This window comes from Lynx canadensis, chromosome D2 (genome assembly GCF_007474595.2).
Source record: "Lynx canadensis isolate LIC74 chromosome D2, mLynCan4.pri.v2, whole genome shotgun sequence".
Taxonomy (NCBI): Eukaryota; Metazoa; Chordata; class Mammalia; order Carnivora; family Felidae; genus Lynx; species Lynx canadensis.
Genome location: NC_044313.2, coordinates 19,743,360 through 19,814,534, shown reverse-complemented (window position 1 = coordinate 19,814,534; position 71,175 = coordinate 19,743,360). Strand labels below are relative to the sequence as shown.

At 47.8% G+C, this 71,175-nt stretch overlaps 1 protein-coding gene and 1 pseudogene across 1 annotated transcript; one reads left to right on the top strand and one right to left on the bottom strand.

Annotated features, from left to right (window-relative positions):
- Window positions 1-36,421: 36,421 nt before the first annotated feature.
- DUSP5 (dual specificity phosphatase 5) lies at window positions 36,422-49,506 on the top strand. The gene is made up of 4 exons (XM_030334876.1): window positions 36,422-36,987; window positions 41,999-42,147; window positions 45,008-45,227; window positions 48,014-49,506. The coding sequence occupies exons 1-4, from the start codon at window positions 36,609-36,611 to the stop codon at window positions 48,412-48,414; spliced, it is 1,149 nt and encodes a 382-aa protein (XP_030190736.1). The 5' UTR covers window positions 36,422-36,608; the 3' UTR covers window positions 48,415-49,506.
- Window positions 49,507-57,909: 8,403 nt separating this feature from the next.
- LOC115526886 lies at window positions 57,910-58,813 on the bottom strand (annotated as a pseudogene).
- Between the last annotated feature and the right edge of the window lie 12,362 nt (window positions 58,814-71,175).

The following is a 71,175-nucleotide window of genomic DNA, read 5'->3' as shown; positions in this document are numbered from 1 at the left end:
CCACCCATAGCCCACCTGCTTGGGCTGGAATCTTGCCCTTCCTTCTGATTTCCCGGGGCTGCACGCGGTTTTGCTGACAATAGCCAAGTCACCTTCTGGACCTCGGAGGACGCTAAAGACCTTTCTTGTGAGCCATTTGCCCTCTGAGGCCGGGGTCACGGAGGTCTTACAACCTGAGATCAGAGAAAGAAGAGGGGGAGGTGACAGGGGCCATATATCAGGGGCCTGTCCCAGCTGTTAGCAGGGATTCCTTCCCAACCCAGGACAGATGGGTCCAGCCTTCCAGAGTCGGATCGATTGAGCACCTGGGGTGGGAGCCAACACTGAGGGTGAGGAATTCGTGTGACCCCGTCATCTCCTGTCAGGAGACTCCCACGCTCCTCTTCCTGCAGCCGGGAAACGAAGTGACAGGTCATTCTGAGAGGCAACTGCTGACAGGCCCTTCTGTAACATTTATTTAGAACTGGCGCCCCTGCCTCCTTCCGAAAGGGGCTGAGGGAATGCTCTGACTTTTGTGGAACGCCTACCAGCTAACCAGGCCTTGCTGCAGTCACATTATCATTGCACCCCCACCAGAATCCCTGCTTTTACGATGAGGAAATTGAGGCCCAGAGAGGTGAAATAACCTGCTGCTGTCACCCAGCTGGTGTAAGGCCGGGGAGCACAAGAAACCTGGTTCCTCTATTTTTTAAATGCAGATATGACAGGACAGGGGGAAAAACATAAAAATCAAAGGGCAGAGAGAGCAACTTTTCTTAACTTCTGGGAGAACCTTCTAAGAATAGGATATACAGGGGTGCCTGGGTGGCTCAGTCGGTTAAGTGTCTGACTTCAGCTTAGGTCATAATCTTGCAGTTTGTGGGTTTGAGACCCAAGCGGGGTTCTGTGCCGAAGGCTCGGAGCCTGGAGCCTGCTTCGGATTCTGTGTCTCCCTCTCGCTCTGCACCTTCCCCGCTTGCACTCTGTCTCTCTCAAAAAAAAAAAAAAAAAATTAAATGTTTAAAAAAGAATAGGATATATAGAATGCATTTATAATGCTGATAAATGCATTAAACCTTTTCTGGAGACATGGTTACAGAACCCTTAACAGCACAAACCTTTAGGAAGAGAAACTGGTTAATGGGGGAGGGAGGAATGAGAGAGTTTTACTTCTTGTTCTGTGTCTTTCTATAGCATTTAAACTCTTTGCTGTATTCATTTAAGAAGAAACAAGGGTCATCTGAGTAGTAAGGGTATGGGTCATTGAAAATTTTCTTCTTGATTCTTTCCTGAAATAAAGAAGAAATAGGGGCACCTGGATGGCTCAGTCGGTTAAGCATCTGACTTTGGCTCAAGTCATGATCTCACAGTTCATGAGTTCGAGACTCGTGTCAGGGTCAGGCTCTGTGCTGACAGCTCAGAGCCTGGAGCCTCCTGCTTCAGGTTCTGTGTCTCCCTCTCTCTCTCCCCCTCTCCCACTTGCACTCTGTCTCTCTCAAAAATAAATAAACATTAAAAAAATTTTAAATAAAAATAAATAAAATCTTGTTTTTTAGGTTTATTTATTTTGAGAGAGACAGAGCCAGTGTGAGTGGGGGAGGGGCAGAGAGAGAGGGAGAGAGAGAATCCCAAGCAGGCTCTGTACTGATAGTGCAGAGCCTGACATGGGGTTTAAACTCACGAACCGTGAGATCATGACCTAAGCCAAAAGCAAGGGTTGAATGCTTAACCTACTCAGCCAGCCGGGTGCCCCAAAAATAAAATCTTAAAAAAAAAAAAAAAAGAACTCTTTGTAGGGAGGATCGGAGGGAATAATTATAGTTAAAAGCCAGGTCAAACCAAGACTTTCATGACTGAGAGCAGGAAGCAGCTCTCTGATATCTGTATTGAAGCTGCTGTCGTCAATAATTAAAAATGGAAAAACAAAAACCTAGGCTAATGTGGTTTCTGGAACCAAGCATTTCATTTTACTTTGGCCTTATAAGAGGCCTTGAACACAGTAATAGATGCTCAAAAAAAAAAAAAAATCCATTGGTAAATGGATAATTTGCTTGTTGCGTTCACTGGGTCCTGAGCAGGTACCCCGTCAATACTCGTTCATGGAAACCAGTAATAAAATACCGTGGATCGCAAGCAGTATTCCTAGACCCCAGATACAACTCTAAATTAGGTGGGGGCAGGGGATGAGTGGTCAGCGTTGGGATGGGTTGTGAGACTGAGCTCCCCTCCCCGACAAAGGGCCTGGGTAACCGGGGGGACTGACCCCATCACCATCCAGTGTCTGGGAGTGGTGAGCACAGTCAAGGTCTTCCTGACCCGACTGCCATTTCAATGTAGTGCACAGAAGATGTGCACACTTCCCTAACCACCTACCCTCCAGCCTGAGGTCAGCCACACCTCCCCTTACTTCCCCTCAGCCCTCACCCACGTGCTCTTGTCCACAGACTGGATTGCCACACCTCTTGCGGAGTCCAAAAAGATGCTATCTTCTCAGTTCCTCGAGGGCAAAGGGTGAACATGTTGCAATTCTCACATACCTCTCATTCTAGCTGGGGAAACTGGCGAGACTGCACCAGTGAGGCAGGGAGGGTTTGGGGGCTTCCTGGAGGAGGTGGACAGGCCTAGACCCCTGGGGCCTTGCAAGTGGAGAAGGGAGGGCCCTAAGGACTGGCCCCTGCCTGCCCCTCCCGCTTCGTGATCTCCCCGTAGCCCTTCTCCCAAAGACACACTGGCCTCCTCCTTCCTGTCCTAGAGGGTGTGAGACCTCAGCTGATGGTCATTTTGCCACCTGTGGGATGAAGAGCAGGGCCAGCCAGCATCGAGTGTGTGTTGAGCCGAAAACCTGATGGTGCCATCGAAATGACGGGTTCGGCCGTGTCTGACACCAGCTCAGTTCAGTCTGTCACCGGTCACAGCGGTTCCAATAAGAGTTTTCTGTCACTTGGAACCAGAAGAGTTCTGAGTGGGATGTCACCGTCCCATCTGCCCCAGCGGTACCTCAGAGCATCATGTGCTCCGGATGGAGGCAACAGAGAGACGCCTCCCGGCGTCCCGGATGACCCGGAACCAGGATGACCCAGATGGCCAGGAACACCGGGCACCATCAACAGTCAGAGAGAAGTCTGGAGAGATGGTGGGCTTGCCCACGGTGGGCTGAGCTCTGGCAGGATGCCCAGATGGGCATGCCCAGGAGACAGGGGAAGCAGTGTGGGTACATCTCTGGAGGGCATGGGAGCCTCTGATCCAGATACGGGAGGTGTGGCACGACCCGAGATCATGCAGGGGTGGGCGTGGGGACAGGGTTGGAAAGAGGACAGAGGAGACAAAGGAGGCCAGAACCTGGGGACCAGGAATCTTAACTGCAGGGAAAGGAACAGTTAGGAATGAAGGGCAGTCAAGGCGTGGATGGGGGTGGGGGGAGGGGAGATGCTGAGTCACTCTCTCCCTCAGTTTCTTTTTCTGTTAAATGGGTTCACAGTCTCTCTGTGTTGTGTTATGATGAGGATGGAGAAGTCATGGCAAGCCCTTCTCTGAGAGCCAGATCTCAAGAAACATGAGCTGGCATCAGTCAAATGGGAGAATAGAGACAGAGCTCACAGTGCGGATATGGAAGGAGAGGCTTTCCGCAGACATGGCTCTCACAGCCTGTTGTGCTGGGCTGCCTGTGGCCACCTCTCTCTGTCCACACCGCTGGGAACCCCTACAGTAGGAGCCAAGACTCGTTCCCTTTGCACCCAGAGCCCGGCACAGTGCAGGCCAGAGCGAGCATGGGGTGAGTGGTAGGGGAGTGAACGGAGGGCTGGCCTGCGCTGACCTCTGCAGAGGAGGAGGGGGAGCAGAGGAGCCGTTGAATTGGTCTCCTGAGAAGTCACTATTGGCTGTTGGGCCTTACAACGTTGACCTCGCATCGGCAGCTGCTCTGTGTGTCCCTGTCCCTCCACAGGTCACTACCCACAATCACCTGCCCACCAGCAGGTGCAAGAAAATGGGAGGCGGGGCGTATGAGGCTGCACCCCTCACTCAGTCTCCCAAGGGGCAGACCTGACGGCCGTTTCTACGGCCCAGCTGGCAGGCAGCCGAGGCCTCTGCCTTTCTACTTGGTAAGGGCGCTTATCTCTGCCTCTGCCGGGATTTGGCACCGGGGCAGCCCAGCAGACAAACACTCCAGACAACAGCTGAGCTCATCTCCAGGAGCGCCTCTCACACACAGGGCCCCCTCAGTGGGGACACCAAGGACACTTCCCACAAAGCAGGTCTCTGGGGAAACTGCACCTTGATCACTCCCCCTGAGGCCTGAAGAGATTCCAGAGGGCTAATCTGATGTGGACTGGGGTGGAGAGGCCTTCAGGAACCCACTGCTCCAGAATCCTGACCTTGTACAACAACACCAGCCCTGAGGCCCCAAATTCCATCCTTGGGGTTTAATTCACTGGGGTGGGTGGTGAGTCCTCCCTTAAACTGAATATACCCCCAGGGTGGGATACACTCACAGTAGGGAAAAAACAGACAAACAAACAAACCCCACAGCTGCTCCCACAGACAGAGGGAGAACTGGGAATTGCCAGAGGGCAGGATGCAGAAAGGGAAGGAGTGGAAAAGTACCTTAGAGAACCTTCTCCTCCTTCCAGCTTTGGGTCCAGCCTGGATGTTTGGGCTGAGTTCCCACCTCTCTGTCCTTCCCTGTACATTCACAGGGCGCTGACTCCGTGCCAGTTGCTGGGCCGGGTGCCAGGGACACGGATTCGTTCAATCAAGTTCCTTGAGGGAAGTGTGGGGTAAGACCCTCTCTCTCAATATGCGAGAACCTCAGAGCCTGGAAGAGAGTAAAGGGAAGCTCAGAGGCTCTCTTACCTTTCGCTCCTCCTGCCCTTGCCTTTGCAGTCCTACTTTCTGTCTCAGGGCAGAGGAGAGGCACCGGCTGATGGGAGAAGCAGAGCTCTGGGCGAGATGGTCTCTTCTACAGACAATGACGTCTTCCAGTGCAAGCACCTTAGCCCCAACCCCTAAGAGCAGAAAACTCCTCCCCCCCCCGTCCCTGCCCCCAAGCAATTCCCAGGGATACTGTCCTTTCTCCTCACCTCCACACAGGAGAGGGGACAAGCCTTTGTTCCCCACTGGAGCTCCGTTCAGATTCCAGGTGAACCCTAAAAGGCACAAGTAATGCCCTTTACCTAGAGCAGTGGTTCTCAAAGTCTAGCAGGAGGATCCATCATATCAAATTACCTGGACACTGGTTAGAAAAGGAAATCTCAGGGATGCCTGGGTGGCTCAGTCGGTGAAGTGTCCAACTTTGGCTCAGGTCATGATCTCGCTGTTCCTGAGTTCAAGCCCTGCATCAGGCTCTGTGCTGAAAGCTCAGAGCCTGGACCCTGTTTCAGATTCTGCGTGTGTCTCTCTCTGCCCCTCCCCGCTTGCACGCCCTCTCTCTCTCTCTCAAAAATAAATAAACATTAAAAAAAAAAGAAAAGAAAAGAAAAACAAAGAAAACTCAGACCCCATTTTAGGTGCAAGGTTGCTCCAGCAATCCACCTTAACAAGCCCCTTAGGTGAGTCTGATGCCACCAGTTTGAGAACCACTGGCCCGGAGGACAGTTAGGCTGGAATTTACTGGGGGCTGGGTATGCGCTGGGGAGAGGGGAAAAGCAAATCACAGTGGCCCAGATGGAAAAGGAGGTGGGCTTCTGTGAGGGAAGGAGCGAGATCAGTTTCAGGGATCTGGTTCTCCCTCCAACTGGGGATTCTTCTAGCAGGCAGGGGCGCAGGTGGGGAGCAGGTCCATGGTTTTCAAAAGCTTTTCAAAGGGGTCTGAAACCCCAACATATCAAGAGCCTTTCTTTGAAAAGCGGTTACCTTATTTAATACACAATCAACACATTGTTACTGAAAAAAGTCAAACCATACTAAAACATGGGGAGCACCAAAGACCCCTCCCCAGAAGCAGCCGTTGTTTTCTGTTTACCCTTTGGGAGCTCCCTGTACAGGTACGTTCATACGCTTAAGTACACAGTTGGGTGTTTTTACGTCAACAGGATAATGGTGGGTGTGTAATGCTTCAACTCCCCACCCCCTCCCGTTTCATAACACATCTTAGCCACCCCAGGTCTGGGCCTCTCGGCAACGGCATCTCCAGTGTGGTGGCTACTGGGGCAAGAGGAAAAATACACGTTCACACCACATCAGGCATCCCGCTTTTCCTGCGCCCTCCACGTCCCCCCAGTCATGCCTACCCCCCCGCCCCAGCATGCAAGGCATGTGCACGTGCACGTGTGTGCATACACGCACACACTGATACCGATCCAGTTTGAGGAAGCCCAGTGTGATAACCCCTGAACTCCCAAGCTTTAGGGTGCTGAGGAGTTGGGGCCTCCGTGGGCTCCGGGGAAGGCATTCTTCAGCCCTGAGAAGGCCCTCCCTGGAACCTGTGGGCAGACAGGCATCGGAAGGCCGTGTCACCACTGAAAGAGGGGTGTTTGTACACACATTTATCCTGGGGCGGGAGTCCAAAGCTTTCCCCCCAGATTCCCCAAAGCCTCGGAAACCCTGAAAAGGATCAAAAATCACAACTGTAAGTTGGTTGTCTCTTAATGAGGAAGGACCTATTAGTAAAAATAATTCCTGCCTCTCTAGACTACTTTCTCTCTAAGTAGTGACTTAGAAGTAGTGACTGACCCCAGGGTCAGGTCTGGGAAAGCGGCAGCCTTCCCCTCTCTGCCAGCTTGGGCCTGGGCACAGGGAAGTGGCAAAGTGAGAGGGAGGAAAAGTTAAAGATGGGAGGGTGAGTGGGGGAGCACCCCTCGTGTGCTGGGTTGAACAGTGAGTGTCCTCCCTGGAACCCCAGGATGTGGCTTTATGTGGTCCTAAATAGGATCATTACGGATGCAGTTAAGTTGAGGTCACCCTGGAGTAGGGTGGGCCCTTAATCCAATAACTGGTGTCCTTACAGAAGAGGACGAACACAGGGGCCAAGGAGGGGAGGACACCGAGTGAGCATGGAGGTGGGGGATTGCATGATGTATCTACAAGCCAGGAACCCCCAGGAGCCAGGAGAGAGGCGTGGAACAACGTTTCCCTTGGACATCAACCCTGCCCACCCTTCATTTGGGACTCCCCGGCCTCCAGAACTGTGAGAGAGTACATCTCTGTTGTTTGTGGTGCTTTGTTCTGACGGCCTTGGGAAACTAATACAGCAAAGATAGAGGTGGCAGAAAGCAGAACTCAACGACGGCTTCGGGGGAGACCCTGAAGCTCCCTCCCCAGACTGTCCAGCTGTCAACAACTAGAAGCGCCCAGCGTCTTTGGGTCAGCGAGTCTGCACTGTGTCCCACACCGGCTGGGGCTGTACTCCCTCAGGTGTGCAGGCAGTTCTCAGCCTGGAGAGACCTCCCCTCATAAACAGCCAAACCAAACACATGTTCCCCTCCAGGCCCCCGAGTCACCTGCCACTTGGCAATGAGAGGACGTCAGCCCAGTTCTTGGCTGGCGGCACTGACAGGCGCCCATCTGCTCCGGAAGCGCCAGCCTGGATAAACACAGCCGGGCTCTGCCTCCCACGGGTGGACCAGCCGGGCCAGGCCGGCAGTGCGGAAGCCCTGGGTCTCAGGCCCCAGGGCCCCGGGGTCACTTTCCACCCCTACCTGGCCAGGCTGGCTGCCCCCAGGAGCAACAGCATCCCTGGAAAATGGGAGGAAAAGACACACAGGAAAGGAAAGCTCATTGCAGGACTCAGCCCACCTCCCGGGTCACTTCCTCGAATCCCTCCCTGCTGGGCCCAGGGTCACTGCCCCCTCCCATCCGCCCTCCCCTCACTCACGCCCACATCAAGCCATCTGCCACCCTGGCCCCCCCTGGCAGGCACCACAGCCTTGTGACTCAGCGCCCAGCCCTGAGGCTGCTCTGTGGGTGGCCACTCCGGAACCTTGGTGGGGAGGGAGGTAACTGGGAAGGGGGCCTGCGCTAGGGGTGGGGGTGGGGAGGGAGAAGACACGTGCAGACCCCAGGCGGCCCTTCCCAGAGCACCAAACCCTAACAGCACTGCCTTCATCCGGTTTTTAAAGCAGACCAACTCTCCAGCGGAGGTGTTGCCCAAAATGTAGCGGTCTCATTAGAAAGCACCTAATTCAGTTCCTGTTTTGCCTCCAGGGTCCACCACCTGTTCTACTGGCCCTGACCCCAGGCCTGATTGGGACCCGTTTCTCTGGTGTATTCCCCCATGACCCCTTCATGGACCACTCCCAATCCCTTCCTGCTCCTGAACAGCATATTGGTTCCCGCACCCTCCTGAGTGGATACATTCCCAAGAAGGTATGAGACATTTCACGTCCGCTTCCTGCAGACTTTGAGCAAAAGGGTTTGACTTCAAGTGCTTATTCCAAAGGACTAGCAGTAATGGCGAGATTGTAGGTGTCCTTCTGGGGAAAGGAGCGAGTCAGGGTGGAGAATGTTACCCCTACAGTGTGGCAGGACAAGGGGCTGGCCCTCGCCCTGCACATCTTGGGGAGGTGGTTCCAAGTGTGGTTCTCAGTCAGGCTTGGCCCCTAGGACTCGGCTCTGGAGGCAAAACCCACGGGCTGGGCCTGTCCCATGGCCGGAAGGTTGTGATTTGAGGCCCGGCCCCACCCCCAGAGGGTCAGGATTGGGCTGGAGAAGCGAGGCCCAGAAGGCCTGTGGGAGCCTGTTTGAGGCACTGCTCTGCTCACTCGGCCGAGCCCCTTCCCAGGGTCCGGCTTCCTCCAAGGCCCTTGTAAGCCGCGTGGAGATTTGCCGCCTCACCTCAAAGCTTGAAGGGAGGTCCTCGGGGTTTGGCCCCGGTTCTCTCCCTCACCTAGCGGCTCCTGGGGTCCACCTCGGGATTGTTCTGCAGAGCCAGGCACTGGGGCTCCCTCTTCTTCCAAGCCCCGTTCCCTCCGAAACAAGCCGACAGCCCCCTTCATTTCAGAGTGGCAGTTCTCCTGCTGGTTAACTGCAAGGAAACAGATCATCCCGGCAAAAGCAGAGAAGGCTGGGAAGTTCCAAGAAACTTCAAGATCGTAGCAGGAAGAGTCTGCATGGGTTTGATCCTGCTTCTGCAGCAAGACTCCTTCTCTGCCTCAGTTTCCTCGACTCCAAGCAGGCCTAACAAGAGTACCTGCCCCAAAGGCTGTTGAGAAGGTGAGATGAGGCAGAGAAGCGTGCAAACGCGGTCTGTCTGCTTCCTTCCTTCGTGGAAGTGCTCGCGGCCTCGTAACAGTAATAATGTATAATAGTCACGTTCCTCTTCTTTCTGCGTCGACACAGGGTGTATCAGACACCGTCTGCGGGTTCAGCCCACACCACCTCCCTTACATCTGAGTTCCTTTACCCCAGTCTTTCTTCCCACACTCTTTTCCAAGAGACAGTTCCACACCCCCAGAGATGCCTCTCCCCTTCCCCTGGGCATTGGGATATTTTCCAGGCCAACCCTCCCTCCCCCTCGGGACAGTCTTCCAGGCCCATGTGCTGCTTCCCAGAGCAGGAAGGTGGGCAGAAAATGGCCCCAGCTGGAAAATCAGAGGCTGTGTTTCTGTGCAACTTCTTTAGAATAATAGACTCGGAGACGAAACCAGAAAGCTCCATTCAGAGGGGTTCTCTGTTTGCCTGGGTAATCCCAGCCTGCCTCATTTCACAGCTGCAGAGGCTGTGATTTTCCCGAGGCCACACAGCAAGTGAGCAGAGAGATTCCATCGACACTGAGCACCTGCAGTGTGCCAGGTACTGCATCCCTCCACTTAGTAAACACTCAGGGCAGCCCCACGGTGCTCCAGGCACTGGTTGGAGCACTGGGGACGTACAGGCAGGAAATGGCATTGAAATTCTATGGAGAAAGATCAGGCCCCAAACAAGTCGAAAGATCACTCCAGACACTGATAGATACTACACGAAAATAAATATGGGTATGGGATGGAGCGGTGTGTGGATTTAGGGGAGGGGGTGCCTCTTTACCTAGAGTAGCAGAAAAGTGACACCAAGCAGAGAACTAAACTGTAAGACACGAGTATGCAAAGAGCTAAAGGGGTGTCCAGTTAGAGAGAACATTATATGCAAAGGCCCTGGGGCAGAAAATAGCCTTGGGGTCTTCAAGGAACAGGAAGAAGGCCAGTGTGGCTGGAGCAGGGAGAGTGAGGGGCAGTGGGAGAGGCAAGGAAAAGAGAGAGGCAAGGGCCAGGTCATGCTGGGCCTCATGGCCATGGTAACATGTCTGGACTGTATTCTAATGGCAAGAGGAAGCCACAGGAAGGTTTTTAAGCACAGCAAAAACTGTTACGACATTGTTTAGAAAGATCACTCAGGCAGCTGTGTGAAGGACGGATGGAAGCAGTGTGAGCAGCTGAGGAAGCTGCGGAAGCCTGGATCACCACGCCAGCTGTGGGGATGGGGGCAAGTAGAAGACAAATGCCTTGATACTAACCTGTAGGAAGCACTGAGCTCCAGGCCTGGCATCCACCACGTGACAGTCAACATAGGGTTGGGAGCCTGAGAAGTGGGTGCTGGCGGCCAGGTGAGTGGCCAGGGTCAGGAGACAAGGTGGGCTCAATGCCACAGGAGACCAGCAGCCATGGGGTGGCAGTGGCCAAGGGCAAACTTTGGGGATCCCACATCCTTCTTTCGGTTCCCTCACGTGTATAATGTCCTTCTATTCTCAAAAGATCGTTAGTAGAACCACTATCTGTGCCATATAAGTGTTCCAGAAATAAAAACCTGAGAGTAATTAGAGTAAAAATAGCTTAGGGGCACCTGGGTGGCTCAGTCGGTTCAGCATCTGACTTCCACTCGGGTCATGATCTCGCGGTCCATGAGTTCCAGCCCCGCGTCAGGCTCTGTGCTGACAGCTCAGAGCCTAGAGCCCGCTTCAGATTCTGTGTCTCCTCCTCTCTCTGCCCCTCCCATGCTCATGCTCCGTCTCTCTCTGTCTCTTAATAATAAATAAATGTTAAAAAAATTTTTTTTTAATTTAGAACAAAAATAGCTTATATTCATTTTTATATTTCAAAATTTTGTTTCACTTACACATGCACATGACAAAAATTTCAGAGCACAAGAGCACACAGCAAGGAATAACTCCTCCTCCATCCCATTCCATCCCTAGAAAATATATTCTGTTATCTGTTCATTTTTAATTTGTCTAGAAATGTTGTCAGCATATATAGACATATATATTCCATATCCTATTTTTAAACATGGAAATCGGATGGTATACAATTTTGTACCTTTTCATCAAACGATATTTCACAAAGATCATTTAATAGAAGTCCATCCATGAATACTGTTTCATGCTTTCTTACTGGCTGCATAGTATATAGCATTGCACAGCTAGATCCTATAGAAAAATAAGTATTCAGGGGAGCCTGGGTGGCTCAGGTCATGATCTCACAGTTCATGAGTTTTGAGCCCCACATCGGGCTGTCTGTCAGCACAGAGCCCGCTTCAGATCCTCTGTTCCCCCTCTGCCTCTCCCCTGCTGGTGCACGCTCTCTCTCTCTCTCTCTCTCTCTCTCTCAAACAAATAAACATTTACAAAAAGAAAGAAAAATAGATGTTTAGATTATCTCCAGGTTTGGGCTAATATAAACATGTCACAACAAACGCTTTCATATATAGGTCTTTGGTATTTCCATCAGATAAAATCCTAGAAGTGAAATTTCTAGCTCAAAAGACAGATACATATTTTTTTTTTAGATTTTTTTTTTTCTGTTTAGAATAATATTGACAAGTTGCTTTTTGGAGCAGTGGGACCAATTCACTCCCCAGTCACACCCCTAGCTGACCCTGATAGCACCCTCTTCACAATGTCAACACAAGGCATTGTCCAAATGATTCTTCACCAATTTCATGACACCTGACAATTTGTACGCGTTAAGTGTAAGCCCACCTTCACTGGCGTAATGGATGTTTTCACTTGCATTCTGTCGATCAGAGAGCTCAGTTCACTGGCCTCAGGACAAAGCCAATGTTCCTGTACTGCTTTGAACCACAGAGAGGCCAGAGACCGTAGCCAGGAATAGTATAGGCAGAGCCAGCAGCGAGGAAGCAGGGGCCAGGTAAAGCTGTTGTTGCCTCCACAGACACTCAGGCTCTGGCAATCAAGATCGGGGAAGGAAACACACAAGTCAGAAGCCAAGAGACCAGTCAATGGTCAGGTCTATAAACCCACGGCTTCTTCTGCACTCCTGCCTGGGCCAGCCTGAGGCCCGGATGTGGGTGTCACTGAGCCATATTAGGGCCATGGGAAGTAGGTCACTTGCTGGAGGAGTAGGGAATTTAGGGGCAGAGATAAGAGTGGATGTTGACATGGGGGACTAAAGTGCCAAGTTTCCTTTGTTCCCACTATGAACAGACTGGTGGCTGTAAAGCAGGAAAATGCAGGCTCCATTAAAATTGAGAGAGAGAGAGAGAGAGAGAGAGAGAGAGAGAGATCTCTTTGTCAATAAACCGCAGTAGCCAAATGAACCTAAGTTTAGCATCTCTCAGCCTGTTTAGGAGCCTCTTGACTGCCAACTCTTCTAATGGGCTCCACTTCCGTGAACTCAAAGGTAATGGAATCAGCTTCAGCAAAAACAATGCGCTAAATAAAGAAATGCAATCAGAGCTGCTGACCTTCAACAGAAAACTCTTTTGGCAGGTCTTAGACTTGAAATGAGGAATGGATGTTTGGAGAGGGCATGTGTGTGTACACGCTCACACGTGTGTGTGAAGATTAAGCATTTCAGGTGTGGTTGAAAACGAGGAGAAAGTTCTACCATATTCCTAACACTTGCCTATGGAAAAAAAAAAAGTTTTTAAGAAAAAAGAGTAAGGAGGGCAAGGAAAACTGACTGCTGTGAAATGGACATTAGGGCCCATCTGGATGTAGGGGGTATTTACTATTCATAGATAGACTCCCCAAGGGGGTGGGTTTTCAAAGTCCTCTCCCAGGCTCATGGCACATGCCTGCACAGGCATATGAAAAGCTCCCTCCGGAATGCTCTAAGGTGCTTATGCCAGGCATGAGTTTCCCCAGAGCAGGCCCATACTAGAAGTTTGTGTCCAGAAAGAGCTTGAGCACTGATGGTCAGAATCAGACAATCATGAAGGCCTCTGAGAAGGTCCCAGGGCCCGGAGAAGCCCAGAGTGCAATCTGTGCTCAGCACCGACCATCTGAGATACCGGGGTTGCCAGTTTTTCACCTTTCTGGATGAAGATGGTCTCTACGTCTCCAACCTTCTGATAGTCTGTCTTTCAGGTCACCTACCCATCCACTCCACTGTCTCAGGCAACAAGCAAATGAACCATTTTTGATCCTACAAATCTGAAATCCTTGTAGGTACCATGGGGGATACAGAAGTAGGGCACCAAGGTGGTGGGGTGAAAAAGTTAAAAAAAAAAAAAAAGAGGCATTGTTTTAATAGTAAACTTATGAAAAAGCCAGATATCCATTTCCAGGAGAAGGAAAAAATTTGTGAATTATGGTCCACTCCCACAATGTACTATTACACAGCAAAGAAAAGAAATGAGCTATAGTTACATGCAAGAAGATGGATGAATCTTAGAAAGAAATGGTGTGTAAAAAAAGCAAGTTGCAGAAGACTATGTACACTAAACCATTTCTTCTAAAGTAGAAAATTTATCAAAGCTAAATAACTTTTCTAAGGAGATCATACAAATGTGTCTTAAAATTGTTTTTAGAGCAAGAGAATACTAAGCATAAAATTTAGGATAGTTGTTACCCCTGGGGGCAGACAGGTTACAGATGGGGAGCAGCCCACAGCCAGGGTCACATCTCAGTCATGTTCTAGTTCTTAGACCACATAGCAGGTTGCAAGTGCTCATTTTATTATCATGCTTTATTTGTTACATATGTTCTTTTAAAAAAAATTTTTTTTATTTGAAAGAGAGATTGTGCATGTGATGGGATGAGAGGGGCAGAGGGAGAGAGAAAGAGAATCTTAAGCAGACTCCACACTCAGCACAGAGCCCTACCTGGGGCTCCATCCCACAACCCAGGGGTCATGACCTGAGCCGAAACCAAGAGTTGGACTCTCGAACAACTGCGCCATCCAGGCACCCCGCATAGTCCTTTTTTATCAAAAATACACAATAAACATTTTTAAAGAAAGAAATAACACCTGCTCTGAAGGAGATTACCATCTACATGAGAAGACAGAAGCATAGACCCCAAAAAAGGCATTTTGTATGTGATAGTATCAGGCCTTATGAATGACTGTACTTGTTTGGACTTTTGGTTGCAAGTGCCAGAAACCAAATTCAACCCAGTTCAAGCAAAAGTAAGTAGTAAGTAAATAATAAGCAAATAAGTAAATCCAGCTCATTAAATGAGGTGGGGCCAGTTCCAGGAACTCTAGAAATAATGAGCAACTCATATCTTCACTCTCTCTGCTTCTCTCTGTGTGTTGGCCTCGTTTTCTCCCACTACAGACAGGTAGCTTCCATCTTGTAAGGGGAGAAGGGAGGCACGTAGATAATACCAGCGTGGGTTGCATCATGCCAGTTTAGCAAACCCAAAGGAAAGAGAGACTTTTTCTCCCCATGTTCCTTGTACAAAAATCCCAGGCAAGGATTCTGATTGGCCTGGTTTGGGTCACATGTCCATCCCTGGGCCAATCTCCATGGCCAGGAGAAAGGCCATTATGTGCGTAGAGGCCTACGCATCTAATCTCAGGGAGTGGTGGAGGGGTGGCTCCCTAGAGAAGAGGGAGTGCTGTCATCAGAGGAAGGAGCAGAAAAGATGACAGACAGACAAACACCACAGATGTCCAGTCCCAGGGCTCGGACAGCAAGGAGAATAGGAGCTCAGGAAGTGGAGACAGCAGTGAGGCTCTTTGGAAGAGAAGGTCCTAATGGTGGAGGCTGAAGAAGGAGGAGAACTGGAGACCTTGGGTCAGGAGGCAAGGAAGCTCCTGCCAGACCCAGGAGACAGATTGTGTAATGAAGGAATGGCTCCAGGTCACCCTGGGGGAGCCATTTTAATTGTTCTGTGACTGGTCAGCCCCAGGGTGTAAAAACAAACCCTAATGGGAGGGATTCCCTGGAAATGGAAAATAGGTACGCAGAAAGCAGAACACAGGATGTTGCAGAAGCCCAGCGGACGCCCCCACACAGGCCTCAGGCTGACTCAAGCGGACGTCTGGGGCCGTGGAGGGGGCAGGCTGGGAAGAGAACACAGCTCTGGGCCAGGAACTCTTCCTTCTAGAAGGAGTTGCCTAGAAGGATCGTTTCCAGCCAGCTGATCTGGCTTACCACCCCCAGACCATAGCCCTCAGCTAGTTAATGTGCCAGAGGGGCAGCTCTCAATATGGGGACCAGTGCCCAGAAGGCCCTGGGGACCATTTTAATGGCCTAAGGAGAGGCAGGGACCACTAGACCCAAGAGTTCCTGCTTTAGAGAGGGGGTGGAGTGAGGTACCAAATTACATCAAATCAACAACGCCACACGTCCATTATGAGTCCAGAGCTATAGAGTTTGTCCGGGATTCGAATCCCCATTCTTCCACTTGACAAGGAAGTGACCTGAACAACTTGCTTTGGAGTCTGAGTCTCAAATAGGTAAAATGCCCAAAATACAGTAGTTGTTTATACCTCCCTGAGGAGATTGTGAGGCTCAGATGAGAAACCCCTGGCATGAGGCGTTTATGCCTGGCATGAGGGTCTCCATCAGTGTTTGCCATAGGTACGGCCATGACTTAATAACTTAAGAGATGAGAGTTGGGGCGCCTGGGTGGCGCAGTCAGTTAAGCGTCCGACTTCAGCCAGGTCACGATCTCGCAGTCCGTGAGTTCGAGCCCCGCGTCAGGCTCTGGGCTGATGGCTCAGAGCCTGGAGCCTGTTTCCGATTCTGTGTCTCCCTCTCTCTCTGCCCCTCCCCCGTTCATGCTCCGTCTCTCTCTGTCCCAAAAATAAATAAACGTTGAAAAAAAAAAAAAAAAGAGATGAGAGTTGTGAGCCCTTGGACAGTACAGACAGCCATTCAGAGGCCAAATGACCCCTTGTTGAGGACACTGTAGAGGACACTGTGTGTTACATTTGAAGTAATTTCCCAGCTCAGGGCCTTTGCACTTACTGTATCCTACACTTGAATATGCTTCCCTTGGACTCTGCATGGCTGGCTCCCCATCACCTAGGCTTAGGATAAATGTCACCTCTTCAGAGAAGCCTTCTCTGATCGCCCTATCTAAAAAAGCCCTCTGTGCTCTTACTCTCTTTTATGGTCTTCCTACCATTATTACCCTCTGATTTTAATTTATATATTTTACTTGCTTATTATCTAATTCCCCTCCAGAATAGAACTTCACCAAGGACAGACACTTGTTTCACCCCATGTCTCTAGCCTAGCATGGCAGATGACAGGGGCGTAAATATTTACAAAATGAATAAATGAAGAATCCCCTGGTAACACTCAGACCCTGCATTTCAACCGAGGCTCGGAGAGGTTCACGCACATCTCCGTGGACTTATTTGCATCTGGCTTCCCAAGGTTCCCGGCTGTGAGGTCCTGGTTCAAGTCAAGCAATGGAGACACCAGAGCTGGGCTCCTACCTCCTGGACCCCCATACCAACCTGGCCCTCCCTGGAGTTCATGTGGTACATCCAGAACCTCTGTGTGGGGTTTAGGCTAGCCAGCTGGGGCTTAGCTGGAAAATCCATTCATGCACATTTTGCAAAGTGCCTCAGTATCTGCCCTTGGGGAGTGTCCTAGGCTGATCTGGGGAGACAGGGCCTGTTGGATATCCTCCTTGGCCACTGTCCTGAAGCCGTCTGCGTAGCACCTACTGGGTGGTATTATGTCTAAATGTCTAACTCTGAATGACAATTTACGGTTTGACACTGATAAATGTCACTGTGGTGCAGACCTGACACTCCAGTTTGCTAATCGGCTTGACCTTATTTCCCTGCAAGCCACTGTTGTTGTCGTTTAAGTTTATTTATTTATTTTGAGGGAGAAAGAGAAAGAGAGCATGAACACGAGAGGGGCAGAAAGAGAGGGAGAGAGAGAGAGAGTCCCAAGAAGGCTCTGTGCTGGCAGCGGGGCTTGATCTCATGACCCGGAGATCATGACCTGAGCCAAAATCAAGAGTCAGACACTCAACCTACCAGGCACCCCAAAGCCACTGCTCTTTAAGGCATAGTCCATGGGCCATCTACAATAAATCCTGAGATGTTTGTAGAAAACAAAACAAAACAAAACAAAACACACAGATTCTTGACCAGTCTGGACCTGCTAGATCAGAATCTCTGCAGTGGGTTTTAAAAGCTGCATTTTTCTCAAGATTAAATAACCGGGCAAGATCACGCAACTGGCGAGTGGTAGAGGAGGATTCACGCTCAAACAGTTGGGCTCTAGAGCCCGTGCTCCTAACTTCTGCCCAGTGGTGGTTCTCCACTCCCTGCAGCCACCTGCCCCACCAGGGACTCCGCAACAAGTGTGTCCCTAACTTTCACCCGCACCCTTCCCCTTCCAACGAGCAGGTCCGGTCCCCCTGCTCATGGCCACCTTCCCTCTCTGGTTGCATGCAGTGAAACCTATTGGGAGTCTGTGGGTCTGTCTGTTTCCCCTATAGACTCAGAGGGCACTATGGGTCACTTCTGCGTCCCTGGAAGCCAGGACAGGGCCTGGTCCGGACCAACTCCAGGGTCTGTGGGTGGCTAGAAGGATATAGTCACCCAACCAGTATTCTTCTGTCTACCATGTGCCAGGCCCTTTTTAGGCGCTTAGGATTCAGCAGTATAAAACCAAATACAAATCTCTTTCCCTCAAGGAGCTTACATGCTATGGGTGAAATGTACCTGGGAAATGACACTGGCTTCTGCAAAGCCTGCTGAGAAGTAAACGAAATGAACTGTAGGGGCGCCTGGGTGGCTTAGTAAATTAAGTGTCCAACTTCAGCTCAGGTCATGATCTCATGGTCAGTGAGTTTGAGCCCCACTTCCGGCTCTGTGCTGACAGCTTGGAGCCTGGAGCCTGCGTTGGATTCTGTGTCTCCCTCTCTCTCTGCCCCTCCTCCACTCAAGCTCTGTGTCTCTCCCTCTCTCTCTCTCAAAAATGGATAAACGTTAAAAAAAAATTTTTTTTAATGAACTGTAAGTGTGGAGAGAAAGGTAGAGCTCTGTGGGCTGAAGAAATCCAGGAGGACTTCTTGCAAGAGGCTTCACTGGCACCACTTTTCTTGCTGTTGAAATCACCTAAGACAAGCTCTCTTGAAGACTTCGGTTTTCTCCCTAGACCCTCACTCCCAGGGGCCAATGCTAAGGCCCAGGTATATCAGGCACTGTTCCTATAGTTCACAGAACCTTGCCCAGGGTCTGCAGGAAAGGTGTAGCATACACGGGTAGAGGGGCAGAGGGACAGTTGTAAGTGATAATGTTACTTCAAGTTAAATCATTTTTGGAATCCAAACCTGACCTGCTCCTCTTGGGTTGTTTTAGGATTAAATGCCTAACTCAGGCAAAGGAGGAGAGTCAATTAATGGAAAGCATATTGTTGCTGTCTTGGGTAGAAAATAGTCTCTAATAGTCTCAGGTCATCTCTTACCTTAGTAGTCAAGAGAGAGAGGTAGGAGATAATCTGGGAGCCTCTCGGATTATGCGGGACCTTGCAAACCACATAGTGAGAAGACTGGATTTAATTGTGAGATGGAAAGCATTGGAGGGTTTTAAGCAGGGCGACGGTGAAAGATCACTAGCTGCTGTGAGAATGGACTGTAGGGAGGATAGAGCAGAAGCAGAGATCAGTTAGAAGGTCAGGTCCAGATGGGGTACGGTGGTAGCTTGGACCAACAGCGGGAGAGGAAGCTGAGAGAAGCGGACAGACACGACTTTTGGATGCACTGGATACGTCAGGGGTGGGACACAAGGGAAGGAGGAATCAAGGAAGTCCCTCGGGTTTGGGTAGATAAAGGCAGGTGCCATGTTCTGAGATAGGGAAGGTAGAGGAAGAGCGGGTTTAGGGGACAAAATCAAGAGTCCCGTTGTGCTCACGTGGGTAGTGGTAAGCTGAATAATGCCCCTCTAAAGATGGAGCCTGGAAACATGGAATTAATGGCAAAAGGAGTTTTGCAGATATGATTAAGTCAAGAATTTTGAGATGAGGAGATTATCCTAAATCCAATGCCAACACAAGGAGCCTTATAAGTGAAAGAGGGAGGCCAGAGTCAGAGCTACTCAGTGTAAGAAGGACTCAGCCCCCCATTGCTGGCTTTGAAGATGGAGGAAGGAAGCCATGAATCAAGGAAGGCAGACAGACTCTAGGAGCTGGAGAAGGTGAGGAAATGGCTTCTCCCCTAGAGCTTCCAGAAGGAACACAGTCCTGCTGACAATTTACTTTTAGCCCAGTAAGACAAAACCCATTTTGAACTTCCAGACAAGTTCTGTTCTGCCTCTCTCTCTTGCCCACGGATCTCCAGCCATAGCAGCAACAGTGAATACTCACTCAAACAGGCCGCATGGGTCCTGGCCTTCGGACCTGGAGTGTTCACGCCCTGATTCATGCTTGGCCGGCTCATTCGATCATTCCATCATCAGCTCAAATGATGGCTCCTCAGAAAGGCCCGTTTGGCTTCTGCTTTGATTGCTCTCCCTTCTCCCTAACCCCTGCCACAAGGGTGGCTCTGCTGAGTTTGTGTCTCGCCTGTATTCCCTACTACAGGAAGGTCCGTGACAGCAGGGAACTCATTTATCTTGTTTACTAATGAATTCCTAGTACCTGAGCCAGTGCCTAGAATATGGTAGGTGCTCAATAAATTAAGCAAAAACAAATGTGATTTAGTGGCGCCTGGGTGGCTCAGTCAGTTAAGCATCTGACTCTTGATTTCAGCTCAGGTCATGATCTCACAGTTCATGAGATCGAGCCCTGCATTAGGCTCTGCAGTGACCGTGTGGAGCCCTCTCTCTCTCTACCTCTCCCCTCCCTCTCTCTCTCAAAATAAATAGATAAACTTTAAAAAAAAAAAAGTGATTTAAAGAAGAAGAAGGGGCACCTGGCTGGTTCAGTAGGTAGAACATGTAACTCTTAACCTTGGGATTGTGAGTTTGAGTCCCACGTTGGGTGTAGAGATTATGTATAAATAAAATCTTTAAAAAAAATAAAAATGAAGAAGGAGGAGGTAGAGGAGAAGAGGGAGAGGGGGGAGGAAGGGGAGAAGGGGGAGGGGGAGAAGAGGAGGAGGAGTAGGAAAGACAGTCCTTGGTTTATGTCTCCAGAAATCTAGAATCTGAATGCTTTCAATCAGCTCCCCTTGAATTCCCTGAGCCTCCTCTGTGCTGCTGTTTCTGGGAAAGATGAGCAGAAGCCAGCCTCCCTACTTCCAGGAGCTCACAGCCCAGGAGGAACACATCACAAGGAAAGGAAGACTGAGAACTCAGATCCAAGACCCTTCTGGCAAGTGCTGCAGAGCAGAGGAGCTCAGGCCCTGGGAGCCCAGAGAGGGCTGACTCCGCCTGGGAAGAGAAAGGAGGAGATGCTATTTGAGGAGGCTGGAGGCCTGCACGCTGGGAGAAAGGTCCAGAGAAAGCTCTCTTAGCTCCTTCCGAAATACTTGGTAATTTAAGAAAATTCTGAGCAATACAAGCAGCCTAAGATCCAACTTTTGCCCTAAGTAGTTTGCAACCTAGCTGTGGAGTCAGGGCAACAGAAGCGTCCCAGCAGAGCATAGGGAGGGAGGAGGTGCAGGGGACTTGAGAGCTCGGGTTTGGGCTGGGGCGTGTCTATGTGACATCCGCTCCCACTTCGTCTCTGACTGCTGTGCCTCTGTTTCTTATGAGAATTTCACCTCCTTCACTGGGTTCTTGTAAGACTTGGAGGAAGATAATAAATGTAAAGTGCCCAGCACAGAGCCCTGCACTTAGAAAGTACTTAATAAAAGGCAATCACTGTTATTAAAAGTACATGGGACACTGTGTGGGACTCTCTTCATGTTTTTGAGATTCAGGGGTAAGAGAGGAGGGCTAGGGCGGCCGAGAGATGAATGTCTGGGTTTCAGATACTGTGCTGGCCTTCGTATCTCGAGGTGGGGACCACTCTAAGAGATTGAGGCAAAGGGTCTGTGACAGGATCCAGAAATCTGCAGTTTCACAAGCTCCCCCGTGCCCCCCCCCCCATCAGTGATGCTTAGGCTGCTCGGCTGGGGACCCTTGCCCTCAATGTGGCCGCGCTCAGCAGGCCAGACGCTTCTGGTTTTGCCCTTCAAAGCAGCAGCAATTGGATGCCTTTCTCTTGGAGGTCGGATACCTTAACTCTGCCTTTCAAAGTGCAGTCGTGGGAGAAACACCTGATTCACAGCTCCCTGGGCGCTGTGTAAAAAGCACGCTGTGGGACCTGAGCCTCAGGAGACCCGAATAAGAATCTTCAAGGATGAGCCCCAGAAATCTGCACAGAACTGGGTTCCTGAAAACACTGGCTCACCCTGCCCTCTGCTTGGGGTGCCTGTCCCCCATAATTCCTCCTCCTGGGCTCCTTGGCCTTCCAAGGCCTAAACGCCACCTGTCCTGTGCCACTCACACACATCCAAGGTTGAGCCCAGTCCTCCGGCCAGTGCCCACGCTCACCTGTGACTGTTGCAGGGTGCGGGTACATCATCCCCTGGCCCAAACTCCCTCCTCCCCCACATGGGCTCCTTCACCCCCCTCATTTCTGCTCCCTGCAAGCGGTGAGCACTCAGCAGGGCCTTCATGAATCTTCCAGGTGTCAACCGGGGGGTTAATCTTTCTCCCTTCCCCCCATACCTCAGCACATGAAAAATTTTAGAAGGTCGGTTTACATCCCAACAGCGGCCTTGCACACTAGCCACAGGAAGGCTCACTTCCTTTTCAGGGTTCCTAGCAACTAAGGCTGGGCTATTCTCTTATAATCAAGATTAACAACTTCCTAGCAAAACCAGGTTTTTACATGCTGATCAAGTCTCGCTTAATGACAGGAGATTACCTGTCTTCCGCTTTCTAGCCCCTGAGGTGTGGCCACACGGAGGAAGCCAAAGGGAACAGGCACCTGGAACCAAGATCGATGACCACTGGCTACACATTGTCATTATGTTTAAGCTACAACCAATGGCTTCCCATCTGGCTTAGTCAAGTCTTTACATGCCTGTAGGGCTCTAGGTGATCTCCGTCCCCACCACCATCCTCTGATCCTTTGCTTCTTATTTCTCGGACAGGATCTCCTGCAACTTGTCTAGACCAGCATTTCTCATAGTTGGCACTAGCAATGTTGGGATTGGATAATTCTTGGCGGGCGGGGGCGGCAGGGGAGGCTGTCGCCTGCATTGTAGGATGCCGGACAGCATCCGGGGACACTAGTAGTGCCCAAACACAAGCTGTGACAATAAATAACATCTTCAGAACTGCCAATTGTCCCCTGGGGGCAACTTGGGGGGGCGGCAAAAATTCCCCACCCCCTTGAGGCCCACCGGTCTCAACTATTGCATTCCAGCCCCATAACCCTCCTTGCTGTTCTCCTGGGTCCCAGCTCAAGGTCTTTGAATTTGCTCTTCTCTGCCTGGATAGTTTCAGGGCTCTCTCTTGCACTTCCCGATCTTGACTCAAAATTTATCTGCTCATCCGAGATCTTCTCTATCTAAAATTGCAACCATCCCAATAAACCCTAAAGCCCTTCTTTGCTAAATTTTTTCCATGGCATTTATCACTATCCCACATACCACAGGTCTTACTTATTTTGCTTAGTTATCTACCACCGACCTCCAGGAGAATGCAGCCCTCAGATTATGAGATTTCCTTTGTCTGTTTGCTGTTGTGTTTGGGTCTTCTCTGGCCACTGTTGTATCCTTGGTGTTAGGGTTGTGACTGTCACATAGCAAGCACCCACTAAAATAGCCATTGCATGAATGAATGAATTGGACAGCTCTGATTCCTTCCTGTCCCAGAAGCTCCTAGGTCAAGAGACAGGACAAACCTGGGTCACTTGTCCAGCTCTCTCACCACCTAACCCCCAGGCCAATGTTAGGATGGGGGTGGGCTCTGCGCTGGGCCTGTTAACATTTTACCTTCTCCCACATCAGCGTTTCCTTTAACTGCCCTACTTTTGAAGATACAGAAGATCACATGGGACAAGGGCTTTCAGAGCTGGCTGTTAACAAGCAGACATTCCCTTTTCTTTTCTCACTTCCGTTTTTATGGCTGTATATGTCACAGGAATGCATGTGCAGCCTCACAGTACCCCTGCCCTTGGGCCCAAGCCATACCATATATAGATAAATATTTACAGTACATACATAGGATACACATACACACACGTTATCCAAGTAATAATAACAGCCAACCTTTTCTGAGTGCTTCCTGAATGCCAGGCATCATGCCAGGCATATGCATCTCCTTGTTTAACCCTCTAAACATCTCTGTGAGTCGGTTTTGTGATTCTTGTCATCCTGCTTTTACAGATGAACCGAACTGAGTATGAAGCCAAACAAGACGGTCTGACTCCAGTGTCCCCTCATTTCTAACCGCTACAACAACTGCCTCTCTCAAAAGATGCGCTCATTGTCAGAAAGGCAAACAGTAAGCAGGGAGAGCCCGCTGTGTTCCCCAGAAGGAACTGCTCTTAGCTGATAACTTCTGTTAGCTGATAATCTTTTGTACCAGCACAATGTACAGAAGTATATAAAAAGGTCTATAGTATATAAACACACACACCAGTCTCGGTAAGTGGGTTTTTCCTTTTCCTACAGTATTAGTGCCAGACTTTTTGTTCCACTTAGTTTTTTTTACTCTCTAATAAAACATTTCAGACCAGACCTTTATTTTTTTGCAGTTATTTATTTATGAGGGCGAGAGAGAGAGAGGGAGACCACAGCGGGGGGAGGGCAGAGAGAGAAGGAGACACAGAATCCGAAGCAGGCTCCAGGCCCTGAGCTGTCACACAGAGCCTGACATAGGGCTCCAACTCACGGACCGTGAGATCGTGACCTGAGCCGAAGTCGGATGCTTAATCGACCGAGCCACCCAGGCACCTGGGACCAGATCTTTAAACCTCTCCTCTCATGAGCTTTAGGCTGATGTGCTAGCTGCTAGGCTAAGGATGAAGTGATGTAGTGAAGCCAACTCAAAGACGAAGGAAGAGGTGGTATATTAATAAGTGCTCGCCGGACAGCATCTATAGGGGTTTGGACTCTTAACTAGTTTCAGAGATGCCTTTAGAAACGGTTTGGTTGTTATTGCTCTTGCTCTCAGCTTAAGTGGCTCAGGGTACCACCACATTCGCCGAGGAATGACGAGGCTTCCCTGCCTGGACCAGAGGTTCTCAAAGACCAGCTCTCCTAAGCAGCCCCAGGTAACCCCCTGGGGCCGGGGCTAAAGGGTGCCAAGGGTTTCTTCCTTAAGGATTAGAAGGATCCTTAAGGATTAGAAGCATGGCTCACTGCTCCGCTGCCAGGCATAGCTACTGTGCTTGCTAGGTGCCAAACACATGGCAGTTAGTTCATTTAATCTGCACAATCCTATTGGGTAGGTCTCGCCACCGCCATCTTAAAGATGAGAAACTAACGCTCAGAGAAGCTAATAATTCACCCAGGAACACACAGCTAGTAGGATGCAGTACTGTGTCTGTACTGCAGACACAGGCCTCAAAGAATCACAGCAGAACGCTGGAGTTGCTTGAAATCTCCGAACTCCAGCCCCCGGTTCCTTAATGAAGGAATGAAGCACACAGCCCGGGGCCCTGACAAGGCTGGCTGCAGGCTCCACAGCCAGTATAAGGAATTGGCTAAGGTTTCCGTTTTTCAAACTACATTTGCTGTAAAAACCCTCCAGGGAAGTTGGTGGAATTGAATGAAAGAATCAGTTCTGCATCCTGGTGGCCCACAGGCACTGGAATAACTGACTTCCTAAAGAGGATTTGCCCAAAGCTAAACAGAATTACCTTCCTGTCAATATGAATCAAGGGTGGGGGGTGGGGGTGGGGATCCTAATCTGTAACTTCCCCCAAAGAGAAAAGCCCTACACCTGCCAAGGAGGGTCAGCTGATAGAGCTGCCCCTGCGGGAGCGTGGGGTGTAGGGATATTATTTCCGGAAACTTAAGACTCCAGAGAAACTGATCCTTCAAATATACCCACTCACTCCAGCAGGCCACTTACCAACAAGGACAGTCCTTGAATCTGGATCAGTAACGCCAATCTGCCAAAACCACACATGTAGCCACTTGGACATACTTCTTTTTTTCAACCCATTCTTCTCTGTTACAAACAAATGCAACCCTCCGTACAAAGGGCTGCAGGGAAAGATGTCCTTCACTAGGAGACCCAGGTAAATAAACCATGCTAAATCTGTACCGTGAAATCATCTGAGCCCACCCCTCGCCCCCGCCAAAGAATAAAGGACAAAATGACAAGATCATGACTTGTAAAATGGGGGAAATGACTGGCAAATGGGGGGAAAAATGAGTTGCAGAATCATGAGCAGAATAAATATCTGAAAATTACGAAGAGATACAAAAAGAGTATCAGAACGTCGCAAGGAAAAATTTGGAAAACACAAAAGTAGGGGCCATCACCCCTCCCCTGCCTCTCACCCTGAAAAAGAACAGTTGTAACGTTTGATAAATTTCTCCCCGGTGCCCTTGCCAGATGTGGTTGCATCATATAAGGTGGTGGTCAGCAGACACTGGAGTGGGACCAGGGCTCGGATCCCAGAGCTTCCACCCCCTACCTGGGTGAGCCTCAGTCTCCAAATCTATTCCAAGGGAGTAACCCCACCCACTCAGGGTTGTTGTACTGATTAAATGAGGCTGAATAGGAAAGCACCTAGGAACTAGCTTTAGGAAATAGCACTCAATAAAGACAGCTATTGTTATTATGTGTCACCTGCCATTTCCCTTAACATTTAAACATAATTGATTCTGAATGTTATTCAGAGGCTTTGAAAACATCACATTTAATGGCTGCTGGATATACCAATTTCTTCACCATTCTCATGAGAGATGTTTTGGCTGCTTCCATTTTTACCTTCTTATAAATAGCTCCGCGATGAACACTGTTGTGAATATAGCTTTACCTCCCCCGGATTTTGGAGATTTTCCTTAAGATCATTTCCCAGAAGTGGCATTACTAGGTCAAAGGGTAATAAACATTTCAGACTCTACATACATAATGCCCGATTGCTCGAAGCAGGTGTTATTTCCTAGACCTGACCTCCCCCACCTTCTCTCGGGTCCCACCCAGAACCTCCCTGCCCCCCACGGGGGTGATCTCTCTGGAGATCTCTGCCTCCTTATCCCACTCCTGTGCTGCCTCCCATTCTGTCTCCCTCAGCCACAGAGCCTTTCTCCCCTCTGCCTGAGTAAATCCTCCCCGGTTTTCCCTTCTTACACCTTTCCTTGGCCTGCTCTGACTGCTTGGGCCCTCAACCATCTCCCCTCCCTCTGATTTCACCTGCCCCTTGAATCTATAACCAAGCCCAACCTGACTTGTGGACTGTCTTTCTCTTTCATGGGTCAGGTCCATAACGACTGACGTCAGTAAGCTCCTAACTTCAGGAATGAAGTCTTGAGCTTCTTCTACCTTCCCCACTCAGCAGTAGGGTGCTAGGACCATACCTCATTTCACGTATTCATTGGGCAAAGTGTCCTGCTAGGGTTGGCTGAGGAACAGGCTAGGGACTATGGCCGCAAGGGCCTTAGGGGCTGACTCCTTCTTGGTCAGAGGGAGAGAGAGACCTAAATAATCAAGTGTAACCATGAAGGACAGGGGCTCTGATGCAAGTTTGTAACAGAGGAAAGAGAAGGGAGGGGTCAGCTCAACCTGATGGGCTTTGCTCAGGGGATGATACTTGAATGCCTTGCTGGGTAACCTTAAACAAGTGATTTACCCTCTCTGAACCAGGGTGCTCCTATCTGTACTCTCCTTCACTAGGATGTAATGCACAGGTTAAATAAGTTATTCGGGTGAACTTGCCTAGCCAGAGGCATGCAGCAGATGCTCAATAGATGTTTTCTCAGAGCGAGGTCTCAGCACAGATTGTGGGCTGTCTGGGGCAGCACTGGCAAGGTGCCTGAGGCCATGGATTCATGCATGTTGGCTGGCCTGTTCTCACTAGGGGACTAGGTTGCTGGGTGCCCATTTCTTCCACCAAGAAGCAAGTTTCTTGCAGGGTCTAGCTGCCTGGGTCTCAAGTCCAGAGTCTGGAGGGACACTTGTAAGGGCTGGCATCTGCCAGGTGTGATATATGTTTACAAGGAGTTTGGCCGTGAATCATCTTTGCCTCTAGTGCGGTGAAGCAGTGGGATAAAATGTCAAAAATGCCTCCTTTTACATCCTTTTTCTGGGCACACAGCAAACTCGCTCCCACTTAGGCTGCAAATCATTCCTCCCTAATAGAACTTCAGACGAGCCAGCTGAGGAATGGAGGTTTCCGGGGGGTGATGTCACCCAAGGCTCGAGGAACGCCAAGGGCACCAGGCTTAGCTCTTTAGTTGTTCATCTTCCTTGTAATCAAGGCAAGCTCAGAGCAGGCCCATCCCTGCCACACAGGCAGCTCAAGGTTATGGCCAAGGTCAGGCCTGTTAGCAGTGTCTTTTGGTGGTGGGGTAGAGCAGGGATTACTGGTCTCACATTTTGATTTAAAGCTAAGAGAATCCTTAGACACCATCTAATTCAACTCCCCTTCCCTTTTGTGGAGGGGAAAACCAAGGCTCAGAAAGGTCAAGAGATTTGCCAAAACTCACACAGCTATGGCAGGAGTTTTAAGCTAAGACTCGAACCTGGGTCTCCTGACTCCTGGTACCTTGCTCTTTCCAAACCCCACAGATGCAAGAAGTCTCATCATTCTCTGCTCTATCTGGGGTTGCCTCTCAACCCACCCCACCCCCCATATACACTAATCACTATAATATTGACAATAGCTATTGGAGAAGTTCTATCTATTGGAGAAGTTCCTGAAGTAAGCACCAGGCTAAATGGTTAGGATGTATTGTCTAATTTAAGCCGTTCAACACCTCTAAGGGGTAAGTACTATAGCGCTTTACTACTCAAAGTGTGGTCTGTGGACCAGTAGCACCAGCATCCCCTGGGAGCTGGTTCGAAATGCAGAATCTCAGGCCCTACAATGATAATTTGCATTTCAACAGACTCTTGTGGTTTTATGCACTTTAGGTTTGAGAAGAGCTGCCTAAACTAATCCCACTTTGGAGGCCAGGAAACAGATGCACAGAGAGGGAAAGTGGCTCTCTCAGTGTCCCACAGTAGGTCAGGTGGCAGAGCTCAGGTACAACCTTGGATAAAGGCCTTGCTCTGAATGCTTAAGGTATGGGAATGTTTTCCACTAGTTCTGGGTCAGGGGAGATAGGATTCCTGACCCCACCTCTCCCAAGAGCAAGGAAATTACTGATGAAAAGGAACATCCGAAGCCCTTTACAAGGTACTTTCATGTCTATTATTTTGTTTCTACTTTGCAACTTATTAATTATCCCAACTTGACTCAAGAAGATACTGTAGCTCAGAAGAATTTCCCACCATGGGTTCAAGGCTCCATGGTGGCCATTTCCAGAGCCTAGGCCTGATGCTGGTTGAGAACCCAATCACTGTTTCCCCAAGCACCAGGCAAGAGAGGTGAATGACTGTAGGCAGCACACAGATGAGAACCTCCCATTTGAATCGTCATATATTTGGGGGCGCCTGGGTGGCTCAGTCGGTTAAGTGTCTGACTTTGGCTCAGGTCATGATCTCACAGTCCTTGGGTTCGAGACCTGCGTCAGGTTCTGTGCTGACAGCTCAGAGCCTGGAGCCTGCTTCAGATTTTCTCTCTCTCTCTCTCTCTCTCTCTCTGCCCCCCCCCCACTCATGCTCTGTCTCTGTCTCTCAAAAATGAATAAACGTTAAAAAATTTTTGAATTGTTATATATTTTTATTTCTACTACAAAAATAGAATTAGATTATTAAACTCCAGATCCTCTTAAGACAGAATAAGGTGGTTTTTGTTTCGTTTTGTTTTGGTTCGGTTTTTAATGAGTCTCTGTAAAGTCAATTTCAGGAACGACAGAGGAGGTAGTATTCAGATATTACAAAATCCATGAAGGTGGAAAAAGACTGGAGTCTGGGAAACATCTTCAAACACCTCACCACACAAACACAGGGAGGGGGGAGAGGGAGAGGGAGGGAGGGAGGGAACCAGAAGCCAAGCAGAACTCTACACAGAAGCTGTTAACATTTCAAGTAAGGGTGGTTTCTCCCATCCTGCCTGCCCCCAGGGTCTTACTGTGGAGCTAATATAAGCCTCACTCTTGGGCACACACTCACCATTAGGAAAAAAAAAATTCCAAAACCAAAAACCAGTTTGCAGCAGCCATTTATCTTTCTGCCTAGAATCTCTAGAGTGAAGCTGGGGAGACCATAAACTTGCTCCTTCTAACCTCTTCCCACCCCATCCCACTTCCTATAGCATTCAAAAATGCCCCCACATTATCAAGACCAGACATGAACAGCAGAATAGGAAGTGGGGTAAGGCTGGACCTGGGGGATAAAATCCCTCTCCCACCCCTCAGGCATAGCCTATGTCTCGTCAGTGGAGGGGGAACAACTTCTTCTCTTTGCTTTTAGGTGTTTGCTCTCACATCACCTCTTCCCTTCTCTAATTATGTCCAGGGATTTTTTTTTTTTTTTAGAACCCAGGAACTTTGAGTAAATGGATGTTCTCTGCTGAATCCTGGTGTCATTCAGGGATCACAAGTAAAGAGTTTTGGCAAATAAACAAAAAGTCTCCTAGGAGTCTGGAAAACAGTTATTGTGAGGAATGAGGACTGTTGTCTTGGAAAAGAGACGGTGGGGAAAGGACAAGATGGTTTTCTTCAAATATTTCAAACTTATACCGTGTACTTCTCCAGAAGCAAAGGACAGAAGATACGGGGAAGTCGGCTTCAGCTATGTGACCTGGGTCAACTGTAAAATGGAGGCAATGAAGCTTACATCATAGGGTGGTTGTAAGAATAAGTGAAGTGCTCAGGACATCCCTGGCATCTCATAAGATCCCAGAATATGCTTATTTCCTTTTTTAGCCTCATTCAAAAATATCTCCTGAGGCAGTAAGCTCCCTTTCTGGAAAATTTCAAGGTAGAATAATTCCTTACTGCCAAGATTCTGTGCCTCCGTGCTGCTCCTCACTTTTCATAAAGAAAAATAATGGCTCACATGGAGCCCTCACCATGCTCCAGGCAGGCCGAGATGGGCTTTTTGTAGATACTTTATTTAATCTTCTCATCAGCCCTATGAGGTAGGTACTATTATTACCCCCCCACACCCTGCTTTTTTTTTTTTTTTTTTTTTTCCTGAATAAGAGAATTGTGGCCTAGAGAGGTGAAGTAACTTGCCCAAAGTCACACAACCAGTAAGAGGCAGACTGGGACTTGAACTTCAGGGTGTCACTCCAAAGTCCTTGCTCTTAGAATTGGAGGGGTTATTTTATCAAATCTAAACTCTCCTAGGCTCACCTGCTCTAATACTCCAGGCTTTAGTGACCTCTTTCTGTAAAATGTCTTCATCTCTCGGCATCAAAACCACCCAGGGGTGCCTAGGGTGGTTCGGTGGGTTAAGCGTCCAACTCTTGGTTTCGGCTCAGGTCATGACCTCACAGTTCATGGATTCGAGCCCCACGTTGGGCTCCACACTGACAGTGCAGAGCCTGCTTGGGATTCTCTCTCTCTCCCTCTCATTCTCTGCCCTTCCTGTGCACTCATTCTCTCTCTCTCTCTCTCTCTCTCTCTCCCCCCTCTCTCAAAATAAATAAGCTTTAAAAACAAAAAAAACAGAAACCACCCAATTTCACACTTATTATTATGTGGACAGCTTCTGGTCTCTCCTACCTTACTGTAAGTGGGCCTGGGGATTTTTAGTCTTAAATATCTCCCTGGACTCAGTAGACTTTCAGAAGAACAAGTTCATAGGTTTCTTTGATTGCCAGCTGAATCAGATAGCAAGTCACTACCTCTTCCCTGCCACGCTTATCCCCATCTTTTTTTCCTGTGCCGTTAGAAAAGTCTTTTCTTGGCTGGAACAAATACTACAGTCTGTTCAACTAGCTACTATTTGTGGAGTTCTCAATAGGTACCAGGAACTGTTCTAAATACTTTACATGTATTAACTCACTGAATCCTGACAGTAACCTATGAGCTAAGTCCCATCTTCACTCCCATTTTATGGAAGAGGAAACTGAAGGTACCAGTGCATCAGAATTTGACCAAGTAATTGAGCAAATGTTTTGTTGATGGATATTATTAGCAACAACAGCCTACAAATATCTTATGCTTGCATCATGCAATACAGCTTTATGTACATTGTATCATCATCAGTCACCATTAGCAAATAGACACTAATGTCTCTATGTCCCTATTTTATAGAAGAGGAAACCACGGCTCTAAGGGTGAGTGATTCTCAACAGTCACACAGCAATGCTGTCTGTACCCATGAGGAAGCATCATATTTACTCCATTCCAAGACCCTGGGGGCAAGGGCGGTAGAGGGCCATGGGGAGAAAAACACCTGTACACACGAAAGGCATTCGACAAATATTAACTCAAGAATAAAAGCTGGTCACAAAAGAGATTGGATGGGAATCCAGATCTTTGACTCCTAGTCCAGTGCTCTTTCCTTTATCCAAGATGGTGGGAAGCACGTCTAAGGTCCAGACCTGGCTAGCAGCCTTGATTTGGGATCATAAGCCTGAGAAAGCAGTGTTCTTATTAAGAAGGAAAAAAAGGGGTGCCTGGGTGGCTCAGTCAGTTAAGCATCAGACTCTTGATTTCAGCTCTGGTCATGACCTCCTGGTCGTGGGATCAAGCCTCGAATCAAGCTCTGCATGGAGCATCCACGTGGGGCACGAAGCCTGCTTGAGATTTTCTCTCTCTCTGCCCCTACACACTCTCTCTCTGTACAAATGAATAAACATTTAAAAAAAAAAGAAGGAAAAAAAGCACATCAATTTTCCACAATGAGCATGTGCTTGCTACCTGCATAATCAGAAACAAATAAATGAAAAGGGGGGCAAAATTCATCCTTCCAAGAGGTCCCTTGGGCTGGCCTTAGGGTTGCCCTGGGCCCCTCCCTGGCATTTTTGGACATTCTCTGATCCATCCCTAGAGGCCATCTGGCCCCACCTTACGATGGGGAAGCAGGGCTGGGGAGGAATCCCAGAAGCCCCCACTGAGGCTGTGGTGAGCAGAGACAGACACAGGAGTTCCCAGGTCCATGAAACTCCCTGACGTTGGAAGCTGAATGCTGTAGGCCCACAACTTTTTTAAAAGGGGGCACCCAGGACCCTCCAAAGGGTAAGAATCCCAGATCACAATGACAAACCACGGCCTGAGGGTTAGGATGACTGACTGGTCAAACGAGCATCAAGAAACCTAAAAAACCTTGTCTTCCTCTGAGTATAACTGGCAGGGGGAAGAGAATTAGGAATGGAATAAGGTCCCAACTCATGGATTCACAATGTTAATTTAAATTTTGCTTTTTTTCCCTGAACCCATCACCCCCATTCAAAGCAGCAGAGGGACAGGCATGATTATTTGCACAATTCCAATCTCAGTGGCACCTGGGTGGCTTAGTTGGTTAAGTGTCTGACTCTTGGTTTCGGCTCAGGTCATGATCTTACAGTTTTGCGAGTTCGAGCCCTGTGTCAGGCTATGCACTGACAGTGCAGAGCCTGGATGGGATTCTCCCTCTCCCTCTCTGCCCCTCCCCCACTCCTGCTGTCTCTGTCTCTCTCTAAATAAATAAATAAACTTAAAAAAAAAAAAAAAGAATTCCAATCTCAGACACCCTCTCCTTCCTCCTAGGCCTGTGGCCGATGAAATCCAGTTCCTGATCCTAGTGACTGTGTGTCCACAGCTTCCTACCTCGCCTCCTTACCTAGAGTCTAAAGCTGTGATGTATATACTGTGGCCAACTTTCTTCCCAGGTGCCTCCTAAAAAGCTAGCTGCAAGTTTCAGCAAGCACTAAATTCCATTCTGCCACATTGATCGAGCTCCTCCATGTGCTAGATGTTATGATGGAGTCATAGATGGTGGGATAAATCCTGAGTGTGGCCTGGGAGGCTGCAGGTTAATGGCGGGACAGAAAACACTCACGTATCAGGTTAGGGGAGGGAGAAATCACACAAAGGTGAGAACCCCCAGGAGGGCAACTGATTAACAGGCTGGGGATTAAGGGGTAGTTTCTTAGAGGTGCAACCATAGCTCTGGAGCCGTGCATGAAGGTGAAAGATTCCTATACAAAGGAACGGAGGCATCGCAATCCTGTAGAAAGGGTGGAGGCAGTAAAATGCAGGGCAAGTTTAGGAAACGGGCAGCAACTAGAGCCTGGGTGGGGGGAGGGAGTGGAAAGGAAGGAGAGAAACAAGGTTAGAGGTGGGTTATGGCCAATTGGCCAGAAACGAGGAGGATCTCGGTGTTCCACTAAGGAATTTGGACTTTATCAGTGTGTAGGTGTCGCCGAGGGTTTTTGAGCAGAGCAGGTGGGCTCTGTGCTCAGATCTAGGCTTAAAGAGATCACATTGCAGAGGATGAGAGAGTAAGGAGAGGGCTTGGAGATTGGGAAACAGGATACTGTTAAAAGGCCCACTATGGGGGATAACAGGGCCCTTTAACTACAGCGATGGGCAGGACCAGCTGCATAACGTATGGGACCCGGTGCAAAAATAAAATGCAGAATTCCCTGTCCGAAAATTATTCAGAATTTCAAGAGAGTGACAGCAGAGCATTAAACCAAGCATGGGGCCCTGTGTAGCTGTACAAGGGAGACACCCATGAAGCCAGCCTGGCCCCAGGACCAGAAAGGTCAGAAGAGAAATCTGGAAGGCGGAGAGAGTCCTGGGACTTGGTCATCTGTTGGACCTGGAAAGTGAGGGTGGGAGACTTTCCTGCACTGATTGCCAGGCCACCCCACTGCTTACTGGGTACCCCCTTGAGCAGTCCATGATCACCTCTAACCTATTAATCTCTCTGAACTTCATCCCCTCCTTCTGCTGCTGCTGCTGCTCACCCAGACCTGTTCCTGTAGGTTCCCTATCTAAAGGCGTCACCATTCACCCAACCACCCCAGTTAAAAACCTTGGCATCACCCTCTACTGTCTCCCCATCCCATCCCTTCCGGCCATTTACTTCCTAAATGTTTCCCCCATCTGTGTGGCCTCTTCAATCGCCGCTATCACTGCCAAGTTCCGGCAGGCCCTTATCAGCTCAGGCCTGGATTACCCACAAAAGCCTCCTATCTATCTCCCTGACTCCAGTCTGGACCCCTACCCCCACTCTCAAATAAAACATCCATCCTCCACCGTGCTGCCGCGTGAAGTTCCCAAAGGTCACCTGACCAGGTCACGGAGTAAGACCCTTCATCCAGGGCTGCTCCAGCCAAAGGATAAGATCCAAATGCCTTAAATGGCACACAAGACCCTCCGTCACCTGACCCTGTTTGATTTTCTAGTAAATGCCAGAAGTGCCTTAGTCTCCAGCACATACCATGCCAGCATTTTGTTTTGTTTTGTTTTCTCTTTACCTCTAGCAGATCCCTCTGCCTGGAATGCCTTCCACCCTCCCCTTCCGTGGCCTGGCTAACTTCAGTTCATCCTTTGAAACTCCCTTTGACTCTCCTCTGCCCTGGGAGGTCCTCTCCAAGTCCCCATTCCCCACACCGTGGATGCTCTTCCATACTGACTACAGGACCTTAAAGAGGCCTTCTCTCTGGGCTGGGGAAAACCAGGGAGAGGAAGTCACGTCACTTTGGTGTCCAGCCCCCAATACAGAGCCTGGCCATGTGGGTGCTCCATGCACGTGTGGCTCTGGGCTGAAATGTCTGGTGGTGACCCTGGAGGAGGAGCAAATTACCGGGAAGGCTGGCATGAATAACCCCAGAGAAAACCCCCACATCACATTTTCCTTGTCGTCCCTGGCAGGGCCAGGACGGCGCCTCTGACTGAATGCAGCTGTGACCCGATAACCAACTATCTGGCATCTGCTTTTTTTTTTTCAACGTTTTTATTTATTTTTGGGACAGAGAGAGACAGAGCATGAACGGGGGAGGGGCAGAGAGAGAGGGAGACACAGAATCGGAAACAGGCTCCAGGCTCTGAGCCATCAGCCCAGAGCCTGATGCGGGGCTCGAACTCACGGACCGCGAGATCGTGACCTGGCTGAAGTCGGACGCTTAACCGACTGCGCCACCCAGGCGCCCCTGGCATCTGCTTTGATTGCACTTGATTTCAGAATTTGATTTCTGCTTCCTTCTAAAAACCTCATTCTCCTATGTCTGTGGTAACCAAGAACCTCTCTAGTGGAGGCAGGCTGTTCTCCACGGAGCAGCCCTCACCCGCCTCCTCAGGGCAACAACAAAATGGTTGGTCATGAGCTGGAGGGTAGAGACGTGTTTCCCCCACACCTGCCCCTGCAGCTTGCAGAGCCCCTGGCGCGAAGCTGGCCCTCCAGAATACTTGCTGAATGGGCGAATGCGTCCAGTTCACCAAGATTGGGGACGGGAAGCCTGAAGCTGCTGGGGACCAGTGGGGGCAGAGAGCCTGGGATTACACTTGATCCACAGATAATCCCCCAAATCCAGAAGCCACCTGGACAGCAGCCTGGGACTGAGCTCCATCAACGGATGCATGTTGATGCCGCAGCTGATTCCGTGACAGGATTTTCCAGGGGCCAGAAAACGGCTCCTCAGAAAACAACTATTCTAATTATTATTGGAGTGCGACAGAGAAAAGGCCTGTCAATCCTTTAAGGGCAGAATCCATATGGGGAGATTAACAGCTGGCTCTCCTCTCCATTTTTACTTTTCAGCACTTTTATTACGGAAATTTTCAAGCAAACAGAAGAGTGGAGAACACAGTATAAAGGACCCCCCCCCCCCGTACCCATCCTTGAATTTTAACGATTACCAACACAAACCCAATCGCGAGTCATCGGTATAGTCCACCCCTTGTGAAGCAAATCCCAGCTATCATCTCGTGTGCCGCCGTCAAGGCTTGGGTGAAGACCAATGCTCATTTCCGATTCATGCGGGGGCACCGGCCGCGGGCTCCCGTAGCCCTGCCTAGCTCGGTGTCTGGCACAGCCCCCAGCAGGTTCTGAACCTACGTCTCTGAAACTGGAAGCCGGACTGATTATGCGGCGCCGGGCCCTGCCTCCTCCGCTTCCTCCTCTTCCCGCACAGCGTGGGTCACCTCGGCCTCGTAACGCTCCTGACACCCCACCGGCAGCCCCCGGTGATGCGCGAGTGAGTGTCTCCGCGCAATGCCACAGAAAGCAGAGGGAGGCGCCTGTCACTTCCTCTTTCTCCGGCTGACTAACGCCGGGCGCCCGCCCCGCGCCTCCGGCTCCCCGGGGGTGTGGCCACAGCCCGAAGGGGGCGGGGAAATACCCATATTTGGCCTTATATGGGCAGCCACGTCACAGGCCGCACACTCATTCACATAAAACGCAGCGCTGCCGGCGGAATCCCCGGCTTCTGGGGCGGCGAGTGGCCCGGCCGGGTGCCGAGCGTTCGGGGCGGGAAAGAAGAGTTGGGCGGCGGCTCCGGCGCCGGGCTCGGTCGGCCGGCCGCAGCCTCGCGGGCCGCCCTCCCGTGCCTCGCCAGCGGGCACCCTGGCCGTGGGCACCTGCGGGGCGCGCGGCGCGCGACCGCTGGGCGGCGGCGGCATGAAGGTCACGTCGCTCGACGGGCGCCAGCTGCGCAAGATGCTCCGCAAGGAGGCGGCGGCGCGCTGCGTGGTGCTCGACTGCCGGCCCTACCTGGCCTTCGCCGCCTCGAGCGTGCGCGGCTCGCTCAACGTCAACCTCAACTCGGTGGTGCTGCGGCGGGCCCGCGGCGGCGCGGTGTCTGCGCGCTACGTGCTGCCCGACGAGGCGGCGCGCGCGCGGCTGCTGCAGGAGGGCGGCGGCGGCGTGGCGGCCGTGGTCGTGCTCGACCAGGGCAGCCGCCACTGGCAGAAGCTGCGCGAGGAGAGCGCCGCGCGGGTCGTGCTCACCTCGCTGCTCGCTTGCCTGCCCGCCGGCCCGCGGGTCTACTTCCTCAAAGGTGAGCGCATCGGGGCCGCCGATTCCCTGTCACCAACCACCAATCTGCCACCGCGCCGGAGAGTCCGGGGCTCTGGGGGAACCCCTCCTTGTGCGGGGCGCCGTCTTCGACCCCGGACCCGGTAGTCTCCACTTGCCGGAGCCTGCACGCTGGGACTTGATGTGCGCTGGGGAGGGCACCGCCACTGTCAGCGCTCAGAGCTTCCCGCTCCCCACTCGAGTTCCTCGAAAGCTCCCGGCGGCAGGTCCGCCGGGGTGGGTGCGGTTGGTTACGCTGCCGGGGGCGCCCCTTCTCGGAGGCAGGGGCCGTCGGCCAGGACTGGCGCGGGTCTCCGTTTCCCCGCGCCGGCTTAGCCGCCCTCGCTGGGGCCTGGGCTCTGAGTCTTTCTGATAGATCTGGCGGGATCAGCAGGTCGCCACCCCCTGGAGCGTGGCGCCGCGGTGTCCCCTTTCCTCCCGCCTGGAAAATAAGCGTACGTTAAGGTTGTCTTCACCGACCCCTCTTGCCTTTTTGACCCTGGCGAGTCCCTCCCCTTCCTTTCCATTTTATTTTACTGCTTTTTATTGTTTTCCTCCGGCCTTCCTTTCTCCCCTCCCAGACCTTTCTCTAGCTCAATTTGGAGCTGACAGCCTTCCCACCCTTTTCACCCCTTCGCTCTACCGCCCGGAGAAAACCCCCGCAGGGCTGGCCTCCTGCTGTCTCCCCGGGGTGAGGGGCGGCTGGCAGTCGTGCCAGGACTCCGGAGAGGTGCAGCCAGGACTCAGGACCTTAGTGGTGGAGGGGATTCCGTCGCCTTTGGTTTGAGATGCCCCAGAAGCTGCCCCACCGGTCAGCCCATTACACCTGCTGGAGAAAGGACTTGGACTTCCTGGTGGTGTGGTGGGTGACTGACAAACTACAGAGCAATGATTCTTGGGCCAACTCCTATGACTTTTCCCGCCTTGTATTTGAGTCCTTTGTAACCTCGAATGTATGAAAGACCTAGCCCACAGTGCAGAGATGAGGGTTCAGCCCAACCTGTGCCCCAAGGCCCTGCCAACCCTGTTGCAGACGCCTTGAGATACCACAGTGATGTTGTTCAGAACTCGGGGGCAGCGAATGGAGGGTGAGGGCCTTGTTTTAAAACCATGCAATTTGGGGAATTTCACACAGTCCAGGCCAGGAGATCACATGGGCAGCCCCCCCCCCCCCCCCCCGTATTAGCACCTCTTGTAGACTGTCCCTTGTTGATTCCTCTTAGGGAGGAGACAGGCAGAAGATGCTCTTCCTTGTCCATCATCCTCAGCCCTCAGGGGATGGAGGGATGCCCTCCAAGCTCTGCAGAAGTTTCACACTTAGCCCCGGATTTTTTTTCTCTTCCTGATGTGGTTTTTGTCTCCTGTTCTTAGCAATGAATACAGGAAAAGCTACCGCCTCCCCAAGTATCATGAAAGATATGTTCCAGGAAACTCCTCCTGGTACTACCTCGGCTCCCCACCCCTCTTCAGCACTGGGTGGGAGGAGGGGGGGCATGCTGACGGTTTAGAAGTTACTGCCACAGGAAGTAAGCAGCTCTGTAGACTCACATCTCCGGAAAATTCATGTTTAAAAAATTTTTTTTTTTTTAATGAGAGTAACATACACAAGTAAAAATTTTTAAAGCACAAAGGCTCTACAATGAAAAGTGGGTTTCCTGCACCCCCTAGAACCTACTTCCACTCTCCGGAGACAGCCACCCACTATTTCTCTTGTTCGTCTTTAGACAAGTTGATTTGCCATGAGTATCTTTAAAACATAGAATGGTTTTGTATATTTTCTATTCATGCCTCTTTCACTTAACTCGATCTTGGGATATTTGTCCATATCAGAGCATACATGTCCACTTTACTTTTTTTAAAATTTTTTAAAATGTTTTTATTTTGAGAGACAGAGCACAAGTGGGGGAGGGGCGGAGAGAGAGGGAGACACAGAATCTGAAGCAGGCTTCAGGCTCTGAGCTGTCAGCACAGAGTCCGATTTGGGGCCCAAACCTACGAACCATGAGATCATGACCTGAGCCAAAGTTGGACATTTAACCAACGGAGCCACCCAGGAGCCCCAATTTTACTTTTTAAACAAATCCCCTGGTGGCAGCTGGCTGATTACTTTTCAGCCTCACTATTTGAGGCAGTGTGGTAAAATAGATCTTTGTCCAGATGCTTTGCATGTGCACTATCTTTCAGTAAAATTGCCTGGTTGATATTGTGTGTGCTTTAATTTTCAGTGTAAGTTGCTTGATACTTACCGTTACAACATTACTAAAATCTTAAGTTGTTGCCAAAGAAAATTTTTTTTCCTTATCTAACTCATGTCCAGATGTGAGTTCAGGTTTTATTTATTTATTTTTTTAAGCTTATTTATCTTGAGAGAGAGTGCACACAAATGGGGGAATGGCAGAGAGAGAGGGGGAGAGAGAGAATCCCAAACAGGCTCCATGCTGTCAGTGCAGAGTTAGATGTGGGGCTCCAGCTCACAAACTGTGAGATCATGACCTGAACCAAACTCAGGAGCTGGACACTTAACTGACTGAGCCACCCAGGCACGCCTGAATTCAGGTTTTAATCTAGTGGCGTTTCAGATCTTGGGAGCAATGCCTTTTATGCTTCCCTTAATCCTCCTCTCATCCCCCCCCCAAAAAAAAAAACCCCGCTAAAATGAGGTGATGACCTAATGGCACTGTCAGTGTGTATTTATAAGCAGTGTGCATGCACCTTCTCTGCTCCCCTGGTAATGCAGTGGTGATCAAAAGCAGAATCACTCTGAAGAGGGTTGAGGCAGCCAAAAGAATTGTCTAGGCTCTTGCAACTCAAGTGAGGCACCAGAGAAGAATGTTCTGTCTCTCCATGCCTCTGAAAGGAGTGGGTGAAAGACAGAGACCCTCTAATCTGAAGGACTCCTGACCCCAGCTTGAAGAGACAGGACACTGTTTATCTGGCCCTCAGAGCTACGCTGAGAATCTGTGTTGCTTGCCTTATTTTGTCAGTGGGCAGGCAGGACCCAACCCACACCCGCACCTCCTGTCTGTCCTCCTAACAGCCAAGTCTTAAGTGCGCTATTTACAGACAAGAGATGGGGTGGCCTGAAGGCTTGCTTCTCTTTCCCAAGCCTCATTCTTGGGAAAGCTTGGGAACGCCTGGGCCACTCTTACTCCAGATTCCTGTTCCGCATCACTCAGTTTGTCTCCTGGAACCCAAAATGTTGGAGGCCCAGGCACAGGAAGTGATTTACTAGCTAGGGACACCTCTTCCAGCGAAGCTGTGTGTCTGTGTGTCCGTGTAAGTCTGACATTCTTTCTGCCTCCTAGGAGGGCAAGGGCCTAGGGGCTACGGTTGGGAGGAAGGGGAAACTAAACCACAAACACTGCCACCTTCTACCTCCATTGCTCTCTGGCGTGGTCTTTTGTCCTGACTGACCTAGAGGTCCAGAAGCTCATCTGGGGAGGCCCAATGGGCTTTTTGTTAAAGTGACCACAGAGGAGATTTGAGTGTACTCACTGGGGGCGGGGGCAGTTCCAGCAAGCTGGGAGGAAGCAGTAATGGCAAGATGACTCATTCTAGGAATTGGCTGCAGCTTCTGGGAGGGAGCTGGAGACCGCCATGGTATCCATTAACCATTTGTCTACTGCAGGGGGTTAGAACCACCACATGCTTCACTGTGGGGCTGTAATAACACCAAGAGACAGAAGAAAGAGGGGACTTTGTAGAAAATACATGGCCTCTACAATGTGTATCTAATTGATGATTTGACCCCAAGTGAATTTTCTGGGTCAGAAAAAAATTAGAAGCAGGTTTTCTGGAGGCTCTTGGAAGGGCCTTAAGTCCTCTTGGATTGGGAACAAGGATGTCCCCAAGTAAAGCTGGCCTATTCATTGAGGCTTCTGAGGCCAGTTTTTCATTTGGTTCTTTCCCACTGAGTGCTGGGCCTTAGACTTTTTTTTTTTTTTTTGCATTAAAAAAAATTTTTTATGAATATAGTTTGTTGTCAAATTGGCTTACATACAACACCCAGGGCCCGTCCCAACAAGTGCCCTCCTCGATGCCCATCGCCCATTTTCCCCTCTCCCCCAATCCCCCATCCACCCTCAGTTTGTTCTCTGTATTTAATAGCTGGGACTTCTTTGTATACCCAAGTTTCTATGACTTGGTCACAGATAGGTTTTACCTTAAGTGACCCATCTGGAGAAGTTTATCATTTGAGGATATGTAGTCGTGGAGAAAGGTCAGGGAGGTGAGGTGATCTTCAAGGGGAGAGAGACAGTTCTTACTTACTGGGACTGAGAATTAAGTTCCAAAGGCCTTGGATCTCCAGTTTGGTTTGGAAGTTAATTAACTAGATTGGTTACTCAAAATCGGACCTATAGAGAGGATTGTCAGCAGTGTTCTGAGCACCTTGGGAGTGCGAAAGTGCAGGGTTGTTTTATTGCACTGAGTTTAAACCTCATATTGGCCCCCATTCCCTTATGAATAGAGAGGGTTCCATCTATAATCCAGTTCAGAGCTAATGGGCTAGGGATGAAGCCAACCAATTTAGGAGTCTCTTCTTGCAAATGAATGAAATTCTGTATAATCACACCTGCATTTTAGACAAACAAGTGAAAATAGCTTTTGTTTTCTGGAGGGATTTGGTTAATATTTGCCAGATGTCGGATACATTTCCTTTCACAGTTTAAGCTGCTTCTGATAGACGCAAAAAGTTAATCATTGCCTCTCTGAACTGTAGCTTGTTAGAAGAGAGGGGAAAAAAGTGTGTGTGTGTGTGTGTGTGTGTGTGTGTGTGTGTGTGTGTGGGGGGTGGGGGCGGGGTGAGGGGGTGTAGCCCATTTCTATTCCAAAGCTATTAGTTGGCTTGGTTCAATTTTTCTGTAAGACCAGAATCTGTGTTAGCATAATATTCTTGACTCTTCCACACTTGGGGTATTGACTAATTGGGGGCATTTTCTGAAAGCCTGAGAAATCAACGCTTAACATCTCTTCCTTTTTTGTTTTCCTTGCAGGAGGATATGACAACTTCTACTCAGAATATCCTGAGTGTTGCGTGGATGTACAACCCATTTCACAAGAGAAGGTTGAAACCGAGAAAGCCCTCATGAACCAGTGTGGGAAACCAGTGCTCAGCATCAGCTACAGGCCGGCTTATGACCAGGTACGTGGTGTGGTCTTGGCTGCTGACTCTGTTCCTTCCTCGGCACCCCAGCTCTTCCTCTCCCCGCTCAGCAGCACCGGTTCGTTCTTTCGTGGATCAGGGTTTTGGGCAGAGCCCTCGAGCTTCAGAGAGCTGTTACTTGCCAACTTGAGTTTCCATCCAAGAGTAAATGGGCTTCTTTCCAGCAAACAAGCTGACAAGAGCAAACGAGCCACAGGATGCTTGACAGCTTCTGGAGAAAAGGGGAAGTGAAAGATACATTATTATTAGCTGGCCTAGGAAGTGCAGAGAAGCTTCAAAATATTGGTTTAGGTTTCCCTGAAGGTGTTTCAGAGCCGACTTTCAGGCTTCCTGTGTTGATCTTTCCTGATCTTTTCCTGAATTGTTCATGCTCTGCAGTTTCTACAAACCAGCCTAGTACCTGTCAAAGTGTGTCTTGTTATTTTTAACTGAAATGGGGCTGGGGGAGAGGTTGAGGGAGGGTCGTGGAGAAACAACCCTTGGGATGGCTAAGCAGTCTCGAAGGGTTTGTGGTGCTTACAATTCCATAAATTCAGAAACCAGAGCAGATCAAGAGATATTATAGAGGATTTCACGCTCACTCAAATAGGGGGGTGGTGGTTTCCTTCAAAGAATTTATACCTTCTGACAACTCACTAAAGGATGAAAATGTGGAAGGTTCAGTCAGGGGTTACCTACAATGTTGGAGGATGGGCAAAAGGTGGGCAAGGTCCCAAATCTGGCAGAAACCATAGATCAAAGTCCATCTTCCCATTTTACAGAGGGAAAAAACTTGTCTCACAGCTGGTGAAATGATCTATCTGCAAAGAATCCTGGCAACAGTAGGCCCAGACCTCCTCCCTTCTCTCAACTCTGGTTCTTTGCAAGACCTTGTTCTGTTTTCTACATGCCTTCTTTTAGGAAGGGGCCATCCTAGCCACCTGACCTGGTAGGAGGAGCTTCTCAAGGTTTTCCCACAAAATAAGAATATATCCAGATCATAAAAAGGAAGACGTCTGACTGTTGTTTAAAGTGCCAGCCGCCTAGCATGAGCAGAGCTTTGCCCCTGTGAATAAACTTCCCAGTAAAGCCAAGTGACTTCCCTTGAATGGGATCCTGGGTCAGGGAGCCCATTAGCTTGGCAAGGTGCCACGGTTATTATTTTGTTTTTCTTTATTGAAAATACAGCCTATGATGAACCCTCAAGCTTTCAAGCCATGGGCATGCGGCTTAGCTGGATTCCTATTTTTGTTTGTTTGGGTGGTGTTTTCCCCTCACTTCTCAGAAAGTGAAAGAGAAACAAGAATTGGCAGGATATCATGAAAGCGCAACAGACCTTTGGCCGAGAGGACTGGGGAGGCCCTGATGTGTCTCCAGGGTTCATCTGGGGAACCCCCTCGTGCTATTTCTTAGAAGCGCTTCTGCGTTGAGAGAAGCCAAGCCAAGGTCGTGTTAACCTTTGGGGTTTCTTCCTCTTGAGTCTAAACAGGATTCAGAAAAGCAAAGAAACGTGGTTTCAGGAGTGTGTTGATCTAGGCTATATAAGTAAGTGGATGAGATCCCAGGCCTGGTTTGTCAGTGTTTTCCAGGCACTAAAAGGAGAGAGAGATCTATGTAGGTGTGTATAAAGTATTAAGTCCGGGGCCAGCTATTGTAGGTGCTAATAAAATAACTAGTTGTTACTTTTACTATCCTTTGTAAAATCGTCCATAACTTTCTTCTGATTAGCCAACCTGACCTTTGCCCAAACACTTGATTTCACTGGAAAGAAAAAGCAGACGCTGCATGATGGGTAATTTGAGAATTGCCTGCTGCTGTCCCTCATCCTATGCCTCTTTCCCTACTGTGGATCTGGCTGAGTTTCCATTCGACTTTATTCCAGGACAGGAAGTGGAAACACAGGAAGCAGATGGATGATATGGGAGAGGCTCCCAAAGACGCAGCCACTGTCCCCCCTCAAGCACAGTGTTTCCCTCTAAATCGGGGAGGGGGGGGCTCCCATTGTTCCAGTTTTGACTGGCTTGTCTTGCCACCCTGGAGATGCTAAGACTGCCACAGTCTAGCTGTTCCTTTTAACTTTGCCTCAGGGGAGATGGTCTCTGGTTCTAACTGGGATCCTCCTTAACGGGAATCCTGGTGTGTGGGTGGCCTTCCAAAAGGCTGATGTAAGCATCTTTCACGAACCCTCAGTGCTACCTGAGAAAGATCAGGTGTGGGAGAAGCCCCTCTGCCCATGGCTTAACAGCTTTTCTTTAAGGATCCTGGGTAAACAGTGGTTGTTTTCACTTCTAAGAAGCATCCTTTTGGGGGCACATTTTAACATCGCTGAAACCACAAGCACCTTAGGATCAGTGTCCTAGGTTTGATAAGATACAGTATAAAATATCAGGACTGTAAAGCAGGGTTCTCATTTTGTTGAGTTTTATCTGCTTCCCTGAGAGAAAAAACAGGGCTTGCCCCAAGGTTAAAAGGCTTGCCCTGGTTCTCTCAGGGCAGCTAGAACTTGGGCCATTAGCTTCTCGATTCTTCCCATTACACATAGCTTCTCGTCCCCATCAGCACAGGGAAGCTGCTAGCACTTCCTGCCTCCTCAATCAATATGTGTAAGAAAACGAAAATCTTCGCCGTATGGGCTTTGCCGTCACTGAGTCACAAGGTAGCAATGTAGGGTAGAGAGTTGGCCAGGGTGGTGGCTCCACCCACACTCCTGGTTGAACTACCCTGGCTCTGAACTCTCTACCTGGAAACCAGAAAGGGAACCTCCCACCCTCCAACAAGTAGGTCAGGCTTGTTTTGTTTCCTCTCCTAAATGAGCAAGCTAATCCGATATTCCCTGGCTATCCTTTGCCCCTGCTTCCAGGGCGGCCCAGTTGAAATCCTCCCTTTCCTCTACCTTGGAAGTGCCTACCATGCATCCAAGTGCGAGCTCCTCGCCAACCTGCACATCACGGCCCTGCTGAATGTCTCACGGCGGATTTCCGAGTCCTGCACGACCCACCTACACTACAAATGGATCCCCGTGGAAGACAGCCACACAGCTGACATTAGCTCCCACTTTCAAGAAGCAATAGACTTCATTGGTAGGTTCAGTCATTCGCCCTCCGTTGTTTGGGGAGCCGCCTAGGGCACCTGTTCTGGTTCTGATGTACTGATGGAGGCTACCTTTGCCAAGAAGAAAAACAAGCGTCTTGTCTGTGCAACCACCAGGAGTTGGAGCCGGGAAGGTTTGCAGCCACCAAAGACGCAGAGGGGAGGATTCGAGTTGCTATTAATAGGAGCTTTAATTTGCAAGATAAATGAATTAATATCATTTTATGGCAGTACTCACTGCCGCTCGTGTTATTTTTTCAAGCTGGGTGGGATGCGGTGTGTCCGTGCGTAATGCCCCACACCAGGGAAGCAAGGGAAGGAAAGAACCATCCCAACTGTGCTCCTACGTAGGTTGGGGTATTTTTAAAAAGCAAACAGAAGGATTGAGAGAGCACTGCTTAACACACTGAGCCCCGAGGGCCCTGGCAGCTTTTCATGGTTTTTGGCAGACTGCTTTAGGGGCAATTTGTTTTGCATTTTCAGCTAATTTTGGATTAAAGATAGCATTTGATCAAGCTTCATGCTTTGCGCACAGAAAAGTTGTCATCTTTTGTACGTTGTGTTAGGCAGTTATCATTTCCTCCCCTGTGCAGGCCTGGAAGCCTCTGGCCCCTCTGCCCGGAGAGGGCTTTGGGCCCTGGGTCCCCACCTCTTCAGCATAACCTTGATTTTTCTCTCATTTGACATCTTCCCTTTCCCCCATCCCTCTTCCTCGGCTGCAAGGCTGACTTTTTGCTGTCTCAGACTTGCAGACACCACTCCCCAACCTTGTGGTTTTGCCTTCTTTCCCAGAGTCCTTCTTTCCCTTGAATATGCATAGCTGTTGAAGCTGAGATGTGATTTTCCTTATCTTGTTTGGAGGGCTTTTGGAGGGGGAAAAGCAGATGTTGGCCACATCAATAACTACTTAGTGCGGGTAGCAATTAAAGCCCCCCCGCCCCCCACTCCGCCTAGCTTTGGCCACCTGGTGGGCCCAGTGCTCATCGCACATGGTTTCTCCTCTACAGGAAACCCACTGGAAAACTCACCAGAGGCAAAAAGACCATGTCCTGGTCCCCTGAGCCTCTGGCTGAGATGATTCCTTTGGCTCTCTGAGAGGCAGCCCAAATGATGGGTTGCGAGTGGGAAACCCTTGACTTTGTCTCCCTGACCCTGGGAATGCCTTGCCCTTCTCTGCCAGTTATTTAATTACCTAGATAGCTCCTCGGTGAGGTCATGAAACCCGCCCCCGTCCATTTCTCAGAACCCTCCTTCCCCATCCTGTGTGTTGTGTACATAACCGCACAAACCGACAGCATTTTGAAAGCACAGGATGCTTTTCCCCAGACTTCTTGCCCTCCTGGTAAAAGGAGGGACTGAGGCCATACCCTGTGTTGACCTCCTTCCCAGGGGAAGGCCCTGGGAAGGTCACATGGAACACCAGCCCTGAGGGGTAGAGCGGAAGCAACACGCTCTAAGCCCTTTGTTTCCTTGGATACAGCACTGGTCAACTAAAAGCTAGCCTACAAGGAGCAAAAGAAAATCAGGAGCCATCACCCTGCAATCCTAGGGGTTGGGGTCCCCTTTGAACTAACTTACAGGGGCTTTATTTCTTTTGAGTCAGACTAAATTGGGGGTACCTCCAATGAGCTACACTGAGCGCGTCCTTTGGGATTTTCGTTCTGCTGGGGAAACTCCAGGGTTCCTCCCTGCCTCCTCAGGAACTTGATGTTTTAGATCTTGCGGATTCATTTACAAACATCTCCACCTTGAGGAGGGAGGCGGGTAAGGGAGCTGACTTGATTTTCCCTTCGAAACCTTCAGTGTTCTTGTGTACTGTGGCCTTACACAGTGCCAGGTACATCATTGAACTTCCCGGGTCATAATGTAATCATTTCCTCATTAGCAAGAGAGGGAATTGGAACGGCTATTTTTCGTGGTTTTTAATTGGTGTGTGTATGTGTGTAATCTTTTGCCCCTCATTTTTAACTATTGTAGTTCTTTGGGGGGGGGGGAGAGGAGTGGAACAGGAAAGGAGGGCACCCCCTAGTCATATTGAGCTAAAAGAATGCTGACTGATGGTGGTAGCTTGATGGCAGTGACTCCCATTGTTGTGCAAGATGGAGTTTGCGAAAGCCATTTATATCCTCCGGTCTAGTAAGCGTCACTTAGCCAGGGCTATAATTAGTGGCTGTGCACTACTTATCGTATGTTTGGTGGTGGGAACCCTGGGAGCTGAGCCAAGCTTCCCACCCCTGGCACAGCCAGAGAGGGTGCCCAGCGAGGCTGACAAGCCTCTAGCAGGAGAGGACTACTGGGTCATCACCGTAAGACTCAGATCCTGAGAGACAGGAATTGCTTTTCCAAGTCAGTCTTTGTACCTGGGACCCTCTCAGAGAAATGTGCCTACCCAATAAATTTGCACGCAATGTCAAGGATTTCCCAATGCCCTCTCGAAACCCATCCACAGGACCTGAGTTAAGATGGCATCTCCAGGAAGGGATGTGAGACTGCTGGACTCCAGGTCTGGCTTGCTCAGAGGCAGAATCTATGCAAGTATCCTGGCGAACAAGGAGGCACCTCTAAGGATAGAAAGGTCCTAAGTGGGGATAGACCTTGGTGGGACCCCAAAAGCTCCGTCCTCGCCAAGGGGCATCAGAGACTGTGTAGGAACCTCAGCGCTCGAACAGACGTGATGTTTTGATAACCAGGTCGCTTTTGTGTTTAATGCTTGTATCTTGGCATTGCCTTTTGGGTCCAGTCCCAGCTCATCCTCACTGTCTTTTCTTCCTTCCAGACTGTGTCAGGGAAAAGGGAGGCAAGGTCCTGGTCCACTGTGAGGCTGGGATCTCCCGTTCGCCCACCATCTGCATGGCTTACCTCATGAAAACCAAGCAGTTCCGCCTGAAGGATGCCTTCGATTACATCAAGCAGCGGAGGAGTGTGGTCTCGCCCAACTTCGGCTTCATGGGCCAGCTCCTGCAGTATGAGTCTGAGATCCTGCCTTCCACGCCACAGGCTCCCTCCTGCCAAGGGGAGGCAGCCAGCTCTTCATTCATAGCCCATTTGCAGACATTGAGCCCTGACGTGCAAGGTTCCTACTGCACATTCCCTACCTCGGTGCTGGTGCCAGTGCCCACCCACTCGACAGTCTCAGAGCTCAGCAGGAGCCCCGTGGCCACGGCCACATCCTGCTGAAACCGGGATGGGGAAACAGCCCAGTCCCAAGAACAACTGTGATTCTGCTTTCTAAACTCGTGGACATTTCATACCTGTGCAATACCGAAGACCTCACTCTGTCCCACTGCCCCACTGGGAGAGTGAGCACCAGGCTTGCAAAGGAACTTCACACTGACATCGGGGATAGGTTTTCGGGACCGAAGGAAGGCCAAGCCATCATGAGAGCACAGCGCGTGCCAACTACTGTACTTCCAGACCCCGTGCCCTCTCAGGACCGCCCAGTCCCTGCACCTCCAAGTTTGCCTTCTCATTTCAAGCGTAAGGCAATAAATCCCTGCAGCAGCATGGGAGAAAGCAGTTGCTAGACCGGGAGAAAAGGCAGTTACGAAGCCAATTCGTTTTGAAGGAAGCACAATTTCCACCTTACTTTTTTAACTTTGGCAGTCTTAGTATCTGTCTCTGTTGCTTCAGGGCATAAGCTGATCACCACCCAGTCGGGAAAGTAACCCTGCAGGGTTTGGAGGGACACGATCTGTGTGCTGCTTTGAACCCTCAGATGTTTTTGAGGCTCCCTCTTGGGGTCAGTAGAGACAGGCGGTTGAAGTAGGGAGACACTGACCTATCTGGGTGTCCTCTCCACCGTGGGTTCTTCCCTGACTTCGGACTTCGCATGATTCTTACTCATACTTGAACCTTTCTCATTGCACCTCTCCTCAAAGCAACTCTTCTTCAGACCTTAGACCAAAAATCACCCCTTCGAGGTGGTAGCAGTGGGTGCCAAGGGAAATAGGGCACCCGCTGTCTGGGTCAGTGGCATTGAAATGATCGTTTTCCCCAGTTTGCCGTCCTTCATGTGTGCTTGTCTCGTCTCCGGTGACACACGTCTTCATCCCTGCCCCTGGGGGTTGTCTTCAAGCTGTGGACTTCTGGGGTTTACAGATTTTGTAATGTGGTACTTCTTTTTTGTCCGTAGGTTCTTTCTCCAGGGGAAAAGGCAATAATTTCCTAAAATCCATGTGAATGTGAAGAACAGCAGTATGTTACTGGTTGTTGTTGTTGTTGTTGTTGTTATTGTTGTTTTTTTATAGTGCAAAATAAAAAGAGTAAAAAGAAAAAAAAAAACACTTGTTCGTCGTTGGTGAGTTGGGGTAAGGTAGGAATACATTTAGGTGGGGACCCAGCCTGTCTCCCTGGATCCAAACGAATGCTATTTCCAAAGGAGCACCAGGGCAGTGGTGATGCATGTGCTGCTGGAGGCGTGAGGCTGTGCGTCCGCTCATGAGCTGGTGATCTTAACGATACAGAATATTGCCTTCCGACCGAGAAGCTTCCCTGAGCTCACTTGCAAGTCCTTAGGTGAAAGCCACATGGAGAGGAGGTCAGAGCATTCATCCACTCAGGGCTCTTCACTCCCGTGAGTCCAGGCAAAGACTTCGCCTTGAACCTCAGATGCTTCATCAATGAAATGAGCGAACTGAGCTAGATGATCCTGAAGGTCCTTTAAAGCTCAAGGGCCCTTGGTTGCAGCAAACCAAGGCCAAGCTGAGGGCCAAGCTTGTGGTCAGCTTCCTTGTGTCTGGTACATGGGAGACACTCAGAAAAGGTTGAAAAAATGGCCAAGTGAATTAGGTGACTGTTCACCATAAGTGCCTGCTCCCCTTTTTTACTCTTGGAACTAAATCTTCCAGATAATTCCTTCAATGAGTAGGTTTACAGCCAAGTCTGGATTGCCTTGCCTGCTGAGTTATTTCCTCTGTCGGTGGAGGAAGGAAGGAGCAATAGTGACTTCTCCCCATGCCTGAGAAGGCTTCCGCCCCAGCCTAACTCTTCGGGCCTGTTTCCGAGCCAGTACCTGAGATAGAAATTCCCCTGGTACCTAGTGGGAGTTCTTTGGGCCCTCAGGGGCCCAAAGAGGCCACCAGCTCCCCCCTCAGGCACCATGTCAACAAACAGCGAGATGGCAGCCTAGCCCGGGGTAGCCCAGCTCTTTGTAAACATCTCAATTCAAAGGCTTTGCTTGAGGCCTTGCTCTCCACAAGCCTTTCCTTTTCCAGACTCCCCCTCCACAGATTCCTTGGAAAGTCCTTAGGTAGGAATGCCACCCAGACTAGTGAGACTGCATTTCTTTCCTTCACTCCATGCCCCTCATCTGCATAATCCAAGCATGGCTTCCACACAAAGCAGAGTGAAGAACATTGGACAGGGAAGGGGGGGGGGGGGCTGGCTCTCACCCCGCCCCTAACTCCAGCGCTGTGGAGCTAATCTCCAACAATCTCGCTGGACCAAACTTGTCCAGGGCTTGGTCTAGTTGATGCCTGAGTTCCTTACCGGGCTTCAAATCCCTGAGGTTCTGCTCAGCCTTGGAACGTGACCCAGAAGCCTGCCCATTGTGCGGGCCTGTCAAGGTGCTGAGTGGCTGAGGGGCCTCAGGCAGGGAGCGCAGGGGGCCGGGAAGCTGGGTGCAGGCTAGGGTGGTGCGCTAAGCTGCATCGAACTTGCTGACATTTGCTTTATTGCACTAAAGTCTTTCTCTGAAGGGTAAGTCCTCTAAATCAGGCATGTGAGGATTGCGCCTAAGCTAATGAGTCACCGGAGGGTAAGCCAAGTGAAGCCCCACAGCTGGGGATGGCTTTGGACTCTCACTCCCTTAATAATCTCATTAATTATACCTCCATTTGTGTCAAAACCAACTTCACACTGGTTTCCAGGGCCAGGTGGGGAATTAACGCTGCTGGTGCCCGGTTCCTTCATCCCCAGAGTTTGAAGAAACACCCCTCTTGGTCTCTAGCAATGGTCCAGGTAGAGATGTGTCTGGGAGGATAGAGACGTTAGTTCTCCCCTATTCTGTTCCCCAGCTGGGTCTGTGGGTAAGCCTCCTGAGTCCACTCTGGCTCCTGAGCTGGGCCTGATGGGGGCAGAAAACGTGTGAGCAGTCGCACACCAGTGTGCTGGCAGAAGCCCCGTGTCCCCACGGGTCTCCTTTGTGTGGCGACCCCGGGGAACATGCTGCCCAGGTTTCAATACCCTCAAAGGCTTTCTCTCTCTGAATTGTGGTGGTTTATCTTCGGAACACCGTAAATGAGCCCATCACCGCCCCGTTTCCCTCCTTGCTTAGGCCACTAGGTGGCTCAGAACAAAATGTTTAGCTCACTTCTTGACAATTATACAATTGTCTACAACAACTTTATGGCGTGCCTTTTGGGTATTGCCTCCACCCTGTTTCCTGGAAATAAAAATTTCCCAACTTTCTTTTTCTTTTACTTCCATTTCCACAGTGGCTTAACAAGCAAACAAAAACAACCGCTGGGTAGGAAAGATTAAACATCCCACGATGCATTTACAGAATGAGGTGGTCAGTTGATACGTGTGAAGAGAAGCTTGTGTATCTCCAGGGCTCTGCTACCATCTCCTCTGAAGATTCATCCACGGGACTGGGATCCCTTGCCTTTTCAGTAACCCTGCCCAGTTCTGTACCCTTTCTGGAATCAGTCCTGTCCAGAACCCAAGCCCGATGGCTAGGCCCCTCATCCCTTGTCTCTGCCTCTCTGGCACTGCCCTCCACTTTAGCCCTGTATGCTGCTGCTGGTAACTTCTTATGGGAAGAACCCTGGAACAGATGGATGGATTGCTCAAAGCCGCAATACAGCCCCTCCTGACCTCCTCACACCAGAGGTGAGGGATGTGACTCCAAGCCTAGATAACCATCATTGCTCCATCCACTTAACACTGAGCACCTGCTAGAACCTGGGATTCAGCGGAGGAACGAGAGCTGAGCGGCCCCACCCTCATGGAGTTCACGAGTACTAATGACTTTCACTGGACTTTCTGTCCCAGACTGGAGCTGGCCTCTGAAGTTGGACCGATGTCTCCGGCCCCACACGATCCCCTTGCCCAGCTCCCCTCTTCTGGGCTCCAGCTTTATCTTCTCCCATCTGGTCCCAGCATACTCCATGCCCAAGCTCCCTGGATATGGTATCCTGTACACCTGGCTGTGTTGACCTGTGCTAATAACGGAGCCCTGCCTCGGTGCATCCCATAGTTTCTCTAGTATCGTTTAACTTGTTTTGAACACTGCATTCGTCTTAGCCCCACCTCCACCCTCACTGGAGTAAAAAAAAGAAGGGAGTTTTAAAATTAACAGATATTTAAATATTTAAATATGGGGGTGCCTGGGTGGCTTAGTTGGTTAAGCGTCTGACTCTTCAGATGGCTCAGGTCATGATCTCAGGGTTTCGTGAGTTTGAGCCCCGCCATGGGCTCTCCACTGACATCACAGAGCCTGCTTGAGATTCTCCCTCTTTCTCTGCTCCTCCCCCACTTGCACTCTTTGTCTCTCTCAAGATAAATAAATAAACTTTGGGGAAAAAAAAAAAGAATAGAGATCCTATTGAGCCCTAGTCCTTTCTCAGTGATTTGGCTAATAGCAGAGGTATGTAGTAAGCCCCTACTATGCACCACAAACCAAGCGAGGCGGGCACACAGGCATCATCAAATTTAATCCTCACTGCAGCTCTGGACAAATGTTTTTTGTTATCTCCATTTCCAGATGCACAAACTGAGCCTCAGGTATTAGGTCACACAGCTAATAAATGGTAGAGCGAAGATAAGTTACTTCACTGCTCTTGTACCCCTCTGCGCACCTGGAATATGCAGGAGATGCTTTTATCCATTGGGCTTTTGTTTGCAAGGAAGGGTCCCCTCAGGCCACATTAAGGAAAAGTGTTTGTGGATAGAGGTAAATAGCATCTACTTGCTCTTGACACACTGGCTTTCTGACAGTCACTAAACATGCCACATTCCCTCCTGCCTCAGGACCTTTACCCATGCTGTTCGCCCTTCCTGGAACACATTTCTCCCCTAAATTCACCCTTCAACTAAATAACTCCCACTGGTCTTCATGTCTCAGCTCAATGTTCTCCTTCCCAGGGAGGGTCTCTCAGGCTCGCAGACTAGGTCAGATGTCTCTGTTCATGTCTCCTGGCTCCCTATCTATATTTTTTCTTCATATTTCACCAAAGTTTAAAAATTATTCATTTATCTGTGATTATTCTATTAATGGCTCTCTTCTCCAGACTAGAAGCACCGGGAGAGCAAAGATTATCTTTCATTTCAAGAGGGACCCAGCAAGGGCCTGATTTATAGTGGGTATTCAGTAAGTACTGGTTGAATGAAGCGGTGAATAAACAGCAAACCGGGAAGGAAAAGCCCTTAGAACCCGAAGCTGGGCTCTCCATTTCCCTCAAAGGCTGTGCTATCCTCTACACATAAGCTCCTTGACCCCATGCCATTTGCCAAATCCTCCCCAGACCTAGAGGAAACAAGTTTCCTAGATTCAATGACTGCTACCCTATTGGTCAGAGTTTATGTCACCACATCACCCCAGTGGTCACTGCTCAGTTACTCTAGGGTCAGGTGTCCATCCTGGGACCTATCAGTTTCCTCTACGTTCAGAAACCTGTCTAGACCAGACTCCCTGAGTTGGGCTGTAGACAGGGCAGTTTTGGCTAGAAGGGGCAGGGATCCTGCCATGCACTTGGCTAACTTGCCATGTAAAGTACTCAATTAATGCCAGTAGACTGAGTATTGGATAAGAAGACTGCCTTATAGCTTGGGCACAATGAAACTCAACCCTACCGGTCTTGTCTGACTGCCAGTGAGCACCCCAAGGTGATCAATTATGATACCTAAATTTTATACTATGGTAGTATTTATTTATAGTGGTAAATCAAATCGCTTCCCACCTACATACCTACCACCATTCACTTATAAAGTTTACAGAAACTGAGAAGCCACTAGGTGGGAGTTCAAAATAGACCCTTGAAGCATGTGTACAGTTTTCATCCTGGGCTTCTCCAGCAGCCAAAAGAAAATGTACTGCTTGGGAGGAAAAACCTCTAAGATAGCAAAGCCTCGAATATAGCTCTATGATAGGATGATGAAAAAAATGTATTTCCAGCCTATGAGTAAAAGGACAGTAGACTTAGAATCAGGAAGCTAGCTGCCAGATCCAGGGAACCTAACTACCCAGAACCTTTAAAAAGATCTTTGAAGGGCACCTGGGTGACTCGGTTGCTTAAGCACCCGACTTGGGCTCAGATCATCATCTCAGGGTTCGTGAGTTCTCATCAGGCCTCACACTGGCAGTTCGGAGCCTGCTTAAGATTTTTTCTCTCTCTCTCTCTCTCTCTCTCTCGATGTCTCTCTCTCCTCTCTGCCCCTCCCCTGCTCACTCTTTCTCTCTTTCAGAACAAATAAATAAAAATATTTTTGAAAAAGCACTTACAATTGGCAGGCTGCATGCTGGGTATTTTGGGTACTTTCTCTCTCCAAAAGGCCACAAGACCCCAGCAGAGTAGACTTTGTTAGCCCTGTGTACAGATGATAAAACTGAGAGATCACAAACCCAGCCTAAGGTTACATAGCTAGAGCCCGTGGATGTCAGAGCCAGGATACCCAACCTGCATTGGGCCCCCTAAGCCATACTCTTTCCTCTGCACTGCTCTGTGTTCCAGAAAAGGAAATTCAAAAGCATCTCAGTTGTGTGTCCATGTCTACGTACCTTAAACGTGGTCATGAAATCCGTTTGTTCTTGAGCACAGGGTTTCTAGAGATCTCATTGTAAGAGCTCATTCACTTGACAGCCCTCTCTTCCAACATCACTGAACTGTTAGATTTGGGAGTTGAATTTCAGGAAGGAACGTGGACAAACTGGTGTGTTTACAGATAACGGACAATGAAGGGATTGGAAACCGTGTTATGTGAAGAAGAGTAAGGAAAGGGAGTGATGCGTGACCTGCAGAGGGGAGCCAATGAATTGTCTCACTGAAGCTGTATAGAGTGGTGTCTGGGAACTCAGGGGCTGGAGTGTCATAAGCCTGAATGTGAATTCCGGCTCTGGCATTTGCTAAATGTGTGGACATGGACAAGTTACCTCATGGCTCTAAGTCTTGAAGTTCTTAGACTTAAGAACTTCTTTAGTCCACCATAAAAGCGGTGGACTAATTGAGTCTACCTTGTGGGTACAGTTTGAAAGAGTAAATGCGATGAGGAATAATTGTCTACTATGAAGTCAAAGACACAGTAAATCTTCAATGAATAGTGGTCATGGTTATTAATTACAATAATTACAGCATTGAACTACCCACTGGTGTGAAGGCTGGGCAAGCAGAAGTGGGATTTCTATTGGAAAGGTTGCCATGAGAGGATTCAAGGCTCAGGGCCTTTGCACATGTTCCTTCCTCTGCTTCCTTCCTTTCCTTCTTCACCTACTCATTTATGAATCTCTGCAGTTCATGATTTCATTTTTTCAGGGAAATCTACCCAGATTTCAGGGTTCTGTATTAAATGTTCCCCTGGTATCTATACCTTCCCTTCGGAGTGCTAGCACAATGGGAATTAAATAAGGATGTTCATGCTTTTTAAGTTTATTTTATTTTGAGAGAGAAAGAGAGCATGTGTGCAAGCGGGGGGTGGGGGGAGCAGGGAGAGGGAGAGAGAGAATCCCAAGGAGACTCCAATGTGGGACTTGAACCCATGAACCATGACCTGAGCCAAAATCAGGAGTTAGATGCTTAACCGCCTGAGCCACCCACCCTTGATGTTCATTATTTTTAAAAATCAACTTTATTAAGGTATAATTTACATAGTATGAAATTCTCTCATTTAAATGTTATAATTAAATGACTCTTGGCAACTGTATATATATATATATAGCAATGTTAACACCATTGCAATCAAGATATAGGCTATTTTCTTCACCTCCAAAATGTCCTTGTGCCCCTTTGTATTTACTCTTTTTTCCCTACCCCAGCCTGTAGCAATCACTAATATTTTCCTTCACTATAACTGTGCCTTTTCTACAATTTCATATAAATGGGATCAGATAAGATGCAGGTTTTTGAGTCTGCGTTATGTTACTTAGCATAATGCATTTAAGGTTCATCTATGTTATCATGACTACTAATAATTCATTTCCTGGGGTGCCTGGGTGGCTCAGTTTAGCATCCAGCTCTTGATTTCAGCTCAGATCATGATCCCAGGATCATGGGATCCAGCCCCGCATTGGGCTCCACACAAAGTGTGAAGCCTGCTTGGGAATCTCTCTCTCTCTTCTGCCTCTGCTTGTGTACTTTCTTGCTCTTTAAAATAAAAAATAATAATAATAAAATAAAAAGATATATAAGTATCAAAAAATAATTCATTTTTTTATGCTTTAATAGTATTATATGGTATAGATATGCCAACATTTGTTTATCAGTTCACCTACTGATGGACATTTGTGTTGTTTCCTGCTTTGGGCTGTTATGGATAAAGCTGCTATGGACATTTGTGGACATGTTTCTGGTCATGTGGTAAGTTGCATTCCTACCATTAATGAATGAGAGTTCCAGTTGCTCTATATTCTAGCTTATAGTTGGTATTGTCAGTTTTGTTGAGTTTAGCCATTCTGGTAGTATGTCGTATGTAGTGGTACCTCACTGGATTTTTTTAGCTTATATTTCTTTCTTTTTCTTTTCTTTCTTTCTTTTTTTTTTTTTTTTGGTATTCTGGCATTTTATTAAAGAAGGTATGTAAAAATATAGTGAGCTATGGAAATTTTTATAAAGTGATCATAAATTCAAAGACAGCAATTCACCAAATGACAATTTTCAAACACTTAAAAAATACAGTTTATGTACCTATTTAGAAATATACCTCAGAGTTTTCACATAAAAGCATGACTAATAATTTTCAAAAATAATATTTTTATCATGATTTTTCTCCACTAGTGGGAAATTAAAATGGTGACAGAGAAGTTTATTATATCACAATAATTTCTTTCTTTTTTCCTTTATCTTTTATATAAAATTAGCAATTTTCAAATTACCTTTTCTCTATGTATATTCTTATAGAAATAATACTAGAGGAGCTTTTAAGTCAGCCATAGCTAAAATGCTATGCCTCTGTGACCAATTATAATATAGAGTTTTATAGTTACCATTTCATAATAGCTCTTTATTGGAATTGATTGACTAAAAGAATACAGTTCTAAATGTCCAGTTTTAGTTTATGTAAATTTCAACAAATTTTTAACAATTCTTTTTACCTAATAACGTTTCAGCTTTGGAAGATACAATGGGTTAAGAATTATACTTTTTTGTTACATACATATGAATATTGACTCATGTATATATGTGTATATATATGTGTATATATATGTATATGTACATATATATATATATACATACATACAGTTTCACCCAGTAATTTATGCAATCAAAAAAACCAAAGCTCATTGGCAACATTTTTGACTACGTTTTCAATATCTTTAATAATTTAAAGAACAGGAAAAAAAAGCACTTCTAGAACTGTACTTACAGAAAAAGAAATGCAGAAGAGAAATGTGCACTGTAAAACTTCATAATATTTATTTTCTGATTTAGTTTCGAGTTTGCAATAAGTTTAAATAGAAAAATGTTAGAAAATTAAAGGTATCAAAAGGCTTAAGTCAAACTGAACAAATTTAAAAACTCACTAACCCAGAGCATGCACTGCTCCTCTAAGCCTGCTGGAGTTCTTGATTTGTTTTAATCATATGGACAGCACTTTCTTTGAACTGCAGCTCACAAAAATTTTCAAGAAACTTTGCCATTTCTTCTGCAACAGTATCCAGGAAAGTTTCTTTAATGAATTTCACCGTTGAGGTGGGAGCTAAAACTTCATGTAGTGTGTTAAAATCCTCTTTTATCATTGAGTATAACTTAAGCATTGTACTTTGGTATCCATGAGCCATTATGTCTAAATTCGATTCTCTGCTATAAGCAGGAAAACAGTTCTGCAGGAGCTCGGCCAACAGTTTATTCTGTATGCTTTGGTACTTGATTATAACTTCCGATTCTGGATAAAGAAACAAATGTTGTTGTATGCACTGCTTTTTCAACCAAATTTTGTGCTGTGAATTGATGATTTCATTATGGCTTTGTAATTTGTTCACTGAGAAGCGTCAAAGATGCAGTCTTATGTTATCCCAGACGGACTGTGCATCCATGGAGGAATCATCTTCAACAGAATGAAGAGAAGTTCCAGAGAGGAAATGGAAAGATGCTCCACTTAGAGTTGCCGGGAATGAAGTGCTGCTCTGGCAGGAGAGATCCCAAAGTGAATCCAGGATCACTTCTTCTTGATTCAGTTCACTCTTCAACGAATCTTGCAGTGTTTTGAGGAATTTCATCAAATCTCCATGGGGAACGGAAGGTGACTTGGATGAATTACAATTATAGTTATCTAGCCACTCAAAACAGTCAGTTGTCGTTTGCAGCTGCACCTCTGGACACTGCTTGTTAACTTCAGATTGTATTTCCTTAATGCAATGTTCTATGCTTGTAGCATTTTGTTCTATCTTTTCATCGATGTCACTGAGTGACAATGTCACTGACATTTCACAAATGTCACTGCTTAAACTCCAAGTCTCCAGGAAGAGTTCGTATTTCTATAATTACTAATGATGTTGAGAATTCATGTATTTACTGGCCATTCATAGATCTGCTTTAGTAAAGTATCTATTGAAAATTTTCTTTAAATGAGTTATATGTTTTATTATTGAGGTTTAAAAATTAGTTATACATTCCACTGACCTATATATCTATCCTTATACCAGTACCACACTCTCTTGATGACTTTCATTTTGAAGTATATTTTGAAATTGAGAAGAGTGAGTCTTTCAACTCTTTGTTCTTCTTTTTCAAGATTGTTTTAGTTATTCTGGATCTTTTGAATTTTTACGTGAATTTTAGTAGTAGCTTGTCAGTCTCCACCAAAAAATCAGCTAGGATTTTGATAGAGTGTGTGTTGAATGTGTAGGTCAATTTGGGGAGTATTGCCATCATAACAATGTTAAGTCTTCTGGTCCGTAAACGTCGGGCATGTTCCCATTTCTTTAGATCTTTTTTTTATTTCAACGGTTTTGTAAGTTTTTAGTGTAAGTCTTGCACTTCTGTCATTAAATGTATCCATAAGTGTTTTTTATGCCATTGTAAATGGAGTTCTTAGCCTAATTTCATTTCGTGGATTGATTTTTTTTTAAGATTTTATTTACAGGGCGCCTGGGTGGCTCAGTTGGTTAAGCGTCTGACTTCAGCTCAGGTCATGAACTCGCAGTTTGTGGGTTTGAGCCCCGGGTTAGGCTCTGTGTTGACAGCTCAGAGCCTGGAGTCTGCTTTGGATTCTGTATCTCCCTCTTTCTCTGTTCCTCCCCCACTTGAACTCTGTCTCTCTCTCTCTAAAATATGAATAAAGATTTTATTAAATTTAAAAAAAAGATTTTATTTATTTAAACAATCTCTACACCTAACATGAGGCTTGAACTCAAGACCCCCAAGATCAGGACTCACATGCTCCACCAACTGAGCTAGCCAGGCTCCCCTACATGGATAGATTTTTGAATGCGGATCAAACCTTGCATTTCTGGGATACACCCCACTTTACCATGACATGTTATCTTTCTTATATATTGCTGGGTTTGAGTTGCTATATTTCATTATAGATTTTTGTACCTATGTTTATGAGGGAGGTATATAGTCTTATATTTGTCTAGTTTTTGTATCAGGATAATTCTGCTCTTGTAAAATGATTTAGGAAGAGTTCCTTCCTCTTCCAACTTCTGTAAGAGGTTGTATAGAATTGGCATTATTTCTTCCTTAAATATTTGGTGGAACTTACCAGTGAAGTCATTGGAGACTGAGGTTTTCTTTTCTTTCCTTGTTTTTGTTTTTCCAGATAAGTCTGGTTAGAAATTTATTAATGTTATTCATATTTTCCAAAGAACTAGCTTTTGGTGTTAACGATTTTTATGTATGATTTGTCCATTTTCTATTTCATTGTTTATCTCTCTTATATTTATTTTTCCCTCCTCTCATTTACTTTGAGTTCAATTTGCTCTTCCTTTTCTACTTTCTTAAGGTGATAATCTCTCATTTATTTTATACTTTCTTCTTTTCTAAAAAAAAAAATTTTTTTTTTGAGAGAGAGACAGAGAGAGACAGAGAGTTAGAAGAGGAGACAGGCAGATGGAAGAGAGAGAGAGAATCCCAAGCAGGCCCCATGCCCAGGGTGGAGCCCCATGTGGGGCTCAATCTTATGACTCTGGGATCATGACCTGAGCTGAAATCAAGAGTTGGATGCTAGGGGCTCCTGGATGGCTCAGGCAGTTAAGCGTCCGACTCTTGGTTTTGACTCAGGTCACAATCTCACCATTCATGAGTTTGAGGTTCACATTGACTCTGTGCTGCCAATGTGGAGCCTGCCTGGGAGTCTCTCTCTCTCTCCCTCTCTCTGTCCCTCCCTTGCTTAGTGCTCTCTCTCTCTCGGAATAAATAAATAAACTTAAAAAAAATTTTTTTTAAAGAGTTGGATGCTCAATTGACTGAGCCACTCAGGTGCCCCTGAACTTTCTTCTTTACTAATATAAGCATTTAAATCCATGGATTTTCCTGTAAACACCCTACAAATTTTGATAGGTTGTGGTTCCACTCTCATTCAGTTCAAACCATATTCTAATTTCTCTTATAATTACTTTTTTATCTATTTAGTTAATTTCCAAAATTTGGAAGAGTTTCTATATATCATTCCGTTGTTGATTTCTACTTTTATTTCATTTTATTTACTTTTTATTTAAGAGAGAGAGCATGAGCTGGGGAGAGGGGCAGAGAGAGAATCCCAACCAGACCCCATGCCCACCTCAGAGCCTGACTTGGGCATCAAACCCATGACTCCCAGATCATGACCTGAGCTGAAATCAGGAGTTGGATGCTCAACTGACTGGGCCACCCAGGTGCCCCTATTGATTTCTAGTTTAATTCTGTGGTGGTCATGGAACATACTTTGCATGATTTTGATTCCTTAATTTTTTTTTTTTTTTAAGTAGGCTCCATGCCCAATGTGGGGCTTAAACTCACAACCCTGAGATCAAGAGTTGAGTGTTCTACCAACTGAGCCATCCAGGCACCCCTGAGCTTTTAAATTTATTAAGACTGATTTTAGGGCCCCAGATATGGTCCGCTCTCAGTGAATGTTTCACATGCACTTGGAAAACAAATGTGTGTTCTGCTGTTTGGGGGTGGTGTTATGAAAGGTCAGGCCGAGTTGATTAATAATGCGGTTCAAGTCCTCTCTCTCCTTACTAACAGTCTATCTACTCTTTTATCAGTTTCTGAAAAAAGAGTGTGAAGTCCTCACCTACAGTTGGAATTTACCTGCTTCCCCTTTCGGTTCCATCAGTTTTTGTTTAATGTTTTCTGAAGCTCCGTTAGGGTGTGGCAACACTCAGGTCTGGTGTGTCCTTATCCCTGGTGATATTCTTTGTTCTGTAGTCTATATTGCCTGATATTAATATCGCTACTCCAGCTTTCTTTTGATTAGTGTTACCATGGTGCATCTTTTTACCTTTAACCTATCTGTGTGTTTATATTTATATTTGTTTTCTTGTACACAGCATAGAGTGGGGACTTGCTTTCTTTACCCAATCTATCTCTTTTAAATTACCTTTAAGGTAATTATTGAGATGTTGAGCTTGAATCTACCATTTTGCTATTAGCGTTTTATTTGTCCCCTCTGTTCTTTGTACCTGTTTTCCTCTTTTCCTGACTTCTTTTCAACAAATTGAGTATTTTCTATAACTTCACATTTTCTCTACTGTTGGCTTATGGATTATGCTTACTTGGTTGTTGTTAATGGTTGTGCTAAGGCTTAAAAGATACACCTTTAATGTATCATTACCTTCAAAAGGTACTATTGCTTTGCATGTAGTGAAAGAACTTATAATAATTTATTTACATGTCCCCCTCCCTAGTCTTTCTACTCACGTAGTGATTTTAGTTCTACATAAGTTATAAGTCTTACAATAACTTGTGATTCTTTCGCTTTAAATGGTTGTTTCTTTTTTAAATAAGGAAATGAGGAAAAAAATTTTAGATCCTTGATTTGTATACTTGGGTAGCCCAGGAAGTGTGAGGGTGGCCTCGCTGCTGGATCTTGAGGGTGACTTCCAGTGAGAATACCAGAAAGGCCCAGAGTCCCCAGCTGCCTACAGCTCTACTCCAGGCCACATGGCCTCCTTTGGAGGATGGTCTCTCTTGGTTACTGTCCTCATAGTGGACAGGGCTCACATAGCTCCATAGTTGAGCTTCTAAGTTCCTTTTCCCTACAGATGTCAATAGTCAAGGACAGCTGTGATATGCTGTGTTTACAGGGGGGCACCTGGGTGGCTCAGTCACTTGAGTGTTTGTTGATTTTGGCTCAGGTCGTGATCCCATGGTTCCTGGGATCAAGCCCCGCCTAAGGCTCTGCACTGACAGCACAGAGCCTCCTTGGGATTCTCTCTCTCCCTCTCTCTCTGCCCCTCCCCTGCTCATGCTCTCTAAATAAATAAATAAATGAATAAATAAATAAATAAACTTTTAAAAAAATTTAAAGTTTTCAAGGGCATTGACCTTCAATGCCAGAGCATTCATAATCATGATGGCTCACATTTATTGAGCTTTTTCTATATGACAAACACCCTGCTAAATCCTTTGTGTGCATTACCTCTTCATTCTCACTGCAATTTGATGAGGTAGATACTGCTATTATTCCCTTAAAAAAATTTTTTTAACGTTTACTTATTTTTGAAGGAGAAGGAGAGACAGAGCATGAATAGGGGAGGGGCAGAGTGAGAGGAAGACACAGAATTGAAGCAGGCTCCAGGCTCCGAGCTGTCAGCACAGAGCCCGGCACAGGGCTTGAACTCACGAGCTGTAAGATCATGACCAGAGCCGAAGAAAAGAGTTGGATGCTTAATCAGCTGAGCCACCCAGGCGCCCCTATGACTCTCCTTTTACAGATGAGAAAATGGAGGCAAGAAGGTTTAAGTAAATTGCCCAAAATCATACAGCAAGATCTATAAGGGAAACAAGGCTTGTTTGGTGTCTTGGTGGTCAGACATCAGAGCCAACCACTCTTAAGTACTGAGTTCCCTGCTTCCCCAGTGACCTGCCCAGGGACATTTTGCCACCCTCTTAACACACACAGTTCCACTGATATTGTACACTTGGAAAACCTCTCGGTTTGGGGCCCCATGTCTCCCTGTTCCTTTCTGTACATCAGGGCCTGTGACTGAAGACCACAAAGCGTGTTGATTGGTGTGGGTTAGTGGAGAGAGCACCGGACTGGGAGCCAGCACACTTTACTCTCATTCCAGCTCCATGGCTCACCAGTCATAACATGTTAGTTAATGTCTCTGGGTTTGTAGTTTCTCAATACCTAAGTCAAGGGGATGGAATTAGATCATCTCAAAGGCTTCTTTAAGACCAACATCCTGTGAGTCTTTGAATTAGTGACCTTGCCGATAGAGAGCTAATAATTACCTAACTTGACAAGACATCTAAGATTTATTTGCTTTGGTAATATTTATCAAAACCACAGAGCTTAGCCACTCACTTTATGCTCATATCTCTTCTCTGGCTTCCTGTTTATCCCAGAGGTTATCTTTTCAAACTGCCCTTTGGGCTTATAAAATTTCCTTTGTGTTCACTACATATTATTAAGTGAACAAAAAGCAGGTTACAAAACTGTATGTATCCCATTTTATTACAAAAACAAATGTGTGTGTCTACTTACATATATAGAATACATATACTGTATATTCAATATATACAATAAAATACATAAACATGTATAATACATTAGATTTATATTAAATAAATATATAAATATAAGTGTATGCACACATATATATATATATATATTTTAATGTTTATTTATTATTTTGAGAGAGAGAACGTGAGCAGAGGAGGGGCAGAGAGAAAGGGAGACACAGATTCCGAAGCAGGCTCCAGGCTCTGAGCTGTCAGCACAGAGCCCGATGCAGGGCTCAAATCCACAAACTGTGAGTTCATGACCTGAGCAGAAGTCGGACTCTTAACGGACTGAGCCACCCAGGTGTCCCATATGCACGTTAATTAATTAGTTTTATTTTTAATTTTATTAAAAAAATTTTAATGTTTATTTTTGAGAGAGAGACAGAGACAGAGACAGAGTGTGAGCAAGGGGGTGCAGAGAGAGAGGGAGACAGAGAATCCGAAGCAGGCTCCAGGCTCTGAGCTGTCAGCACAGAGCCCGGCTCAAACCCACGAGCTGCGAGATCATGACCTGAGCCAAAGTCAGCCGCCCAACCGACTGAGCCACCCAGGCACCCCTTAATTTTATTTGAGAGAGAGAGAGAGAGAGAGAGTGTGTGAGCCGGGAAGAGGGACAAAATCTTTTTTTTTTTTAATATTTAATTATTGAGGGGAGGAAGGGCAGAAAGAGATGTATGTATGTTTATATTAAGTTTTAAATTTTTATAGTTCAAAAGGATGTACATGAAAAGGTTAGAATGACTTCTTCTGGATGGCGGAAAAACCAGTGATTTCCATTGTATTTTTTCATTATATGTTTTTGTCCTTTGCAATTTCTGTCCAGTGGAATTGCTTGTACTTTTAATACTTATTGCTTATAAACACAGTAGCTCACAAACCAATGAATAATGTCTCCTTTGGATTCAGAATCTTCTCGTCCCTTTAACTTTGCCTCTGGTGTCTTCTCCTGTGTTGATTACATATCTTTCTGTCTTAAGTAACAAGACAAGGGGAATGAGGTACTTGATACACAGACAGAGTAATCAAGGAATCAGCCTTCTCTAGACCCAGCTTTTTGGCTGTCCCCCCCACCGCACCCCCTTCATTCACTCTCCTTTTCTCTCATTTCCATATGGACTAACATTTTCCCCAAAAGGCCTTCCTACTTCCAGTTTCTCCTTCTACGATCAATCTTGGGCACTTCCAGCATTCATTCACTCATTCATTCATCAACAATTATGCATAATTAGTATAATAATGGAATAAGTGTGTAGTGTCGAGATAAGAACTGGCGTTCAAGTCCTAGGTATACTAGGATCATGTGAAAAGCCCTTGGAAAACTATAAAGTCTGGATCAGTGGGAACTGTCATTGCCCAGGTCCTGTACTGAGCACCATGGGGAAATAATAATGAAGAGGCTCTGCCTTTAAGGAGCTTAAAATTGTTTAAGAGGATCAAGGTCTACAATACAAAGGGGGAAGAAGAGGACAGGGAGAGATGCAGAGATAATATTCATAGATATAAGAATGAACAGCTGGGTTCTGCAGAGGAGGAAGTACGAGTCAAGAATCGCCATGAGGTTTGGGACCAGGGTGGCTGGGAAAATGGTGGCACCATTTGTCCACTTATCAATCTACAAATACACAAGTACACATTGTTCATTTATTCCACAAATACACATTGAGCATCTGCCACCAGCCCAGTACGGTCCTAGGTGTTGAAGATGGAGCAGCAAACAAAATAGGTGACAGTGCCCCACCTACCCCATTTTGCTTACATTCTATGGACAACTAGAGAAAAAGGAAGTAAACAAGTACGTAAACAAGATTATTTCCAAAGGTGATAAGTGCTATGAAGAAAATAACACTGGGTGTGTATCAGAGAGCAACCAAGGGAGGTGACATTTGGGCTTACGTGTCATTAGCTGAAATAGAAGTAAGGGGCTGGACTGAGGAGGAAAATGGTGAATTTCATGGTAGCATTGCTGACTCAGAGATGTTAAAATTCGCCTCTCGATGAAAATATTTTAATCTCTTCTCAAATTCTGCATCATATCATTCTCTGGCTCAGAAACATTCAGTGGTTTTCATTGCCCTCTGGACAGAATCCCCATTCTTTAGCTGGGCATTCAAGGGCCTTCACAATCTCACTCAGTCAGCCCATCTGCCTGTCCCTCCCTTGTCCCCGTCCTCATGTGAACCTTCCATTCTGGCCTCAACCACCTCTTCACTGTCTCCATTGAGGCTATGTGCCTTTACATCTTCCTACTTCAGTCCTAAGAAAGTCTCCTCTCCTAAATTCTCTAGTCTATAATGGTCCTACTCTTCTTGGAGCTCAGCCTTTTTCTCTGTCTGTCTGATCTTCTACATTATTTAAATGTCTCATAAGTAAGGGACGGTCCAACTCTCCAATAAGAACGCAGTCACCCTGAGGGAGGGGCTCGCCCTTGCATGATCCTTTCTCCATTGGATTTGCTCTGGTAAACCTGCCCAGAAACACATTAAGTAGCTCTACGGATCAATTATCTTGCATAAACATGCAGAGGGAAAGACAGAATAAGAAGAATCCAGAAAACCAAAGAATTTCCCACCCAAGTTCCCAGAGCCAGGAGATGACAGGATTCACCGTGGTCAAGTGTTCAGAATCAGTCAACAGGAAGTCATTCAGTTTGCTAGAGAAATTAGAAGTCGGAATGAAAGCCATCCAGGGATGAACCTACTTGGCACTGTCTGCCCTGAGCCAGAGAGTTCTCAAATTCCTCCCATCCCTCCATCCATAAGACCGGCAGAGTCCTGGTTTCTGGGATAAAGTAATCCACCACCCCTCTCCAAGTCTTCTCACCTCACTGTCCTCAATTTTGTCATAATTTCCTCCTTTTAACCTACCGGGGATGGGGCTAAAAAGCAGGATGATGGGGGGGCGCCTGGGTGGCGCAGTCGGTTAAGCGTCCGACTTCAGCCAGGTCACGATCTCGCGGTCTGTGAGTTCGAGCCCCGCGTCGGGCTCTGTGCTGACGGCTCAGAGCCTGGAGCCTGTTTCCGATTCTGTGTCTCCCTCTCTCTCTGCCCCTCCCCCGTTCATGCTCTGTCTCTCTCTGTCCCAAAAATAAATAAACGTTGAAAAAAAAAAAAATTTAAAAAAAAAAAAAAAAGCAGGATGATGGGGAGCCAGCGGTCCCCCGCCCTTCCCTCTTCCCCTTCAGCAGCATTTGATATTGATGTTCAACTTCTGGTGCTTTGAGGATGTCGGTGCAGGGGGAGGTTAGGAGTGGGACACGTGACTGTCAGGATGGATGTTTGGGATGAAAGTCCGTGCTGTAAACACGTATTCATCATGACACTCCTCTGTGTGTCTTTCATCTGGGCAATCTCAAAGCCCTGGACAAATGGTAATTAATTTTCACAGCAGCTCCACAGGGGGATGCAGGGCTGTCTGCCAAGGGCCGGAGGGGCATTTTCCCAGCACCGCTCTGCCACCCCTTACTGCTCACTCCCAGCTGCTGTCTACCCCCAAGGTGACCATGCCAGGTGGATAGGGTGCCTAGCTCTTAGACTCCCTCCCATGACTTCTCTGCCTAGAAGGCTGCAGAGGGGCAGATGGAGACTCCCAACCACCCTCCTGCCCCCACCTCTACCCTGCTTTCCCAGAGGGTGACTAAGAGTGAACGAGGGCAGGAGTGGGAGCATTTCCTGCTTCCACTGGCAGGCTGGGGCCAAACAACTAGTTAGTTGACTCAGCAGGAACCACAGGGCTCCAAAAATACAACTGCTTCTGCCCAGTTCCACGTTGGGCTCCCTTGGCCCTTTGGTCACAGTCACCTGCTTCTCCTCCCCCTCCTTCCTATCCCAGAGGAGTTATCCAAGTGACATTTGCCTTAATTCTGATTATAGAAGAGCTATAAGCTCATCGTACAACACTTGGAAAATACAGAAAAATATAAAGGAGAAAATTGTCTTATTAATTCCATAATTCCACAGCTTCCCAAATAGCCACTGTTGAAATCTTGTTATATTCCCTTTTTTATTTTTTCTGTGTTTTGGGTTTTGGTTTACAGACTAATACATACTCATGGTAAATTCTTAATATATATCATAAGATTATATATTCTCTCTCTCTTTTTTTCATATGTATAAGATAGGACAGAAGGTTATAAAGTGAAAAGTGAAAGTCCAACCCAACTTTCTATTCCCACCCAAGAGGAAACTACTGTTAAGAGTTCTTGCATATCCTTCCTTCCAGAAATTGCCTCTTTCATGTACAAGCATGCATAGACATGCTCATTTTCACATGGCTGAGGTCATACTGTAGAAATAATTTAGCCTTTTCTTCACTTCACATGCATGCCTGGGCATCTTCTGTTCCATTAAAAATTATTTATTAAACAACATTTTTATTGACTGCCTAACATTTTTTTCTTATTGGGATGCCACAGTTTGTTTAACCTGTCCCTTACTGTCGAATATTTATGCAGGTGAGGGATAGGAAGAAGGAAGTAAGTCAGAATAGGGTGTCGGGAGGAGGAAGCAAGCTAGGATCGATTGAGGTTTCTACTGTGTGCCAACCACTTTTTCTGTCTTCCCAATCACTTGGAGTGAGAGTTTAGATACTATCCCCATGCTACAGATGAGGAAATGGAGGTTTCAAAGAGGTTAAGGAAGAATTTGCTTGTAAGTAAGAGAGCCACGGTTTGAAACAAGATTTGTCAATTCCAAAGCCTATGGTGGTTCTATTTTGCCAAGATGCCTTGGAAAAGTTTCAGGGTTTAAGGTTTCCCACTGCATGGCATGGGGATGGGAAGAGTCCTTCATTCATTCGTTCTCTCATTCATTCCAATAATACTGATGTGCCAGACTTGAGGGACTCAGGGGGAAAAGGTTCAGTGCTTGTCCTCTAGAAATTTACAGTGGACGTGTAAACAATCATGACCTGCCATGGGTCCCCTGGGGATCAAACCTGGGGTTCTTCTCCCAGATTCCCAAGTTCAAAAGTTTCTGGGGGAGGAGACCCTATGCTGAGTCAGTTCTCTGGCATCAGTCAGGAAGTGCCGGTGAGGCCCGAAACGCCTCTGCTTCCTCTCCTCCCCAGATCCCATTGCACTGCGGTCACTGGAGCCCTGGGTTGACTCCTCCCTGACCTGGCTTTTGCCTTGAGCTTCCGGCCCTTCAGGGATGGCCTGCCAGGCTCCCATGGCAGTAAAGTGGGTGGTGGGTCCCTAATTTCTGAGAAAATTTTCAAAACGATGTTTCTGGTTTGTTTTCCAGAAGTTCAAGAAATGTTTGTCATACTCCGGGGAAGAGTGGGTAGCACAAAAGGATTGGTTAAGCTGCTTGGGCTCTGTGTGGACAGATGCGGATGGGAGCCCTGCTTCCACCATTTGCTCTGGAACTGCTGGAAAATCACTGGAAATCAGTTAGTGCTTTTGGTAACAAGCCACAGAAGCAGACCCTGACTATGTTAAACAAAGAAATGAATCAAATGCAACAGAATTGCATTTGGAGTTCAAGAGGGGCTCGTCTTAGGAAAAGACGGAAAAGAAATGAAGCCCCCCCCCCCCCAAGGCACAGAGGAGCAGGAAGCACAAAACGGTCTGTTGGCCAAGAAATGTCTAATCAGGATGTTGAGGCCACTGCAACCAGGTATCACAGCAATTGGAGTTCTGACCCTTCAGCACTCAGAGATCCAGGGCCCAGGCCTCAGGCAGGAGCATCCAACTTGCTGCCCCCTTGGTCCTGCACCCAAACCTACTGCCAGCTTGAGGTAGGAGGATTTGCTCCTGGACCTCAGGGGTAAAAGCGGGGGGTGGGGGGGTGCTCCCTTCTTTCAAGCTAACACATAAGGGCAAGTCTTGTATGCTAGCCAGGGACCTTTGGATCTGGGACAGCCAAAAACTCAATGTCCAGGACACCCCCTAATAGCTCAGAGCCTTTGTAAAATAGATACATTAATAATGTCCACTTCACAAGATTGCTATGAGGATCTTTTTTAAACATTTATTTATTTTTGAGAGACAGAGAGCACGAGCAGGTGAGAGGCAGAGAGAGAGGGCCATAGAGGATCCCAAGCAGGCTCTGTGCTGACAGCAGAGACCCTGAGTGGGGCTCAAACTCGTGAACCATGAGATCATGACCTGAGCCGAAGTCAGACACTTAACCGACTGAGCCACCCAGGCACCCCTGCTATGGGGATTTTTTTTAAAAAGCAAGTAAAGTGCTTAGGACACTGCCTGATACCCAGGAAATGCTGGTTTACTATTATTGTTTTTGTTGCAATTATTATCATCTTCAACATCATCAGCATCCACTTTCTCTCTTTTAAAGTAGGGATAGTTTCTACTATAAAGTAATATAGGCCATAGATTGAAAAGTTGAAAACTACTGAAAAGTGGAAGAAAAGGAAATCACCTACGACCCACAGAAAACCGCTGTCAACATTTTGGTGTTTCCTCCCAATCTGTTTTGTATATATTGGTTTGGGTTCTTTCGTTCTTTCTTCCCTTTTGCCCTTTCAAACAGCTGTGATCATCCCGTGTGCACGGTTGTGCCTCCGCCCTCATAGTGTATGTATTTCCTTATGTTGTTAAAGACTTTCTGTAATCATCGTTCGTAAGAATGGCAAAATAGCCTGTGGAGTGGATAGAATTATTCCCCAAATGTGGCTCCCACTGCTTGGGGAAGGGGGAGAAGAAGGGAGTGGCATGCATTTATAAATTATGAGTGTGTTTTCAAAAACCGCTTCTGATTCTGGGATGCTTCTCTGGAATACTAACTGATGCTTGACTGACATCAATTAAGCAATTTGCTCCAAGAAACTTAGGAGTCTGTCTCTCAAAATCCCCACCATTCTGATGCAGTTCAGGGGGTTCATGGCACCTCATTGTGTTTTGACCAGACATTTTCACTGCTACCAAGAGTATGAGTCCCACAGTCCCACTGTCACCTTGACACTGCTGGCCTGCCCACTGCTTTCTCACGTTCCCAATATGCTCAACCACTGATTAGACCAGGTAGTTAATCGTGCCTGTGAAATTACCTGCCATTAGTGTAGTGGAAAGTGCCCAAGCTCTGCATCTTGCCACCTTGGGACTTGGGGCAATTTGCTTACATCTCTCAACCTCTTCTGAAAAATGAGGAGAATCACGTATAAATTTGCT

Coding starts and splice junctions, on each gene's coding strand:
- DUSP5 (XM_030334876.1), top strand. CDS start 36,609: ATGAAGGTCACGTCGCTCGACGGGCGCCAGCTGCGCAAGATGCTCCGC. Junction 36,988..41,998: donor GCGGGTCTACTTCCTCAAAG/GTGAGCGCATCG, acceptor TTTTCCTTGCAG/GAGGATATGACAACTTCTAC. Junction 42,148..45,007: donor ACAGGCCGGCTTATGACCAG/GTACGTGGTGTG, acceptor CCCTGCTTCCAG/GGCGGCCCAGTTGAAATCCT.